The sequence below is a fragment of the Bidens hawaiensis genome, unplaced genomic scaffold (assembly GCF_021521415.1).
Source record: "Bidens hawaiensis isolate Kalapana, Puna unplaced genomic scaffold, B.hawaiensis_p1.1 tig00002414_1, whole genome shotgun sequence".
Lineage (NCBI taxonomy): Eukaryota > Viridiplantae > Streptophyta > Magnoliopsida > Asterales > Asteraceae > Bidens > Bidens hawaiensis.
The window spans coordinates 1,475,061-1,547,149 of record NW_027491131.1 but is presented as its reverse complement, the minus strand read 5'-3'; the positions used below and the strand labels follow the sequence as shown (position 1 = coordinate 1,547,149).

At 38.5% G+C, this 72,089-nt stretch overlaps 3 protein-coding genes and 1 pseudogene across 4 annotated transcripts in view; 2 read left to right on the top strand and 2 right to left on the bottom strand.

Annotated features, from left to right (window-relative positions):
- The first annotated feature begins 18,573 nt into the window (after nucleotides 1-18,573).
- On the top strand, nucleotides 18,574-22,815 carry LOC143619147 (zinc finger protein VAR3, chloroplastic-like). The gene is made up of 5 exons (XM_077091151.1): nucleotides 18,574-18,974; nucleotides 20,460-20,577; nucleotides 21,548-21,894; nucleotides 22,379-22,477; nucleotides 22,547-22,815. The coding sequence occupies exons 1-5, from the start codon at nucleotides 18,574-18,576 to the stop codon at nucleotides 22,656-22,658; spliced, it is 1,077 nt and encodes a 358-aa protein (XP_076947266.1). The 3' UTR covers nucleotides 22,659-22,815.
- A 4,989-nt stretch (nucleotides 22,816-27,804) lies between these two features.
- On the bottom strand, nucleotides 27,805-31,772 carry LOC143619076 (1-aminocyclopropane-1-carboxylate oxidase homolog 11-like). The gene is made up of 3 exons (XM_077091098.1): nucleotides 31,326-31,772; nucleotides 29,588-29,965; nucleotides 27,805-28,166 (listed from the first exon to the last, which is right to left on the bottom strand). Exons 1-3 carry the CDS (start codon nucleotides 31,770-31,772, stop codon nucleotides 27,903-27,905), a joined length of 1,089 nt encoding a protein of 362 aa, XP_076947213.1. The 3' UTR covers nucleotides 27,805-27,902.
- A 29,903-nt stretch (nucleotides 31,773-61,675) lies between these two features.
- On the bottom strand, nucleotides 61,676-64,659 carry LOC143619077 (1-aminocyclopropane-1-carboxylate oxidase homolog 3-like). The gene is made up of 3 exons (XM_077091099.1): nucleotides 64,182-64,659; nucleotides 62,506-62,883; nucleotides 61,676-61,939 (listed from the first exon to the last, which is right to left on the bottom strand). Exons 1-3 carry the CDS (start codon nucleotides 64,620-64,622, stop codon nucleotides 61,676-61,678), a joined length of 1,083 nt encoding a protein of 360 aa, XP_076947214.1. The 5' UTR covers nucleotides 64,623-64,659.
- A 5,377-nt stretch (nucleotides 64,660-70,036) lies between these two features.
- The window catches only part of LOC143619075 (1-aminocyclopropane-1-carboxylate oxidase homolog 3-like), a 2,873-nt pseudogene continuing 820 nt past the window's right edge, over nucleotides 70,037-72,089 (top strand). Inside the window, exons 1-2 of the transcript XR_013151136.1 lie at nucleotides 70,037-70,503; nucleotides 71,284-71,661. The product of XR_013151136.1 is annotated as a 1-aminocyclopropane-1-carboxylate oxidase homolog 3-like (transcript). The remainder of the gene's footprint in view (nucleotides 70,504-71,283; nucleotides 71,662-72,089) is intronic.

The window sequence follows — 72,089 nt, the reverse complement described above, 5'->3', positions numbered from 1 at the left end:
TAAAATGAATTAATGGTAACCTTATGTTTTTCTTATTTGGTAAATATTCATAACCTTTCATTTTTATTTTCTAATACAAATACAAATGATTCTTACTAATTTATGTATTTTATAAAATTATTTATATCTTATTAATTCATAAGTATGTATTATACATATTATTAAAGTTAATTTTTTTATTGTATTTTTTAACAGCCCGTGTGATCTATCTTGTTAATAATAATAATCCAAATCAATTCAAGAAAGTGTACTAATAATCCAGCAAGGCACGTGTATTGCATGCAAATCCACTTCTTGTACTATAAATGAACCTTCAAACAACCATCAATAAGCATCAATTCTTACAATTACACAATGGCAAAACTTGCACTTTTTGCACTTACCTTCACAGCCATGATCATGGCATTTGCAACCGCCGTGTCTTCCTACAAAACCACCATCCGCACCACTATCGTAGAAGGCCTGGCGGCGAACAATGTTAGGTCAATCAACCATGGAGATATGTTCCCACATGACCACTGGCGGATCCAGAAACTATTTCAAATGGGTTCACTGTTCGGGTCGGTTTGACGATTCAGGTTGGTTAAGGTTTGTCACATAATAAAAATATTAATCAAATTGTTCGGGTTGGTTAATGTTTATCACATGATAATGCCTATGAATTCAATTTAAGCATCACCAATTGTCTAACAAATTTCAACATAATCATTCATTCATTTTAATTCTAATTTCAACAAATAAACAAAAATATTTGAATCAAAACATCAAATATACATGAAATATTGACTACTCTTGGAAGGCCTAAAGCGAAATGTTTCTGAAGAGTATGAATAACTTTCACAAGCTTAATCAAAGGTCAGGTCAAACTAAATTAAAAACATTGACTACTAAACACAAAATCTTAATTTGATAAAATGCATTAAAACTGCATTAATAGAAGGATGAGTGGAATTAGGTAAATAATATATGAGGCCACATATGTTGCTTCCAGTGAAGAAACAAGATCCACACAAAGCTGACTCCTCTTCTTTTTCATTCCGTACAAAAACAATAGAGCTTTAAAGGGGACTCGAACCTAGGTTATCACAATAAAAGGGCTGGTGGTTTACCACCAAAACCTGGCTGACTATTGTGTATGTGATCATTTACAATTTATATGTGAGTTCACTTTCATATTTTATATAGGCATTCTATATAAAATTCAAAACTCAGTGGGTTCACGTGAGCCCACAAGTATACGTAAATCCGCCCATGCACATGACGGCCTGGCAGCGAACAACGTTAAGTCAATCAACAGTTTTCTTTGGCCACATGACGGCATGTACAAAGCATTGTCTATACATTATGGTGACGGCCTGGACAACGCAATGCCTATGCTGCCATATGGTGATGGCCTGGTGGCCTCGACAATGCAATGCCTATGCCGCCATGGGGTGACGGCCTGGACAAAGCATTTGTTAGGTCCCTTTTGTATGTTTTAGTCTTTTGTATTGGTTTGGTCATGTATTAGGGGACGTTTGGTCATTTTGTATGTATCGGGCCACGGTCCATTGTAAAGAAGCCCATTGGGCCTTAGTGAATATAACTCATGCTTCTCATGCATGCCACCCTATAAATAGGGAGCATGCCATGAGAGAAATAACCTTTTAGCAAAAATTCTATCTCTCTAACATTGTTTCTCTCTCAGCTCTCTCTTTCTTACTCACTTTTCTTTACAAGAAAATAATCTCTAGATCCGAGACCTCTTGGTTGCTTAGTGTGATTTATGCTAGCACTAAGTTAGGTTGATCCAAAAACGTTGTTAGATCCACCCGATTAGGGACCTACAATTGGTATCAGAGCTTCGGCTCACTAGTTGAGGGTTTTTGGATCATAACCTTGGGTTTTGATCTTGAAAAGAAGAAAACAAGTGTTCTTGACAAGAAAATCTTCACAAAAACCTCAAAAACAAGAAAAATACTAAAAGAATTGGGCAAAATCTTCATAAAAATGTCTTAGAAAGTGTTCTTGGTAAAAATATCAAGTCTAGATCTATAAGAAGTTTTAGGTTAAAAGGTGTTAAAGCTTGGGTTACGGGTTCAAAAATTTGGTCAAAATTGATAAGAAGCAATTTCGCTTCTCAAAATTGAAAGTTTGTGCAACAACCTTTGACCTTAGGTGAAAACAGATCCCGAGGAAGATTTCTTCTAGAAAGCTAGATCCATTTCGCTTTGCTTGGATCCATTTCGCTTTGCTTGAATCTGTTTCGCTTCGCTTGCATTTCACTTCGCTTAGATCTGTTTCGCTTCGCTTAAGGCTGTTTCGCTTCGCTTGAAGCAGTTTTGTGCGAAAAAGTTGACTGTCTTAAAGATTAAGCTTTGTTAAAGGTTTGTAACTGCTTAGACCATGGCCAGCACTGATTCAGAGCTGTTGAAGGGTTATTTGCTGTTGGAAAACTAAGTGGGAACACCTACAAAGCCACCAAAGTATATGACCTTGGATGATAACTTTGCGGATTTCAAATGGAGGTTTATGAATTATATCTCATTGACTGAGACTGATTTGATGAGATGCTTTGAACAAGGCCCTCATGTTCCCGTAACTCGCACTGATGCTGGGGAACAACTTAAGGCTCCAGAAAACTATGATCAAGCAGACAGGGACCTGTTAGCACAAGATAAGAAAGCCTATCTCATATTGACTGTTTGTCTTTCAAATGAAATCTCTGAAACTCTTCGTGAACACACAAGTGCCAAGGGTCTGTGGGAAGCACTTGTTGAAAAAGTTGAGGGCAATGCCGAAATTAGGGAAAACAAAAGGGCCCTTTTAAAGGAAGAGTTCAATATGTTTAATCATCGTCAAGGTGAAGCTGTTTTGGAGTTGGTAAAGAGATTTGAGAAGTTGATGGTAAGAATTAGGGCTGCAAGTGTTAACATTGCAAATGCTGAGGTCAACCACAAGTTGATGAATTCATTACCATATAGCTGGAGTACCAATACTGTCACAATCAAGAGAACTACCAATCTAAATATAATGTCAAACACTGATTTGATATCCACTATCAAGTCATTTGAAATGGATGAGCAGATGAGAATGAACAATCATCTAAGTTCTCTGAATCAAGTTGGAGTGAGTTCTACTTCTTCAATGCCAACTGCTTTCATAAGCAAAACTCAACAAAATGTGTATCCCGTGACCACTCCCAAGTACTCCCCAAGTGTACCTTCACATCCAATAGCTTTCATCTCAACAACTAATCAATCAGATTCTTCCAATACTAGTTCGTTTCAAAAGGCGGTCGACAGTGCGGTTGCCCAAGCCATAAAAGCTCAAGGGATTTCATCATCTTCAAAACCTTAACCAATCAAACCTTCAAGTTTCTGTGAAGCACTACCCATGTTAAATGATTCCAACATCGCAATAGTTCAAGCTTTTCTGTCAAGCCATGAAGAGTTGATGCAAGGAAATCTATTGCCACCACAGTTTGAAGCTGGAGACTTAAGGGATATCAATCAAAAGGATCTTGAGAAAATGGATATCAAATACCAGATGGCAATGGCAGTGCAAAGGGCTACTAACTTCATAAAGACGTACGGGAAGGATAGCTTTAATGATTCAGACAGGAAAAGGATTGGGTTTGATAAATCAAAGCTGCGTTGCTACAACTGTGGTGAGATGGGTCACTTTTCCTGAGAATGCACGAATCCATCAAAACCTGCCAATGATATTCGTGTGACTGAGGTGACAGAGGAAGAGAACAGCAAGGCTGCAGGAAAAAGGCATGAGATGCAGAAACCAAGCAGCTCATCACAAAGAATTGGAGGTCATCCACACAAGGGCAACTCAAGCTCAAACTCAAAGGCCCTTGTCTCCCAATCGGAGGTCCAAGTTGGTGTGGATTGGGATGATCAATTCCAAGAGCTGCAGAATCCTCTCAACATGGCTGGCATGGCTCTCACAAACAATGAAGCTTCTTCATCTGCTGCTGCAAGTTCTGATGCGTCACCATCTAATGAGGTAAAAAGAAATCTATGCACTCAAGCTTGCATAAATAAAGTTACATATTATAGATATCTTCAGGACGAAGTTTTGAAAGAAAACGCAAAACTTCGTCAACTAAATGCTGAATATGTAAAGGCTGACAAGATATATGTTGAAAAGATTAAAACACATCACAATGATGTTGCAAATCCTAAACTTAAAATCTTTCAAGGAGAGCACAATGTCATCTATTACAAGGACATTGTAAACAAATTAAAAGATGAAATTGAAAGGTTAAAACTTGATCTTTCTAATAAACAAGAAAAGGAAAAACAGGTTGAAAGATTTGAAGCATCATCTGAACAATTAGATGATCTTATCAGAGCTCAGAGAAGTACTAAAGTTAAATCGGGACTAGGTTGTGATTATTCAGCGGTGCCTCCACCAATGAATGATAATTACGCTTGCCTACCCCATTTTAGCTATAATACTTCTCCTGATGAAGAGATGGCCTATAGTATTGGTAAACTACTAAAACCAGTAAAATTTGTTTCAGCTGCCTCTCCATCAACAGCTCAAATCTCATCATCTGATAATTCTAACGTCAACATGTCTTGTGTGGCAGGTGATGTAAGTGGTGGGAAGGTTAACCAGGGTTGTAAACCAAAGGGAGAGTTAGGACCACGTTTTAAATCCTGTGTGGGTCTAACAAAATCAATTAACAATCCTGTTTGTAACAAAGTGTGTGAATCAATGATAGGAAGTTTAATGTCTAGATCAAAGGATGTATTTTGTGAATCATCAAGTGATGATAGTTGTATAAATGTTTGCAATGAAAGTGAATGCTCCTCTTCTGATTCAGAATGTGAAACTGTATTTGATGAAACCGTCGAAGTCAAGGTTAATGAACAGACTAGTCAAAACAGCTCATCAACTGACAATAAAATTGAGAACTTAATAAAAGAGAAAATTAGCTTTGAAAATGAAAAACCAAGCACTTCATGTAAATATGTGCCACTCAAGAAAACTTCATTTTCTCAAAATACAAATTATAACAATAGTTCTCAATTTTATGATCAATTTGATAGTGACTTTTACTACTCTCGACAGAAACCTAGGCAATCAAATTATTTTGCAACTAATCATTCAAATGCTTACAATTATCAGTCAGATAGAGGTCACCAACATGTTAACCAAACAACATCACCTCATCCCACATATCTCAGCGAGTAAGATGTCTATAAATGCAACCAAAGAAAATGTTGTTTCATTTGTGGAAATCCGTCTCATCTTGCAAGACATTGCAAGAACTGGCACAAAAAACAAAGAGACTTCAACAGTAAGTTTGGTCAGACATTTCCTAGGTACAATGCTCAAACCAAGAAAATGTCTCACCAAACTTACACTTCAGCCAGTGAGACAAACTTAGGATCCAAAGAACCGAAAAACCCAAGAAACCATTTTGGCTAACCCAAAGAGAAAGAAAGCGGTTAGCTAAGGGTTCTGAAGCTGAAAAGCCCAAGAGCCTTTCAAAGGTTTTCTAAAAGGCTAATCAAGAAGATGTTGTGGTTAAGCCTAAAACAAAACGAAGGTAATCCAGAAAACTTTTCAAAAACCAAGGAAATCATAATTCAATTTCCTCGAGGGATTGTTCTTCAGATTCCGATTCACCAAAGGACTACATTTTCAGAAATCATAAAATTAAACTTGGTGATTTTGTTTTTAACCTTCCCGAGACAAGTGTGTCTCGGGAAACCCTCCACTAACTGGTTCTTCGTGTGTGCAGGGACAGCCTGGACGGCCTGTCAACAGTATTTGGTACTTGAACAGTGGCTGCACCCGACACATGACAGGAGACGAATCGCTGTTGTTCGACATCAAACCATTCAATGGTGGTCACGTTTCTTTTGCCGGTGATATTGGAGGAGAGATAACGAAACAAGGGAAGGTCTCGAGTGGCACTCTGACATTTGATGAAGTCAATCTGGTGGAACAGCTCAACCACAATCTGCTCAGCGTCTCTCAAATCTGTGATAAGAAATTTTAAACCCTATTTACTGAAAATGAATGTCTCATTCTGAAACTAGGTTTTAAAGTCCCTGAGGAGTGGATTATGATGCGTACTCCGAGGCACAACGATGCCTACTTTCTGGACATGAGAAGCAATCTTGGAGTTATTGGTTGAATTGCCATTGGTTGAAAAGCCTCATCAGTAACAACTGAAGAGTGGATCAAGAGTAATCTTGGAGTCCTTCAACATTGATTGGCAAGAGTTAAACCCTACTGATGCACACAATGATCTGGACTGGATGTTTGATTATGAAGGATTGTTCAAGCAGTTTAGTGGAATGTATATGACACCCGCCGCACCAATGGTTTCCCCTGTTGCTTCTCCACTTTTTCAACCAGATGTTGATCAGTCTATCCTGATGCATGCTGTTTTGAAAGATCTTGGACATGTTGACATAGCTGCTGCTGCAGCCATACTGAATGTACAACCAATGGCTAACCAACAAGACCCGATTGGTGATGAGCAGCCCTCTGCCGACACCACTGAAATTCTAGTTGTTGAAGACACAACTGATTCAGATTCTGATTCATATATGTCAGCCGACAACAATCAAAATGTTCAAGTTGATCAAGCAGAGCCACCCCCTGCAGAACCAAGTGTGGTGGAATCTGTCCCCACACCTCCCTCAAAAGAAGACAATCAAGGTCCTGCTGTGGAGGATGATGCATCATGTGTGCAGGTTGAACCCAGTCCGAATGAAACTTCTGACAACACCAACACAACTTCTGTTCCATCTATTGTTGTTCCATTCTATGATAACCTATGGGAAGGTCCCATTGCTACAGAACATTTGGTTGAACCACAAGAAGACGGAGCTAATCCTCAACCGAGTGTTTCTGTCCCTGCAACCACTGTCTTCCATCCCTTAGAGAGCCTGACCATCCAACTTGAGGCCACACCAGTCGAGCATGTCGACCAAATTCCACAGCTGCCAATTCATCGTCGACATCCGACTGAGAACATCATCGGAGATCCGTCCGCTGGCATCCAAACACGCAGTACTTCCGGTAACATTAACATATGTCTTTTTGCTTGCTTTATTTCACAGGTGGAACCCAAGGACTACAGAGTCGCACTGAAAGACAACTCCTGGGTGGAGGCCATGCAAGAAGAGCTGTTACAGTTTCAGAAGCTGAATATTTGGAGGCTAGTAAAGAAACCAGAAAATAAAAGGCCGATTGGAACGAAATGGGTGTTCCGAAATAAAAAGGATGACAAGGGAGTGATCATCAGAAATAAAGCCCGGCTTGTTGTACAAGGTTTTTGGCAACATGAAGGTCTTGATTACGATGAAGTCTATGCACCGGTGGCCAGACTGGAAGCAATTCGCATATTTCTGGCATACGCCTCGTACATGAACTTCAAAGTGTATCAAATGGACGTGAAGACTGCTTTCGTATACGGGAAAGTAAAAGAAGAGATCTATGTCAGTCAACCTCCAGGCTTTGAGGATCCAACTCATCCTGATCATGTTTACCGCCATGACAAAACACTATATGGTCTTCACCAAGCACCTCGTGCATGGTAGGCCACAATGGCTGATCATTTGGTGAAAAATGGTTACAAGAGAGGAATCATCGATCAAACTCTCTTTGTCAAGAAGGTCAACAGTGATTTGATTCTGGTTCAAGTTTATGTCGATGACATTATCTTCGGGTCCACGAATGAGGATCTGTGCAAGGAGTTCTCTGAGGTTATGCAACAGCGATTTGAGATGAGTTCCTTAGGGGAGATGACTTTCTTCCTGGGCTTACAATTTGAGCAAAAGAAGGACGGGACTTTGATTCACCAAGAAAAGTACGTCCAAGACATTGTTCAGAAATTTGGTTTCAAGGACTCTTCATCATTCATGACACCAATCGCAACGCAACCTGTTCTAGCTCCTGATCCATCGGGAAAACCAGTCGATCAACATCTTTACAGGTCAATGATTGGTTCTCTGATGTATCTCACTGCAAGCAGATCGGACATCATGTTCCCTGTTTGTCAGTGTGCCAGATATCAGTCTGACTCGAGAGAATCCCACATGACGGCTGTCAAGCGTATTTTCAGATACTTGAAGGGTAGACCATGTTTGGGTCTTTAGTATCCAAAGGAATCTCCCTTGGAACTTCATGCTTACACCGACAGTGATTATGGGGGATGCAACTTGGACAGAAAGTCTACATCTGGTGGATGTCAATTCTTGGGAGATCGGTTGATCTCATGGCAGTGCAAGAAACAAGTCACCGTGTCCACTTCCACAGCAGAGGCCGAGTACATTGCTGCATCCAGCTGCTGCTCTTAAGTGATATGGATCCAGCATCAGCTGCTAGATTACGGTTTGAATTTCTATGGATCAACGATCAAATGTGATAACGAGGTGGCCGTTGCAATTGTTAAAAACCCAGTCCAGCACTCAAAGACCAAGCACATTGACATCCGAATACATTTTTATTCGTGATTGTTATGATCGTAAGATTGTTGACATAAAAAGGGTCCATACTGACCATAACTTTGCAGATCTCTTTCCAAAAGCTTTTAGTCGTGCCCGATTTTTGTTTCTCGTTGAGTCATTGGGCATGATTTCTTTTGAGTAAACCTTATCTTTTAGTTTTTAAAATTGTAAATATTTTTCAAATATGTCACAATTTTAGATGGAGAAAATTGAGTTAAGTTTAACTCACCAAAAAGATTTACAGTGTGATTTCAAGAAAAACCAAAACAAGTCACTTGACTTAACAAAAAGATTTTACTCTTATAAAAGAAAATTTTCAAAAATTTAAAAAGTATTATCCCGCTTAGAGGGAGCTCCTTCGTAGAGGGAGTCGGTTATTTTAAAATTTTCTATTAAGAATTAGATCCGACCCTTTGGAAAATGATAGTACATTGGTTTGTAATGATTCTAGCGTGTTAAAAGAATAGAACAAAAGGCTACAAGGTCATTCATAGATGTATAGGTAGGCTTGATAAACAAGTAAGTTTCGGGTGATATAAACTTAAACTAATGCCGTTGCCAGTGGCTATACGTTTAAGAAGCGGTTGCATGATTCCGTAAAGTCACATTCATGAAGGCAAAAATGTAACTATACATGTCATACCCAAGCCTCTCTTTACCTAATCACAGTATTCTTATGAAAGTCAGTGTCAATTTTTAATTTTCATTGAGTCAAGAAAAGGGTCAAGTAAAAGGTCAAGAAAAGCAAGAAAAAGAAAACAAAAGAGTCAAAAAAACAAAAGAAAAAGAGTCAGAAAAGGAGTCAGTCCTAGCAATTTTAACTTCTGCTTTATTTCTTCATTTATTTTCGACTCAAGCCTTGGACTTTCTACGTTTGTAGTCATACAAGATCTGATTGTTAAGGCCCTGAGTCTTCTGCTTTGTTTTATTTTCTTTCTTTTGTTCAAGCCTTGGACTTTCTCTGCGCGATAATATGGTATTATTCGACCTGATTGTTATGGCCTGAACTTCTGCTTTATTTTAATCTTTCTAGATCGAGTCAAGTGTGCAAAGCACAAAGTGTCATGTGTACAGTGTATAATAAGTCAAGTTTGTTAATAAGAGTACTGTGATCAACTAAGAAAGGTTTAAGTCAAGTTGAGGTGATATGTTAACACAAAGTAGGCCCGAGATATGATGGAATCAGTAACATGTCTGATTAAGTGGGGACCACATAAGCACTGTGCCTAATTATACTTTAAACGTATCACTTTGGCATCAAAACACTTGTCAAGTTAAAAAGGAGGACAATATCTACAGTCAATGATGAACTTGTGTCACAATAATTTCAAAATGGAAACGCGATCTAGGGCTTTGCAAATCAATATGATTTCATGTCGTGATCGTTCTTTGTAAATTAACTAAAGAAAAGAACTATGTAAATTAATTTAATATTATTGCTTTTAACTTTAAAATGCTTTAAATTTTTTATTTTGTTTTTTTTAAAATATTAAGTATCTGCATAGTTTAATATTTTAAATTTTATTTTTATTTATTTTATTTTATTTTTAATTTTACTTTTAATTTTATTTTTGACTTTATTTTATTGTCTTCTTTTATTATGTTTTGTTTTGACAAAAGAGATCGATCGTGCAAACGTTAACGCTTCTGGACCGATAAAAGAAAAACCTTATAAATAATCAAGTGTGTGGATTCGGTGGGTAAATGTTTTTCAGGTTTGAAAATGCAAATTATTTTAAAGACCGAGGACTGAGAGTGTATTTTCGGTGAATACTCGCGATGTTTTGATCTTATCGCGAGATAGGCTGACCCTATATATAAGGGAAACCTAAAATATCTTTCACTATTCACCAAACATTTTTATCTTTTACTCTCTTCTCTCTCACATCTTCAAACCTTCAAACCCTAACACTTCTTCTATTTTTCAAAGAATCCGGCCCTCATAATCACAAACATGTCGTTGAATCCTGAGTATCCTCCAGCGGGACATAATAATTTTTGTGCTCTCGGGTTACCAAAGGCAAAGGCAGACAAAGTATTTACCTCCATGGTCAAAGGGCTCAAGCAATCACCACTTGCTTATGCTATCACCGCCAATCCAGCCGTTTATTATAAATGGATCTTGGACTTCTGGGCATTTGCCAAGATTGCTGATGATTCTCTATCCTTCACAACAACCGTGGCAAGAAAAGAGTTGACAATTACAGAAGCAGACATTAGACGTGTGTTAAAGATTGCTGACCAGCCAGATTATACGTATGAAAGGGGAAACAAGAAGAAGCTAGTTGGGTTTGTTGAACAGATGGGATACGACACGGAATGGAGGAGCCTCGAAAAAAGTCATCTTCCACCATACTGGAGGTTTTTATTCCACATTGTCACCCATTGTCTAACTGATATTAGTGGAGGATTCGATAGTATGAGTTCAGACTGGGTTCGTTTATGTCTGCTTTGACGACTCGAGAGAAGTTCAACTACTTTCGAAGGATATTCTTGTGCATGCTGGGAAACATCAAGAGTGGTGTTACATGGCTTATGTACCCGAGATTCGTGTAGCTGCTTTTAGACGATTTAATTCCAGATGTTCCACGACCGGGGACCAAAAAGGCCAAAGACAAGAAGTCACTTCCTGAGCCGTACCTTGTGAATGAGATTAAAACTTCGGTTTTCAGTGTGTTGCTGAGCACCAAAGGGAGGGGGCATCAGTATCAAGGACCAAGGTCGGGTCCTAGGTTAGGTTTATTTGAGGAGACAGAGACTGCTAGGGAAGAGGCGTCTGCTGAGGGTGATGATGAACCCGAAGTTGAAGGTGAACAAGATTCCAGTGATGAGCCGGCCGAGGATCGAACAAAGGCCAAGCATGACTTGAAGAGGAAAGTGGCTGAAAAGGGCAAAGTGATAGAACTTGAGGAGGAAGAAGAAGAACAGCCGCCCTTGAAGCGCTTGAGGAGACTTGGAGACTCCCAGAAGTCAACCAAGTTTCTTGTCAAGTCTCCCTCACAAGGGATACCATTCGACCAACCAAAAATCACTAAAGAAGCCCCGGCCCAAGCCCTCATGTAACGCCCGTTAATTTCGGTTCCAAGAGTTAAAGCTTGTAAAGTATGTATAATTCTCGGGATTTAACCAACGTTTCTCGGAAGCCTTTACGTCCTCTCGGTACGTTAAACCATTTAACTTTTCTTCCATAATGCCTTATACTTCAATTTGGAGGGACTTGGATGTAACTTCTTATATTATATCATAAAACAAAAAATATAACCTAACCCTAACCTTTCATTGCCGATCGGAACTTAGGACCCCCCCCCTCACGAAAATCTTCTGTGCAGCCAAGATTACACCGTAAAAACTTCAATTCAAGGTCGGTTTTACGATTCCCCATGTCTTTTACACCTTAATTGGTCTTTATATTACGCGTATTGATCGATTAATGGCTTGTTGTAGGCTAACCGGGTGGCTCTCAAATTGAGAGGTTTCGGGACTGTTTTGGTTGAGGTTTTTACACCAAAATATTCCTAGGTATGTCTAGTATAACATATTTGAGAATCATGTTCATTGGTGTTCGTTAGGTCGGTCAACTAGTTGTAGTTTGGTTGTTATGTTCGGTTGACTAGAATTGTAGTTTGGTGCGTTTAACGCGAGAGTTGAAGTGATTAACGACCAATTCAGCTCGGGGACACTCGGTTTGATATACGGGCTGTTCAAAATCCATTTTTATAAGTTATGGGGCTGAATTGGTTGTCAGTTACTCCAACGGGTCGGTACAACGCGCAATTGTGTTTATTGAATAGTTGGTGCGTTGTACTTGCGGGTTACCGACCCATTTGACTCGTGTGGCGTCGTGTGGACTTGTTGGCTGTGATTTTATCATAATGGGTCCACACGGGGCTGAGTTGGATGTTAATGGCCTAAACGACTCTTAAACGCGCGTGTTAGTGTCACCTAGTGCTTCCGGGGGCAAATTGGGGATTCTTTATTCCCGGGAGTACCTAAGGGTCGTTTTGGTGAATGTGAGGTCTCAGGGGGCTGTTGTGGTTTAGTTTGATGAGGTCGAGGGTTTAGGTAACTCGAACCATGTTAGAACGTCTCGTAGGATAAACGAGTCATCTTGATGTCATTAGTATTGATTGAATGTAAACCGACAGGTGTTTGAGTTTTGGGATAACTTAGGGATTTTCTAGCTCATGGTGAACCCGGGTATTATGTCAGGTGAGTTCATGATGCCCCTTTTTAACTCTTTTAAGTTTTGGGCTAGCATGCACACCTAAGTGATTTTCTTGATGAAACGTTTAAACTGTTTTACATAGGCTTGCTAGTATATGGTAGGCCTTGGGATGTTATAGTGTGTATATATATATACATTATTGTTTGGCCTATATTTGGCGATGTTGTAGTCGTATCGACTACTGATACTACGAATGCCTACTTTGTGTTTGTATGCGTTGATGAGATGTTACGTGTTTGGGTTGTACGTTTGCTCGACCCTGATGTTATACTTGGATGTTATATATATATTTATATATATATAGGGATGTACTTGTAAGGATGTTTATATATATATTTATGTATATATATATATATATGTGTGTGTGTGTGTGTGAGAATGATTATCTATCAGTGATGATGACTTAATTGATGTACCCTTTTTATTTTTAAACTTTTGGTATGACTATCATAATTATTATTACTGATGTTATTTATTTAAAACTTGAACTCACTTAGCTCAAGCTGACTTTGTGTGCATGTTAGTGTGAGTTTCAGGTTAGGAAGAGGATGTCTTATCGCTTGGATGTGCACGAAGCTACTTGGACGGTGAAGGGCATACGTAGATGGAAGAATTTACTTTTGAACATTTTATTTCAAAAAGTTTTATAAATTATATTTAAATTGGTTTTGGGCAAAATTCCCGGGTTTTTGGGAACTCATTTTATTATTTATGTTTTCCGCTGAATTATACTCTGAGATGTTTGTTTTAATGGAAGGAACCGTTTTCAAGTTTAAATATTTTCTTAAGTATTTTGTATGAATATCAACTGTAGGGTTCCCGGGGTTCGGGGCCTTACACCTCATGACACTAGACGTTACCAAGATACAAATCCCTGCCTATAAGACACCAAAAACCAGAAAGAAAACCAAAGCCAAGAAAACCAAGACCCTACTTCATGACTCACCAGAATCCTCACCTGAACCTTCACCAGCTGACCAACAAATTTCAACATTCCTACCCCAAATACCTTCCTTACCACCCTCACCACCACAACAACAAACCCAATCCGAACCTTCTCAAGTCTCAACACCACCTACCCAACCAACCTCATCCATATTCACCTCATCAGTTTTCAGCTCACTAATACAAACAACAAGCTTATGGAGCAAAACTGTCATTACTTCCCCAACCTAAACCTTCACACCATCTACAACACAACCATCACCACCCACTACTACAACTTCACCAATCATTACCCAAGCCATCACCCTACCTTTGCCAACAACCTCACCACCCATCATGTCCACCACCCCACCATCCACCATTATCTCATCAAAACCCATTTCCCGAGGGATGTCTTTGATACCTCCGGTATACGCCGATCCTATCCTCGATAGGATCGCCGCACTGGAGGAATCCAACGCTAAGAGGGCGAAAAGAGAAATTATACTCCTCAAGTTCATTAAAGAGATGAAGCAAAAGGCGTTGGAGGATGAGGAAGAAAAGGCGGCTCTGAGGAAAAGGATAAGGGTGTTGGAGGAGCAGAAGGAGGCAAGTGACGCTCTTGCTGAAAATCAGAGATTGTTGACAAACACATTCCACACCCGAATCCAGAATCTACAAACATTAATGAACCGTGAGGCCTCTGAAAACGCTAATCTGAAAGCAGATCACACAAGACTTGGAGACAGGTTGACTACACTTGAAAGAGACTTACGAAGTGCTAGTGCTCTCAGATCTAGTGTGAACAAGAAAATCGAAGATGCAACGAGAAGGTGGGATGTTGAAAAGGAAGCGACAAACTCAAGAGTTGCACATCTGGAAAATCAGCTTGCTTCCTCCGCCTCTCTCGATACGCTGAGAGGAGAAATGGAGGCCATAAAAGAAAAGATCAAGGAACAAGATCGTCTAAATGAGCTACAGCTCAAGACGAATGAAGATATGGTGAGCAAGTACCAGGCGGCCTCAGACCTCATAGGCATTCAAAAAGACGAATTTCATGGTCTGGAGGATAGGCTTAACGCTGTTTTTGGGACTTGGAGAAGGTCTGGTGAGACTTCTCAAGTCGGTGGTTCACAGCCTACCGCAGGTCCTTTTGTGACCGTGCGAGGAGTTCAGGCTGTTGTGTCTGAAGGAGAGGCGACTGTTAGTCAGTTAGTATAACAGGGCGGCCGGTCTAGTGGTGTTGGTGGTGGTTATGATGGTGATGATGATGGTGATGAAGAAGATGATGATGAGGAAGAAGATGATGACGATGATGTTCATGATAGCTTTGATGAGGATGACGATAATGATGATGAAGGTGGAGACGGAGGGGCCAGGGCAGCAGGAAAGAACTTGGAGCAACTTATTGATCAGAATGCGGAGGTGAGGGTTAAAGATGATTACATCAATTACTCACCAAATCCAGACACTCCTCCTGCTCAAGTTCAGACTATAGAGACTCCTGCTGCTGATCCCGTCTCCATTCCAACAAACGACTTGACACAGGAACCACTAAAGAGAAAGGGAAAGAATCATATAGTGTCAAGTCGTGCATGCGCCCGCGATCTCATCTATCCTTACCACGATGATTCACTGATTGTATATGCCAAGTATAATAAGGAGAACGCATGTTAGGCGATTAGGCGATACAGTGGTGATCTAATTTATCTCAACCATCATGAGCTGAAGTCACTACCAGAGCTCGACCTCAATTATCTGCGAAAAGCTCTGGGTCATGGTGCGGTTGGGAGCACTCTGGATAGTTGGATCCCAGATTATCTTCATTGACAGTCGAAGGTCGATTACAAGGAGTTTGAGCCAAATAAAGGTCGGAAGTATAAGAACCCAAGAGAAATAGACCCAGCCACCGGAGAGCCACGAACCATGTGGAGATACAGGGCACCAAAGAATTGTCATATCATCTACCATGGAGAGCCCTTTGTTCCCAACATCCTCCGAGACTTCACAGGCTGGAAATTTGACAACACAACAGGGGAGGCCGTCATACGCTACAAAGATCTGCATGAGATTCGCGTATTTGACGAGCATGAGCTAATGGGGTTGCATATAGAAGGTATCAAGAAGCTCTACAATTCACCCCTGGGAACCGTCGAGGACATCGGTCGTCAGAACACAGACCGGATAGTGGAAGCTTCAACAAATTTGTTAGAAGAGTTGTTGAACTTCCACTACCCGAGGACGGCTGGTTGGATTATGACACTGACGGGTTCCAATACTAAAGACTAGAGGGAGATTGTTAGGTCCCTTTTGTATGTTTTAGTCTTTTGTATTGGTTCGGTTATGTATTAGGGGACGTTTGGTCATTTTGTATGTATTGGGCCACGGTCTATTGTAAAGAAGCCCATTGGGCCTTAGTGAATATAACTCATGCTTCTCATGCATGACACCCTATAAATAGGGAGCATGCCATAAGAGAAATAACCTTTTGGCAAAAATTCTATTTCTCTAACATTGTTTTCTCTCTGCTCTCTCTTTCTTACTCACTTTTCTTTACAAGAAAATAATCTCTAGATCCGAGACCTCTTGGTTGCTTAGTGTGATTTCCGCTAGTACTAAGTTAGGTTGATCCAAAGACATTGTTAGATCCACCCGATTAGGGACCTACAACATTGTCTATAAATTATATTGGTGGCGGCCTGGACAACTCAATGCCCCTGCCGCAATGGGATGACGGCCTGGACAACAGAATTGGTATGCCGCCATGGAGCGATGGCCTAGACAACAAGAACAACGTTAAGTCCACGTCTTACCGAAGAAGTTTGAAGACAATTAAGTTCTAATTAAGGTGTAGTATTGGGTTAATTAATTGCTTCAAGTTATAATGTTTAGTGGTCATGGGTCATGCATGCATGCATGTACGTTTGTTTTAGTCTTTGTTTGTTTCCTAGCTTGTTTTAAATAATAATTAGTCTTTGTTTGTTTCCTAGCTTGTTTTAAATAATAATCAGAGTGGTGGGATATATGGCATGTCACACTACTACCCATGTTATATATTTCATTTTCTGCCTCTATTTTTATAATTAGTAGGACTAATGGTAGGCTTAATTCTAATCATATTGGACTTTTAAGACCATGCGTAGTGGATAACCTTTCTATGCTGGCGTTGTACGCTTTGTGACGCCACGTCATCATAGAGGGTTATACAAAAAAGGGGTGTTGTTGATCGATAACCTCCCTCTCAATCATTACCCTATTATTATTATTATTATTATTATTATATTTTTTAAAAAATAACAAATCCACATCCAATTACTATCAAGCATTGACCAAACCCATCAATAATCATCAATTTTGACCAATTTTTTGAACCCTTAACCCAAGCTTTAACACCTTTTAACCCAAAACTTCTTAGATCTAGACTTGATATTTTTACCAAGAACACTTTCTAAGACATTTTTATGAAGATTTTGCTCAATTCTTTTTGTATTTTTTTTTGTTTTTGAGGTTTTTGTGAAAATTTTCTTGTCAAGAACACTTGAACACTTGTTTTCTTCTTCTCAAGATCAAAACCCAAGGTTGTGATCCAAAAACCCTCAACTAGTGAGCCGAAGCTTTATACCAATTGTAGGTCCCTAATCGGGTGGATCTAACAATGTCTTTGGATCAACCTAACTTATTGCTAGCGGGAATCACACTAAGCAACCAAGAGGTCTCGGATCTAGAGATTATTTTCTTGTAAAGAAAAGTGAGTAAGAAAGAGAGAGCTGAGAGAGAAACAAATATAATTTATAGACAATGCTGTGGGGGAAGCGCCCTCGAACTCCAAACCCTCCAAGGCGCCGCAAAGGGGAGGGGGGTATGGGTGGGAAAGGCACCCCACTATGGGTGGTCTAGTAAAACTTTGAAATGTAAAGTTTTTGACTTTTAAACTTTTAAGGGATAGATGGTGATATAACTTTAGATGTAACGTAATACATAAAACGTAAAAAAAATAAAGATGCACCTGAAATATAAAAAATGAGATACTATGCTCGTATCCGTATTGAAAATATATTAAAATGAGTAATACTCGTACCGAATTTGTTGGCATGTTACGGGTAAGGATATGGGTAGCAGCACGGGTACAAACTGGTACGCTACCCGCTTTTGTACCGTTTTATATTTTTTCAAATCTCCAACGATGTTGGTACCTGCATGAGTAATAAATAAGATGAATTGGTCTAGGTATCGGTATGTGCATGCGTACGTGATGGTGCCAAATTGGCTAAGTTAGTACACATATCAGCATTACTAATATCACAATCAAAACAAAAGGTAAAACCAATAAACTATAATACCAAAGTAAACCTTAATGGTCAATATAATGATAGGTTGCGATACCTCGTAAACCGTAACGCGTTCAATGATGATACATTTCGAGGATTTCTTTTAGATATTAAATATACATGATATCAGTATAATCTCCACATATTACAAACAGGTGCAAAATACCGAACGCACCGTACTGTATTCGTACTCGTACCCGTATCGAAAATCAATAAAAATGAGTACCGATACCCGTACCGAATAGGCTAAATCGTCATGGATACGATACGGGTATGAGTACATGTATTCGGGAAAAAATTCTCATCCCTACTATTAGATTTAGAGGTGCACAAAACGGTTTAAAACTCAAAAAATGGGTTTGGGTTGAAGCCTGTTCAGTTTGGTCAACAAAAGTCAAAATCGATTGGTTCGAGTTGAAACCGGTTTTTTGACCAAGTTACGATCGGTTTCCGTTCGAGTTTTAGCCCGGTTTCGGTTTGGAACCTGTTTTGACGAAGAAAATTACAAACCGATTTCTACGTAATTGATTTCAAACCGATTCGGTTTCGGTTTGATTTTCTATAATATAACCTCCAATCTTCCCAGTTCCCGCCAAAGTTTTGTGTTGAATCAATTGATGATAAACAAATGCTGAAGCGAATATCACAAACCCTGAAATCAATCACACAAATCTCTAATAATATTCACACACGAAGCAAAACCCTAATCCCCAATCCAGCAATTAACTTCATATTAGACGAAATTGACAGCCTTCAATCATCAAACCATGTTAATAATAATAATAACAATAATAATATTAATAAACCAATACAGCCTGCTGACACTGTATGCTCCAGCATTCAGGTGAAACACCAGTGGCCTGAGTGGATTGGGTTAATGGAGAAGTTGATGAAAAATGGGTACTTTGATGGTGTCAAGAATCATCCGTTTCAAAGTGGATTGTTGGATGATTCGAAGGGTTGTAATGAAATTCGGTCCGTTCAGACCGCGTGTCTTAACTTTGCGCGTGATCGGCCCGGTTTGATGAGGTATTAGAGGGGTTTTGTGGGGTTGGTTTGTGAGGGGTTTTCGTGCACGCCAAGTGTTTGATAAAAGTACTAAGTGAAAGTTTTAGGTTTCATTTGCATGTAAATTAAGAAAATTTTACAAAATTATATAATATGTTTTATATTTTAATTTTTATATATTTTTTGGATTATTTTTTTATTTTCTTTTTCTTATTTCCTTATCATTGCGAATTTTATAAAGTTATATGTGAAATTTCTAGGTTTCATGGGTGCGCATGGTTCGGCTTGGGTTCAGTTTTTGGCTAAAACGGAAGCAAAAACTAAAACTTCGGCTTTTGAATTTTTGAAAACCGTTTGGTTTCACTTTTGGTTTTTTCGGGTTTCAGTTTGAATTCGGTTCAGCTTGAGTCGGTTTTGGGCTAGAACCGAACCAAAAAGCGAAACTTCATTTTTTGAATATTTGAAAGCCGTTTGGTTTCAGTTTTTCGTTTTCATTTTTTTTCCCCGGTTTTGTCATCTGAGCTTAAAAATTTTGGGCGAAAAAAAAATATGGCTCATAATTGAATTTAAAACTGTTTGATAAAAGTTCTATATGAAATTTATAGGTTCCAGTTTACAAGAACATTTTTTTTAAATTTACTTGCATAATTATGAAAAGTTGACTTCATAAATAAATGCTCAAATAGAAGATTCACATGATTTTACATGGAAAAGTAATAAATCAAAGCTTGTGAAATGGGGGGAAATTTTGGGTGTTTCAAAAAGCTCGTGGCTCGCTTGAAATCGACCTGTTTGTAAACGAGCCGAGCCCGAGCCAAGGGCAAGTTTGACTCGCTGGCTTGCTCACCAGCTCATTTGATATAAAGCCCAAATTTTAATATATGTAAATTGTAACCCAAAAGCATAACCAAAATTATAGTATATGTTAAATTATAAATTTTGTAGTTATTAATCATGCATCTTGTGTATGTTAAAAAGAATATTTATTTTTTCTTTTTTTATACATGTGTGTAAAAATATAAACTTTTATTAAATGAACGAGTTTGCACGAGCTATTTATGAGCTGAGCTTGAGCTCAACTTTTCAGCTTGTTGATATAAACGAGCCAACTCGGCTCGGCTTCTCAAAAGCCCTAGGAAAACTGTTGAGTTTGAAATTGGTGTTCCATATAACGGAATAGGGTTTGACAGTGGAGACAAGCGACTATGGCGATTTGCTACGTCATCTGGTTTGTTGAGACGTTTTCGTTCATTACTTATGGGCCCTGGAACTCCATACATAGCCAATTTATGTCTTTTTAAGTTGGAGCGCTTTCTTGTCCGTTTGCCTATGTCCGATTGGTCTTAGTATGAGCCTACTATCATAAATGGATTTTTAACATTTTATCCTGCAATGAACTTTGTGACAACTAAACAAAATTCATTTTATTTTTATTTGCAATTGGCAGTAGAATCTTGTGATATTTTGTTTAATGTATATTTTGTTTTTATGTTTCTTTGTGTTCAGATGCTTTATGGACGGAGACATAGAGATGATTGCACGAGCCGGTTGTCCAACCATAGACAGAAAAGTTGTGAACTCTGGTAAACGGCTAAGGGCACACTTGGGCATTGATGAAGGAAATGTATGTAAGAATATTATTTTCAAGTGATTGATGATCATCGTTTTAAATGGGTCGAAACCGACACGACCCGGAAATCATGCCAGACATATGAGCTCGAATGCGCTATGAGTTTTCACTGGTTGACACGAACAAGGCCCGTTTATCCATAAAATGTTGTTTTAATTGTTTCTTTGAATAATACTAGTTTACAATTTACAGCCTAAAATACAAATGTATTTAAAATTTATTACATTTAAACTATAAAGCTTAATGCTTATTTTTCTTTTATCCTAAAATTCTGGCAATTAAATGTAAGACATAAACTATATTTTTTTCAATTTATAAACAGAACCTGCTTATGGGGTCTAACCAATAGTCCGTTTTTAACGTGTCAACCCGCGAAGACAGCAAGCCGACCAGAACACAACCTGTTTAAGTAAGCATTTTCGTGGGTTCGAATCGAAACTGACCCGATCCATTTAGACTCAACCCCTTGAATTTCATATCGTGTTGAATATTCATACCCATCTACATGTTGGTTTCTTCTAAAACGGAAATAAAATACTTTTTAAAATTTTTAAAACAATTGGGTTAAACGAGTGAACTCGCTGAGTCGGCCTGCTTAGGTACACGTATTCACGGGTCGACTCAAAACTGACCCGCTCATTTAGACTAAACCCAACCCCGTGCATTTTGCGTTTGTTAGAAATTCACACCCATCTACTTGTTGGTTTCTAAATCAGCATCTATATATATATTTTTTAAAATTTATAAAAACATACGGGTTAAATAAGTGAACAAAACACGAGCCTTTTAGGTAAATGTGCTCACAGGGTGGACTCAAACCCGTTTAGACTGAACCCAAATCCGCAAATTTCGTGTCGAGTCAAAAATTCACATCCATCTAGCCATCTAGGCATGTATCTGTAAATTGTTATCTATTACCAAACTTACAAAAAAATATTGTATTTTATATTGAATGATTTGGCAGGTTTGCAGCTCCTGCAATCTAAGGGGAAACTGTGAGAGGGCGTATATGAAGGCACACGGAAATGAAGGCGGTCACACTGTCGATGTTATGCGCATTGTACTCACATATGCCCTTGATCATAACAACCCGATTAGCAACACAAAGCTCGAAGAAGCAATAAGAAGATTGACTAACCATATGGTGAAATTCAGCAACAACAAACCTGATATCAACCCTTCAAACCGCAGCCCGTCTGTTCAAAAAAGTCCAACTCAGCAACAAGAACCCCAATCAACTCCTACATTCCAAGAAAGACATCCAAGATCAAGGGATCATGTTCAGTTGAAGGGAGATTGGCTATGTATAAGGTATATATTTATTAATGTTTGATAGATGTACAAGGTTATTTGTGTCTTTTAAAAAGTTCCAAGGGTATTTTCGTCCTTAAGTGTGCTTTTAGTAATTCAGCTAGAAACATGCTTAAGGAAGAAAATACCCTTAAATTATGAGGACGCTAATAAAAAATGTTTAATACACGAGCGAAACCAAATCAATTCACAAAATTTTGTTAAAAGATGTTTAAAATTATTACAACACGCGCATCTTGGTTGTTTATATTTTTTTTCTTTTTTTAACAAAAATCTTTTCTTTACAGTTTGTTTTCAAATAAAAACACAATTTACGTTGGAAAAGCATGTCAAATGTAAATATTCTTTCATAACCAACTTTTACGATTCAGTTCCTGTTACATACATCTAATGAACCGAACCGATAAAGTTTTGAAATTCAACCTCGAGTGTTCCATATAGTTTATGTTGTCTACTAATTTAACTCTTTTAACAATTATGACAGATGCAATTTTTTTAACTTTGCCAAGAACACTAGATGTCTGCAATGCCATACAAACCCGCCAAAAAGGCGACTCAATCCCGGAGAATGGGAATGCGACTCGTGAGTTCTTTCATCCTGTTTTGTTTAATATAAAGTTTGAACTCACATTTAAAGCCACTTGTTTTGCAGATGCAATTACATAAACTTCAAAAGAAACATGGTATGCTTGAAATGTGATCATAAGCGCGCAAAAGCATTCAATACTTCAACGTGGTTACAACGATCGAACGCAGTCGACTGATCGACCACAAGATGAACTTTGTTGGGTATTGGATTAAAATGAAAAGAAAGTTTTGTAAAAGTGTTGTCCTTATTGCTTTATTTACTAGTGCATTGATAATTTGTTGAATGGGTAACATGTTCGTTGAAACTGACTGAACCGTACTACATACAAAGCATTTGGTATACACATATACCCGTCGGTCCTTGGACAAACCCACGAAGCCCGAATGATTTCCTTATTGATCCCCCAATACTTTTCTGAGGTTTATATGTCTAAAGAGGAACGAAATTGCTATGTTTAGAATATGCGTTGAAACGAGGATGATTACGATATTAAAAGTGATAATAAGATATTATGAATCTAATTTTCGTTTGTATTACTAATGGTGGTGGTGATTAACTGATTCTAAATAACCTCTATTTATAATCATCTAATTCTTAACTTATACAAAACCTTATTAAACTCAAATTAAGAGAAAAACTATCTCAATTATATATATATATATATATATATATATAAATAGCAACTATCTTGGGCTATACTACTTGTACCATTTGTTTAAAGATTTGTACTTTTGGTTTTGATCTTTTATATTTACTTTTTATCCCTAAACTTTTCATAAATTACATGTCTGCCACAAAACATTTTTTATTTTTAACCCTAACACTTTTTCACTTTTAACTTTGGTCCCCAATAATTTTCCTACTTGATAATCTTTTACATTTAACGTTTTGGTCTAAATTCTGTGAGTTAACTACTGCAACGCGGGTGTGCGGTTCAACATTTTTACGTTTATTTTCATTTGTTTCAGTTTAATTTTTGCTCGTTAACACACTGCAGCGGATGTGTGTAGTTTAACATTTTTACTTACAAAACGTGAGCCCCCCGGGGAATGCGGGGGAGCTAAATGCTAGTTCTTAACAAAACCCCTAGGTTTGTAGGTATGACAATTAACTTCCTGTACTTACATAAAAATTACACTACCACATATGATAATAAGATCAAAAGATGCATATAAAATGAATAGATTAGTTGAATGGTAACTTAAAGAATTACAAGCAGTGTATAACAAAGACACTAAAAAAGAAGAAAACAATCAACATAGTATAAATCAGAGGTGCAAAAAAACGGGTTTTTCTAATACACGGTTTCAGGTATGACCGATAGGGGGTGCAAGCGAGCCGAGCTACTAGAGATCGGCTCATTAAAACGCTTGATCGAGCCAATCTTAATCGAGTCCGAGCTCGAGCATAAAAGTAAGCTCATTTAATAAACGAGCCCGAGCTCGAGCCGGCTCGCGAGCCTAAACGAGCCTGTCATTTTTATATATATTTTTTAAATATATATATTTAAATATATGGATCATGCGAGAAGTAATTTGTAACCCTTGATTAAGTTTAATCAAAGGCCTACATTAAACATTGCAATCTTATAATTATTTCATCCTTTGTTTTAATGTCTTTTATTGCAAAAGGGTATTGTTGTTTTTCATTATATGCACATATTTGTAACGTCTGATTGAAGATCGTATCTCAAGTTTCATGCCACCATCATCTCTCCTAACATAATCAACAGTTCCCAAAATTAAGACGGTTGAAAGAAATCATCACAAGCCCGTTCTGTGTAGGTACGTACAATTCCTTGTGTAGTTTTAGTTCATTCTGTGTAGATAATTTTTCATATTATTTTCAGATTTTTCTGTGTATGTACATATTATTCCCTGTGAATTGAATATAGGTGTGTAGATATAGATCTTTCTGTGTAGGTACATATCATTCCCTGCGTAGTTATAGTTCATTCTGTGTAGGTAATTTTTCATATTATTTTCATATTTTCTTTGTGTATATGGCATATTTTTTCACTGGTATTTTTTAAATAAATTATAAAACTACTATATATACATATATGAAATAAATCAATTAAAAAAATTATTATTTGTAACTTCTCCAAAAAGTATGACTTACCATATATAAAAAGACATATTTGTTTACTATTGTATCCCTGCAATTAAATAAATGATAAAACAAAAAGATAAATTGTGATTGGTTAAATTTATTTCTCGCACTTCTCGTTATAAAAACACTTCTGTAATGGACCAAATCATATATATATATATATATATATATATATATATATATATATATATATAGGGTATGGTTAAAATGAAAACCCATTTGAGTTGTGAAAACCCGCGAAAACCCTATGTAACATCGTTTTTTTTTTGTTACATGTAATATATGTTGTAACATTTAATACAAAACATCGAAACATAAAAAAAATGATTTGCTATTTTATTTAACATTTTTTACTAATTTTTATATATGTTTTCAGGAGAGAGAAAAAATTATATTTATATTTATATTTTTTATTCACTTTAATTATGGACCACAAAATTTAAACATTAATTAAAAACATATGGTTGAGAATGGGTTTCTAGAGTTTTCACAACTCAAGTGGGTTTTCATTTTATACTTAGCCTATATATATATATATATATATATATATATATATATATATATAATGTTATGAAAAAATAAATAAAAATAACTAAATAATATATATTATTTTATACATAAAATTATAATAGAAAAAAACATATAAAAATAATTATAATTATATAAAAAATAATTGATATATAGTAAACGAGTCGAGCCTGAGCTGAGCTCGAGCTCGAGCTCGAGCTTGAAAATCTACCCACAAGCCAAGCTCGAGCTCTGTACAAGCTAAACGAGCCGAGCTTGGGTTCGGCTCGGCTCGTTTGCACCCCTAATGACCCAGTATTGAAAAAACGGGTATTGGTAATACGCGAGTCGGGTTCTGGTTCGGGTATTGTCTCTAAAAACCATACCCTATGCACCGAGTTCTGGTCGGGTATATAACTCAGGTATTCTAAACCCAAGTATTTTAATACCCTATTTCCAGGTATTGAAAAACCCCTATTTTTGGGGTTTTCGGGTTTTTTTAAGGTATAGATTATGTTTTTTAAGGAGTTGCACATTTTGAGAGTATTTTTTTCGTTATTTTTCAAGTATTTTTCAAGTAACTTGGGAATAGATCAGGCATGGAACAAGTTTTCGGGTATTACCATATACAAATCGAGTCTGGTTCCGGGTACGGATTTTGATACTGAAATGCATACCTTATACGTACCCTACGGGAGGTCAGGTACGGGTTCGGGCAGTAAAAACCCAGATATAAAAATACCTTGTTCTTGGTTTTTTTTTTTAATTCAGGCCCGATTCCATATTCGGGTTTTGTTTACACCTCTAGTATAAATACACATGGCACAAGGGTTGATTTCTAGTAAAAATGTTAAATTAACATTTGGGGGCTAAAGCTAAAAGCCCCATACAAGCTTGGGCCTTCTAGGGCTTTCTTTCCATTGATTATATAAAGTATCCAATAATCCATCAAGCTCCTCAAATAAGTGATTTTGCATAACCATTTAAGGTAATCATTACCAGTTCGATCAATTTTAATTATTTTTTTATACGTATGCTAACGGTTTAGGTTTGTAACCCTTAAATGACTTTGTGTTCTTTTTAACTTATAAATCGTTTAACTTGTACAGAGCCCGGTGAGTAGATTTTCAAACTCGGTTCGGGCTCAGCTCGTTTACTATATATCAATTGCTTTTTATAAAATTATAATTATTTTTATATATTTTTTTCTGTTATAATTTTATGTACAAAACAATGTATATTATGTAGTTAATTTTTAATTATTTTTTCATAACATTATATATATTAACTAATAATTATTAAATATATTTTACAAATTATATAAATGACAGGCTCGTTTAAGCTCGCAAGCCGGCTCGAGTTTGATAAGTGAAGCTCGGGCTCGGGCTCATTTATTAAACGAGCTTACTTTTGGGCTTGGGCTCGGGCTTGATTAAGCTCGGCTCAATCGAGCTTTTTAACGAGCCTATCTCGAGTAGCTCGCGAGCAGCTCGGCTCGTTTGCACCCCTAATAGTACACTATGTAATTTTATACATATATCGGTGATATTGGACTGATATTTGACCGATTTTCCCAATATCTGTTTGTTAAGTCCTAGTTGTCAATTTTGATTGTTTAATGTTAGTGTTAGTGTTTTGTAAGATGCAAAAGGTTAATTTGTTAACGATAGGAGAGTATACTAGATTGTTAATTAATTTCTATAGATTTCAGATAATGGCGGACATCCCCGCGTCTAGACAAAAGTTGTGTGAAGGATTGAGGCCGTTGGGCTATCGACTTACCCGGAGATAAAAATGGTTGTTTACACCGGAGGGACATGGTGGAATCAGAAGTACAAAGGAGACAATGTGGAACATGTTATAAAGTTGCCTCCGGATTTTACACTTTGTATGTTGAGAAGCAAAGTAGGTTCGCACGCGGATGGGTATCTTACTTCGTTTAATGAGCAAAGTAGGACTCATGGAGTTTCTTGCCAAGTTTGATGTTATGTGGTGTTTTGTTTTGGTAATGAAATTTATTTTGATAATATTTATATAGGTTTCTTGCTATGAAATAATGTTTTTATAAATTAAGATTGTGTGTATGATAGTCACATGATGGGATTTAGAGAACATGGTCATGTGTTTTTAGGGTTGTTCACGAGTCAAGCCGAGTCGAGCTAGGGTAGTTTCGAGCTCGAGCTCGAAATTAAATGGGGCAGCTCAGCTAGGCTCTAACTTGATTTTGAAGTTAAACAAGCTTATGATCGAGCCAACGAGCTGAGCCATGACCCTAGCCGAGCTGGAGACGAGTTTGGCTCGGTTACAAATAAGCTAACTCAGCTCAGGTTGTTTCAAAACTTATTTTACCGAGTGAGCCCAAGCTTCGAGCCGCGAGTTTTTTGAACAGCCCTAAGTGTTTTTGCTATATACTATGCTAGCTTTAAACATGTGTGTTACATACATGAGATGAATCATGAAAAGAATTCACTTGATAAATATTATAAATCTCCTATTTACTTTTCAAAAAAAAAGACACTCAGCTGGGTTTACCATAGTGGGTCTTTCGCAGAGAATTTTCCTCATAACTAGAAATGATGGGCTTAGACTACCTAGCACTATCTGTGCTCGCGGGCATATAGGGTCACTTTTCGCCAATTAGTTACCCCTGGTAGCTCGGCTTTTATTTGTTGGTGGTTAAAAAAAATATTATAATATCCAAATGTATCAATTGTCTTTTTATTGTTCTATATGCAATTTCAAACACATCATATTTTACATCAAACAATACAAGTATTCAAATAACCATATATATACCACATTATGCCTTTGTGTTATCAATCTTGTAGAAATTGGTCAATGTTTTCCCATCAAGTTCTTTGGTGAAAAACCTTCTCATGTAGTCTTCATACACGAATTCCCGGTAAACAGCGGGCTTCGTGGTAGACACGAGCTCTGGGAACGGGCCGTAGAGCTTATCTCTGATGCTTGGATTGAAAAAAGTAGCAATGGAAACGCGCGCACCTTCAGAAGGGTTTGCTAATACACGATGTTGCGCGCTTTTGTATTCATCGTTTGACATCATCTGTGAATGTAAAATAACATGAACGTATATATGGATTAAATCGTGTAAGCGAATGTTTGGAATTGTGTTTTGGAACAAATCACAAGCGGTCTATTACCCGATGATAAAACAAAAAAAAAATCGAGTATGGATTGTGTAAACGGTTATGTTTGTTTTAGGTAATTAGGTTGGGTATAACCCAATACGGTATTATTAATACCATAACCCACAATTTTTTTTAAAACCAATCCCATACCCTCGCAAATAGGATTGTAAACGAACCGAACGTCTGCTCGGCAAGAAGTTCGTTTATGTTCGCCCATTTAATAAAAGAACCGGACATGAACAAAAAAATTACGTTCGATAAGCTTTAACGGACGAGCACGGACAGAGGTCGCGTCGTTCAATAGTGTTCGTGAACGTCCGGTAACGTCCGTCCGGTAATGTCCGATAATGATTATACTTTTTGAAATTAATATGTAATCGTTTATGTTCTCGTCTGTGTATGTTTGTCCATTAGTGTCTATTAGTGTCCGTGCGTTCGTTTGCCCACTAGGTTCCATTAGGTCAGTTAGTGTCCGTTTGTCCATTAGCGTCTGGTTACAACATTAACGAACAGACACAAACGGACATGGACGAAACTCAATTCCTTAATGGACGAACACGGACATGAACTTTCGTTACGTGAACCGTCCGTTTGTCGGCAAAAAGCTTAACGGACGAACACGGACAACGTCTCGTCCAGTTCGGTTCGGTCCGGTCCGTTTACAGCCCTAGTCGCGAACATGTATACATGCATGAAAACCAAGCACATCAAAATATTATACAATCTGAGAAGTAACAAATAGTATGTTCCTGGTTGTTAAAATCATACAAATAATTATAATTGTAAAATTATAATATTTAATATTTTAAATCAGTTTTTTAGATGAGTTTAAATCAAGTTGCAGGTAATGGCGTAACGGACATCCGAACACCTAATTTTAACCATAAACACGATTCATAACAACTACCGAACGAGTATGAAACATAAACCTGATAAGTAATTAGTAACGACCACCTGATGGGCATAAAACATTGTATTACCAAAGGTCCAAAACCTATAATAAAAACCGAACCGAATTCCTAAATTTTTTGTTTTTTTTTTATATTTTATATTAAGTAATTTATAAGAATTTAATAAATATGTAACTCAAATATTTTTGGTCAAATATATAACAGTCTATTATTTTACAATTAACTAAATTATTTATACCTAAATTCATTATTTTTTGCCAACTTTTTTTTCGGCCAAAAATTTTCAAGCTCAAATAGCAAAAAACGAAACCGAAAAACCGAAACCGAACGGTTTAAAAGACTCCAAAAACCGAAGTTTTGGTTTTCGGTTTGGTTTTAGCCGAAAACCGCACCACGCACACCCCTACTTGTAACTTATAATGTACCTGAAGCAGATCACCTATGTTGACAACGATAGCACCGGGAACCGCCTCAACGTCAGCCCACTCATCACCACACTTAACCTGCAACAACCCGCCGACTTCATTCTGCACCACCATGGTCAACATTCCGGGGTCGGTGTGTGGCGTCAGCCCCATCGTGAGCTCGGGCTGAGGACACGGCGGATAATAATGAGCCACACTCACCCTTCCTTCCAAACATGTCAACTCCTTCAATCTGTCGCTTTTTATACCCAAACCGTCACATAAGATCGACATCAGCTTGTCCGCTAACACCACTGCTGCCTTGTCCCATTCGGCCAGCGCCTCCCTACACATTTCGGGCACGGCATCCCAGTTCGGCTCCATTGGTGACATCCTCACCTGCAGTTAGGGGTGTTCATTAACGAACATATTCATACGTTAATACGTTAATTTACATTAACGAACATAAATGGACGTAAATGAATGTATCATCGAGCGTTCACGAACACTAATTGAGTGAACATGACCCTGTTTGTGTTCGTTCATTTAGTTAAACGAACACAAACGGACTTCTCACTGAACGCTTGGTTCGCTTACTGCCATAATTAGAAAATCATTAGAAGCCTGATTTCATATACATAACTTGAGCTCGAAATTCTATGTCGAATATTAATTTTTAAAATCAAATTTGAACCTTCAACTTCAAATTTGATTCTGATTTCTAGTTTTTCGAGTACTAACAAAACCCTTACCTGCAGCGAGTCTCGCTGACAGCTTTTGACCGGTACAAGTCAAAATTGCACTCTCGGTTAACCGAACCAAACCATTCATATTTTCCTATATTTCCAAGCAAAAATTTTAGCCCAAGTTTGGTTTTGCTTATTAACCGAATTAAACCAACCAAAAACATAAAACTAACCAAATAAACCAAAAACCAAATGGTTAATAAAAATATGCTTCAGTTTCAGTTTAGGCTAATAACCAAACCGAACCCTGCCCACCCCTAATTTAAAATCATTAGAAGCCTGTTTTCACACATATATATAAATTGAGTTCAAATTCCAAATCAAATTCAAAAACCAAAGTCTCGGTTTTAGTTCAGCCCATTTAAACTCAAATGACAAAAACGAAACAACCAAAAACTGGAGACCGAATGTTCTCAAAAATTCAAAAACCAAAGTTTCGGTTTTTAATGCAGTTTCCAGTGTTGCAAAAATCCCTACTAGGCGCCTATTAATCGCTGGTCCCCACTTCACTTATTAATTTTGGGCTAATCGGCCAGTGGTCAAATTCGGCCAAAATCAGGATCCAGGATTAATCGGACTTTATCGGCTTTTTCTGATGAGATTCTGGCCGAAATCGGCGGTTTCCAATGATATTCCAACCAATTTCCGGGCAAAATGTGTTTGTGTACGTATAAAACTAAAATGTGTGCATGCATATATAAAACTGAAAATTATACATTAAAGTCCGATTCGATTAATCCCTATTAAGTGAGCGAAGCTTCTTTATGCCCCGGGTGGCCTCGGCCCCACTGTTTTTTTCGCAGCAGTGTAATTTTACCCGTTTTTCGCCCGGAAATTTTTATACGTAATGCAAATTTACCCGTTTTTGCCCAAAATTTTGAGCCCGACAACTTGGCCCCCTCGTTTATGATATTTTTTACAACACTTTTAGCCCAAAACCAACCCAAACCGAACCATGCACACCCCTCATACATTTACAACCAAATTCAAATATTCGAAAACCGAATTCGAACCTGCAACGAGTCTCGCCTACTCGCAGCCTTCGACCGAAACAAATCGAAATTAGTCGAATACGCAGCACCTTTACCCACTTCTCTATGATAATATCTCATCTTATACTCACTCGACTCCTCAAAAAACCCCTTCATCGAACCAATTAAATCATCAATAACCTGTACCGGAATGCTATGATTGACAATCTGGAAAAACCCATATGTGGAAATTGACTTTTTGATTTGGTCAACGACAGTTGACTTTTGGTCGGATAGGTTGATGATAGGAATTGTAAGTTTAGGACTGTCGTTGTTGTTGTTTTTAAGGTTGTCGGGTGGGTGGTGGAAGAAGCGCGGGATGGTGGTGATGCCGGAGTCGAGTAAGCCTTTGACGCCGAGTTTTGAGTCGTCGAATAGTTTGAGTTCGGTGAGACGGTCGTAGTACGGTGGGGTGGACGGTGGGGACATGGTGGTGGTTTGATGGAGATTATGATGAGACTTGAGAGTGATGTTTAGATTTACATATCGAAGATAATGACATCAAATGCTTGTGAATAAGTTATTCGAGATCAGCTCGTTAAAAACTCTATAAACTTTCGAGATCAAGCCTAAAAAATAAGCTCGTTTAATAAACGAGTTCAGACATGAACTTTACTTATTGAGCTTAAGCCGGCTCGTGAGTCTAAATAAGCCTGTCACTTATATAATTTTTTTAAAATACATGTTTAATAATTATTAATTAATATATATAATATTATGAAAAATAACTAAATAATATATATTATTTTATACATAAAATTATAATATAAAAATAATAATAAGTATGTAAAAAATAATTGATAAATTGTAAACGAGCCGCGCTCAAGCTTGAAAATCTACTCACAAGCAAAGCTCGAGCTCAATTCAAGTTAAACGAGTCGAGACCGAGTCTAACTGAGCTCGGGCTCGGTTCGGCTCGTTTGCACCCCTAGTTACACTTATTAGTTATCCAATAGTGTGGCTTGTAGGTAGGTTGGTTTGGGTTTTTCCAATCGATATTCAAGTTTGATCTTTAGTTGTGTCCTTTTAGTGGATATGGTAAAGAAGGATTTAAATTAGGTCATAAAAGGGTTGTCAGTTCGAATTTTGAACTTGTCCGGGATTTCGTCCTACCGTTTGTTACCCTAGAGAGATTTGCTTTTATAGTGGCAGCCGACAATATGTTTCTTCGGGAGAATGCGCAAGCCTTAAAGCCAGCGTGAGCTCGGCTAAGATAACATTGTCTGGTCAGAGTGGGGTAACGAGGCAATGGTCTAAAAAACATAAGAAAATCGTCATACTAATAAAAACTTAACCACCTCATGCTACGAGGAGTGAGTAAGTCCGATTGTATCAATTGTCTATTTATTCTATATGTAATTTCAAACACATATCACGCCTATATCAGGACGAGACACAATTGCTCAAATCTTATGACACTAACTAAAAGTAACAATATATTAAATTTGTGTTATTAAAATCATCATTCACATAACAATCCACCACAATAATATTTCAAAACAAAATATCCAATAATAAATTTTAAGTCTTATTAAAATATCCTAGAAGTTCATCTTCGCGTTCTTCAATTCTTACGTATCCTTAACCTGTAGCATGTAAAAATTATTTATCAGCACGAGATTGGTGAGTAATAAGTATATGTTTTTATATAGTATAACATAATATATATGAAAACAATATAAAGAAAATGAAAACTCTCATTCGCTCTTGACTTAAAGTCAATCTACTAAGGAGCGTAGGTAAGTCTCAAGGACCATCCCACTATAGTGTTTGTGCTTGCATTTGCGCATCATCTCTAACAACCAAAATAAAACACACAGACATGTAATGCATAAAACATGTACGAGTATGAAAGAAAATCAACATATAGTGATGTGATTGTGATATGAGTCGTATAAGTTGAGATTATGAAACATTGCATAGTTGTGTAAAGGTACATGCTACACCCCAAAGTATTTTAAAACAATAAAAGGGGGCTATGAAAACTCATGTTGATGATTGATTCGAACACGAACACACGCAAGAAGTTGTTGAACCGGTCACGGGATGCTCTAGATTAACAATATTGGAGGCTCGTATGAGTTAGAAAATACAAGATTAATGATATTGAATAGTATGGATCGATGGTAAGAAAGAGGACTTGAAGTTAGAGTTTATTTTCAAGAAGGCTGATTTTTGACAGTTTGTTATCTTGCATTTTGACTCATTTAAAGATAGCAAATGATTTATTAAAATTTTGAAAATTTGAGATTCATAGGTAATGAGTATAGAACAACTTTCATTTAGAAAACATTTTGATTTGGACCCTATAAATAGTTTAGAAGGGTTTACGCACTACTTTCGCAGGGGATGTTTGAAGGTCCAAATAGACGAGTTATTTGGCGTTCTATACATCCTTGGATTCGTATTTCGACGAACCAAGTGATAAATTCAAGATTTGCATTATTTGGATTCGTTATGGAGTAGTTATGACCGTCACATGCAAAACAAAGCAAGAAAAATAAATTGATAAAATAATATAGTTTTAGAGTTTGATTAATTAGTGGTTTTAGAGAAGAACAAAGAATAATAAATGACATAATAAGGGCATGTTTGGTATGAGGTAATGGAATAGAATGAACGATGGAATGGAAGGGACAAAGAAATGGAATGAGTTATTACCAATGAGATGTTTGGTTACTACATGGGAATGTAATGAATGATTACTTTGCGTTGTTTGGTAGGTAGGAAAAAAAGAAAAAATAAAACTAAAATGGTAGTGAGTGGCGGTGGGAGGTAGGTGGTGATCGTGGTATTGGTGGGTGGTGATGGTGGTTGGTGGTGACGGGTGGTGGTGGGCTATAGGAGGAAATGTTGGTTGGAGGTGGGCGGTGGTGGTGGTGGTGGTGTTGGGGGTGGATGGTGGCGCCGTGGCAGGCGGTGGTGGCAGTGGTGACGATGGGCGACAGATGGTGGTGGTGAGGGGCGGGGGCGATGGTTGATAGTGGCGGTGGCGGTGGTGGGCGGCTGGCACTGATGGCAGCGGTTGGTGGCGGTGGTGGCGGTAACAGCGGCGGTGGAGACAGTGGTGGTGGTTGGTGGCGGCGGCGGTGGTGGTGGTGGTGGTGGTGGTGGTGGGTGGAGGTGATGTAGGGTGAAAGAGGGAATGGAATGAAAAAAAACATAGGGTACGGATGGAATGAAATTGGAGTATTTTAGAAAGAATGGAATAGATTAGGTAATGGGTCATTTCATTCCTTTGATAAACCAAACACATTTTTCTTCATTCCCTCACAATGAGTCATTCCATTCCGTCCTCCATTCATGCATACCAAACACTACCTAATATTACTTCCTCGATTATTAGAGAGGGAGGAATGAAGACTTGCAAAAACAAATGAGCAATGAGAACTAGAGATTAAGTGTGCATTTATAGGTAAGGTTAGAGGGTTAAATAATGAAACACTTAGGCTATGTGTTATGCAGGCGTTATCCGTGCCGTATAGGCACGAATGCGCCATGAACACCACCCCACTCAAAATAAACCCAGGCGGCAGGCCCCATGGAGCTATTTTTCATCTTCACGCTATTCCAATAGCGACACAATTTTAGAAGCTCTCTTTTAATTATTGTTCACACCAATAAACAAAATCCACCTCAACCATTTTGTCAATTTTTTTTTGCTTTTTGTCATTTTTTATATATATTTTATACTTTAATTATTATTTTTAATAAGTTTTAGCTAGTTATTCCACAACATTTAAATTAGCGATCTTATATGACAGTGATGTGACGTGATAATTAGCTTTTGCTAGTTATCTCACGACACATGGTATTAACGAAAAACTAAAAAGTTAGGGTAAGAAAATAAGAGGGGGTTTTATATTTCCGTGAAAATGAGGTCAACGATATTTGATTCAAAGAAAAGAAAGGAATATTTTCTCGATCCTAACAAATTCGAATGTTATAATATTACTTTTGTTATGCAACTTTTCGTAACCCCACTGTCACACCCCGACCATGACGGAAACGTCGGGGCGCAACCGATTGTTCATCGCACACGACACTATTAAGTGACAATATTTAATCAACTCATTTAAATTCATAAAAACACAAAGAGTCACATAACTTGTTCATACAATAAGCGGCATTATTACCACTTTCTTGTTTCAATTCCCAAAATTCGGCTTCAAGCTTTTGGAGCTCGTGTTTGGGACAAAACTTCTTCATCATGAGTTTCTTAAGTTCGGTCCATGGAAGCGCCATGGCAATTTCCGCCCCTTGGAGATGTATAACACTACCCCACCATATAAGAGCAGTTTCCTCAAACATGCTTGAAGCGAAATTAGTTTTCTTCGCTTCGGGGCATTCGCTGTGTCGGAACACACTCTCCATTTTCTCAAACCATTGCAACAAGGTAGTTGCACAGTTCGTGCCGACGAATTTGGTTGGGTTAGCACCGGTAAATTGTTTATAAGTATAGGATGCGGGTTTGGGTTCAACGGGTACAACAACGGAAGGTGTAACGGGAGGAGGTTGGATAGCTTGAAGTTGGGTTAGTAGTTCGGGAATCACAGCGGCCATTTGCTTGACGACGAAAGATGCCATACGCCGGTTTGAGTTCTTGCGTGGTTGACGTTGTAGTGGAGGCATTCTAAAAAAAATTTTATAAAGAAAATAGAATGAGTTTGAAGAAATTGAAAATAATTATGAAGGTGTATAAAGATAAAATAAAATTTCAAGTTTTAATTGTGAATTCCTAGAGTTAAGAGGATGAGATGTTAGTAAGAAAAATTTATTTATTTATTTATTTAGTTTGTACATAAACCAAATGATAAAATGTGTATAAGTATATGTTTCAAAGTTTTGGAGTTTAAAAATTGGGAGGTTTTGAAGTATAGAAATTTACATATAGTCGGGAAAGTCGTACATGAACCACCATGATTTGATATCCCGACTATAAAATTTGTATATAAATGTAATATATATATGGAGTCGAACATATGCACGTATCACCGCGTCTTTTATGTCGTTGACTCAAATTGCGATAGTAACATATAATAAAACGGAGATACAACGAGATGTCAAAAACGCTAGTCCACGTATCACCGTGGCTTTCATGTTTTCAACACCAAAATATGGAGGCAACCGGAACGCTTGCATTCGACTACTTAAAGTTGTCATCTCATATAACGTAAGTCGTTTGGCCTAGAAAAGAACACTTAAACTCGACCTTCCCAGGTAAGTATATCACCTTCGATTCTTGGAATCTTTTTATCAAAAGGCCGTTTCCAAGTGTTCTGTAACACCCCGACCGATGGCGGATTATACATCGGGGCGCCACGTATTGTTTCATTACTCGTGACACTATTTGGGTGTCAATATTTAATAAATACATTTACCGCGCACGCGCAACACAATTTGTAAAGTAACATAAATCATATCATAAATCAAAATATTCAAATAACATAAACTTGTCTTGTTACATTTTAAACTAGGTCCAAAAGAAAAGAAAACATCCTATGTGTCCTCAAGCTTCCAGAAACAGCTACAGCAAACCTGAACATGTGTTAAAATAAAACGTCAACACTTGCGTGTCGGTGAGAAATCAAGTTTAATACATATAAATAGATAACAAAATCTGCGCGCATCATGTGTATAACTGGTGTTCAACAAGGGTGTAATCAGATTGTGATCAAGCCTAATAGATCATAGCTCATAGTTCAACCCGTGCTCCCAATTGAGCACAAAAACAAGAAAACTGTGCAAGTGTAAACAAAAGAGAAATCATAAACGATAGTTCTCCCGTGTTCATCTAATGGATCCATGAAAACTGCGGAATAGGCCGACAAGACGGTTAATGATCCACACATACAAATAAACAGCCAAGTCTACGTCCATAACACATGGGGTTTTGCGCGACAAAAGTTTATAAACAAGCTTAAGACTCAAGTTTGTACGAACACATGAACATCCCAAAACATTAAAAATAAAAAGGGATTAGGTACGAGATTACTCACCTGTAAACGGTGCGTTGAAAGATAATGCAAAAACCAACTTTTAAACAAGCACAAGTTAACCTATAAATAAGAGTTTATTGGTTTAACGATTTGTTTTATGCCTAGAATATATGTTAGCATAGCAATATGTATCTTTAACAAATTATTATATATTATATTTTACCGGAAATCTGGGCAGGACAAGGGAAAAGACGAAGGCAGAGAGAGGAGCTGAGGATCTCGGCAGAGAGCAAAGGAGAAAGATTTGGAGAATGTTTAAGTGTAGTGTGTGTAGTGTTAACAAGAAAATAGTTTAATTTATAGGAAAACCCTAGGGAACACAATCCCTTAAAAGGAGGAAAAGATCTTATCAAATCAAGCAAAATATATTAAAAGCATAAGAAAACAAAAGCAAAAGATATTAAAAGATATGCCGGCAGCTGCAGAGGAAGGGGAAAAGGCTGACAGGTTACAGGATAGAGCATGGGAGGAGTCAGATAAAGGTACTGGTCAAGGCATGCAAAAGAAGATTTCAAAAGATTATGTCAGTCACTTTTTCTGCCAACCAATGGGGTTGGTGCGCATGCTGCGCCGAAAGTGACTATTCAGACAGAAAATAAGATATCACAATAGTAAACGGGCTGGCTAAAACAGAAAAAGATACAAGTCTAGCGCGAGAAAGCTGCGCGCGAGAGGCTAAGGCGCGCCGCGGGAAGAATTACATTTCTTAGCGCGCCGCGGGAGGAACTACAATTCCTAGCGCGTCGTGGGAAGAACTACAATTCTTAGCGCGCCGCGGGAAGAACTACAATTCTTAGCGCGCCGCGGGAAGAACTATAATTCTTCGCGCGTCGTGATTCTTAGCGCGCTGCGGGAACAGTTCGCCTCGCGTATCGCAGGAACAGCTGGTCTTCGCGCAGGCTTCCTTGTAAGGAGTCTGGCGCGTGGAGCTGCGCAGACATCCTTAGGCGGGAAGAACCAAAGGACAAGCAAAGAGTTAAGAGAAAAAGGGTTCAAGGCTTAAGGGTTAAGCAGAGGGGCGGGACGGCAACAAGAAAGAGAAAGAGGCGGGACGGCGACAAGAAAGAGAAAGAGGCGGAACGGCGACAAGAGAGAAAAAGAGGCGGGACGGCGGAGAGAAGGAAGAAAGGGACGGGTCGGCGGAAAAGAAATTATTATTATTAGTAAGTAATAAAAAAAAATATATAATTTATTCAATGCTAAATTTACAAAGATTAAGAATCAAATTTTAAATCATAAAAAGAATAGGATTCGAAAACGGGTACCTGGGTCGGGTCGGATAGGGCAGTTGTCACAGTCTCCCCTACTTTAAGAAATTTCGTCCCGAAATTTTATCTCGAAGTAGGTTGCGCAGAGAAAAGGTGCGGGTACTTGATCTTCATCTGATCTTCCCTTTCCCAAGTGAACTCGGCTCCGCGCTTGGACTGCCAACGAACTTTGACAATAGGGATGCGACTGCGCTTGGTTTGCTTTACCTCGCGATCCATAATCTCAACAGGCTTCTCAACGAAATGCATAGACTCATCAATTTGAACTTCATCAAGTGGTATGTGGAGGTTCTCGTCAGCTAAACATTTCTTGAGATTGGATACATGGAAAGTTGGATGCACATTGCTGAGCGCGGGCGGCAGGTCCAGTTTGTAGGCAACTTTTCCCACCCTCGCAAGAATCTTGAATGGTCCAACATAACGAGGTGCAAGCTTACCTTTCTTCCCAAAGTGGACAACACCCTTCCAGGGCGATACTTTGAGGAGAACAAGATCACCAACTAGAAATTCGAGAGGCTTCCGCCTGCGATCTGCGTAACTCTTCTGTCGGCTTCTGGCAGTCAACAGATGATCACGGATCTTGGCGATTTTATCGGTTGTCTCTTGAACTAGTTCGGGTCCTGTGATTTGAACTTCACCCACTTCGCTCCAACAAATCGGCGAGCGGCACTTTCGACCGTAAAGTGCTTCAAATGGGGCCATACCGATGCTGGAATGATAGCTGTTATTATAAGAGAACTCGATCAGAGGTAGGTGCGAATCCCAATTACCTCCAAAATCAAGAACACAAGATCGAAGAATATCCTCAAGGGTTTGGATGGTTCGCTCAGACTGTCCGTCAGTCTGAGGATGATATGCAGTACTCATGTCCAAACGAGTTCCTAACGCAGATTGAAGAGATTTCCAAAAGCGAGATATAAAACGGCCATCGCGATCGGATATGATGCTCAAGGGAGTACCATGACGGCAGACTATTTCCTTGACATATAGGTGCGCAAGTTGTTCAACACGGTAGGTTTCACGAATGGGCAGAAAGTGGGCAGACTTGGTCAAACGATCCACTATTATCCAAATGCTATCATGTTTGCTTGCAGTCAAGGGTAACTTGGTGATAAAGTCCATTGCTATACCTTCCCATTTCCACGTAGGAATTTCAGGTTGTTCGAGCAAACCAGATGGGCGTTGATGTTCAGCTTTTACCTTAGAACAAGTTAGGCATTTAGCTACGAACACAGCAATATCCTTTTTCATACCAGGCCACCAAAAAGAAAGGCGCAAATCTTTGTACATTTTGTCAGCACCAGGATGAACGGAATACCGAGATTTGTGCGCTTCACTCAGTATGACAGAGCGAAGATTCTCATCTTTGGGGATCCAGATGTGATTGAGATAACAGAGAATTCCATTCAGATTAGGGACAAAATGCGCTTCCGCGCCACACGCTAACTCGGCGCGAAGGTTGCCATTGCTGATGGATGCGCGCTGCGCGTCACGAATGCATGATTCAAGATTGCTTTGAATCGGCGCGAAGTGAAGCTGCGTGCGCGGCAAGATACAGTTGAGTTGACTGGGTTTGCGGCTGAGCGCATCGGCTACCACATTAGCCTTTCCAGGGTGATATCGGATCTCACAATCGTAATCGCTGATGAGTTCGTTCCATCGGCGTTGTCTCATGTTAAGTTCCTTTTAATCAAAAATGTGCTGAAGGCTTTTATGGTCTGTGTAAATGATACACTTAGTCCCATAAAGGTAGTGTCTCCAGATTTTTAAAGCAAATACAACTGCGCCAAGTTCGAGGTCGTGAGTCGTATAATTCTTTTCATGAATTTTGAGTTGCCTAGACGCGTAAGCGATAACCTTGCCTCGTTGCATAAGTACACAACCGAGACCTTGGTTGGAGGCATCACAATAAACGACAAGGTCGTCAGTACCCTCAGGTAACGCTAGAACAGGAGCTTCACACAACAATTGCTTGAGCGTTTGAAAGGCTTCTTCTTGCTTCGAGCCCCAAATATACGGTTTGCCTTTGTGCGTTAATGCTGTTAAAGGCAAGGCGATCTTTGAGAAGTTCGAAATGAATCGCCGGTAGTAACCAGCTAAGCCCAAAAAGGAACGGATTTCGGTAGGAGTGGATGGCGTAATCCAGTTCTTGATTGCTTCAATCTTGGATGGGTCGACATGAATACCCATCTTGTTTACAACATGACCAAGAAACTGTACTTCATCCGACCAAAATTCACACTTGGAGAGTTTGGCAAAGAGTTGCTCGGTTCGAAGCTTTTGCAACACCAACCGAAGATGTTGCTCATGCTCGGCCTTGGTTTTAGAATACACCAGAACATCATCGATGAACACGATCACGAATTTATCCAAGAAAGGCCTACACACCCGATTCATTAGATCCATGAAGACAGCGGGTGCGTTGGTTAAACCGAAGGGCATGACCAAGAATTCAAAATGACCGTAGCGGGTTCGAAAAGCAGTCTTGGGAACGTCCTCTTCGCGGATACGCAACTGGTGATAGCCAGAACGGAGATCGATTTTGGAGAAACAAGAGGCACCTTGGAGTTGATCAAAGAGGTCGTCAATACGCGGTAAGGGATACCGGTTCTTAATGGTGAGCTTGTTCAGCTCGCGGTAATCGATACACATGCGAAACGAACCGTCTTTCTTTTTAACGAACAACACCGGAGCACCCCAAGGCGAAGAGCTAGGGCGAATGAATCCTTTAGCGGTCAACTCTTGGAGTTGACTTGCTAATTCTTGCATTTCAGCGGGTGCAAGTCGATAAGGAGATTTGGCTACGGGGGAAGCACCAGGGACAAGATCAATACGAAACTCGACTTCCCGAGCAGGAGGTAGACCAGAGAGATCATCGGGGAAGAATTCAGGGAAGTCACGCACGATAGGGATTTCGCGAAGTTTCTTCTTTCCTTCATCGGGTTTGACCACATGAGCTAAGAATGCGACACATTTCTTCCGCAAAAGTCTTCGGGCTTCAGAGCATGACATAAGTTTAAGACCGTTAGATGGTTTCTCGCCGTAGATATGCAGATCACCATTTTCTCGAGGAATGCGAATCATCTTTTTGGCGCAAATAACTTCGGCGCGATTTTGCGAGAGCCAGTCCATACCGATAACAACATCAAAGCTTCCAAGCGGCATAGGAATGAGGTCGATTAGAAAATCGTTTTCGTTAAGGTTAAGCGTGCAATCTTTGATTACGGAGTTTATTAAAATAGTTTCACCATTAGCCAATTCAACTGAAAAGTTTTCGTTTAAGTTTACTCGCGGTCGCGAAAGTGTAGGTTCCTGAACGGATCGTACACGGGATGTTCTCTAACAACGCAGGTGCGGAATCCCTGCGTAGGTAGGTTACGAGTGTAGATATAGAATAACACAAGCAATGAATCAAACACGTAATATTATTAACCGAGCACGTGACTCGTAGTCACTATTACAGACACTGGAACTAGCAAACACGTCTGCTTAAACTCGAACACTTGACTGAAACCCTAAACTCCTTAACCTCGACGATTCGGCTGTAACAATCAATATATACACGACAACTTCGCCACAGGCGAAGTTGTCTGTAACTTCGCATATTCAACAAGTTCGCCTGAGCGAACTTGTTGACAACTTCGCTTGTTCAACAAACAAAAACATAATCAAATACACAATTACAATACAGACTCGATTACAATTACAAGACTATGAACTACTGACAAACATGTACCAACAGACTCCCCCTTGGCAGTAGCTTCATATCTTGATTCTTCAAAACTCGAGTCTTGTAATCTGCATCTCTAAGCGTGCGCCCCTTCTTTCACACATACTGTCACTACACTTTGATATCTCCTAGCTTGATCCTTCCAAGCAGGAATGTAGAAGATCTTCTTGTTGTTGAGTACTTCCAGATCAGCTTGCGACAGGTTAACAAGATGCATCGGGTCGTAAACCCGAAGCAGTTCTTGTTCATCCTCGTCCTCCATTACTGCCTCTGCAGTCTCACAGTCCACAAACCACCATTTCAAATCTTTCAGCACATCTCGAGGCATAGCTTTCATGGGTACCTCCTTGATACATCGGACTGGTTTGTACTTCATCACCATCCACGGTTTACCATCTGCTCTCATACCTCTCTCTGTATCCTTCACTAATTTTCCCTTTTGTGGCTTTAGCAACTCAAACTTCTTTTCTTTTACTCCTTCTTTCCACATTATCTTCTCAATCATTCTAGCCATATTGTCGTTGTTTCGGTTTATCAGGCCCAACCTGGCCAAATCTTTTACTTCGCATTCAGGCAATGTGTTGAACGATCTCAACATTCTCTTGAAATATTGAACGCCATCATAACGCTTCACCACAAACAACTTGAGCTGTTCATCATAGATCCAACAAATAATCCCCTTTTTCGCCTCTGCATACCCTTTAATGTTGTAGCTCTTTCTGAACATGGTTGGAACAGCAGGCTTCTTGGTCTTGACAAACCAATGAGCATATTCTTCCTTCCATCTAGGCTGCTCTTCCCACACCGTCTCATCCAACACCGTTTCATCACCAACACCCGACTTTTCCACTTCGGGAATGTCATGCTCAACATCATCATCCATTATCTCACCTTCTTCTAACACATTTTCCACATTAATCTTTTCCCCAATCCTCTCAATCTCATCCACGGGCAACACGTCGTCATCATCCATAAACTCATCGTCTTCCTCATCATCCAACTCCTTTAAAGCATCGATAACGTCCTCAACATCAGCATCATCACCCATATCAACAACAACATCACCAGCTACATCTGTAGACTCCCCCTCAGTTGTGGAAGCCCCAAGAGCCTGAGAGGTTCTTGGCAGCTCACCACCTGCACCCGAGGGTGCATTGGGATCATCGTCATGATCTTCTCGTCTTTTCGTTCTCAAGTCATCGCCCCTACAAGTCTTCTCCCCCTGAGATGCCAAGTATTCCTTGAAGGCATCAATTATTCTTCCGTGTTCGACCAGGAGGGCAGCTTGTAGTCGATTGGATTCCACTAGGCGTTCAATAGTCTTAGACTGTTCGGCAACAATACGCTCTAGTGATGTAATCCGTTCAGCATCTGAAGTAGGCAGTGGAGTTGGCGGAACATCAGTAGCAGAAGTGACCGCAGGTGGTACACTTGGTAACCCTGACAAGACAGGCGGAGCAAAACGTACATGCCTTGAAGTCTCCCCCGCTCCAGTAGCCATACCTAGTCGTTCTCGTCGCGAACGTCTCATCACAAGTTGTACCGCTTCTTCCTCATCTCCCTCCTCGTCATCAACTCTCGGCCTCTTACCCGAAATCCTTTCACGAGTCACCAATAGCCGTCTGGCCTCAGCAAACGTTTCATCTAACTCGGATTCAGCTACCGAAGTAGCTGCTGTAGAAGCATCCAAAAATTGAGGACCCGAGATACCCATATCAAACAAACCGTGTCCACTGAAAGCAGCATCCAGATCAACGTTTTCAGCCGTGGACATAGTCTGTGCAATAGTAGCTGGCATAGCAACAGAAGAGACAACAGGCGCAGCTGCTACAGCATGAGGTGCTGCCGCCTGATGTGGTTGTGGATCCCTGAACTCATCCCCTCCTGCAGGAACATACTCCGGGTTGATGAGATACCCGAAAAGTGGAGTATGCCTTGGACGGCGTTCAGGGTTGCTACGAGTGCTCGACGTCCTACATTGAGCAAAAATACGCTTTGTTACACACTCAACATATCGAATAGGGCGCCGTTGCGGTAGAGACGGAGCGACATGATTAATAATCATTTGAAGAAATCGCGGATACATGATAAATCGTTCTCGCGCCGTCGCCCGTCTCTGACGATCAATCTCATAGAAAATCATCTGACTAAAAGAGTAACGACGATTGTAAGTCAGGGCCGTCATGGCAGATTGCATCGTCGCACCCATCCCGTCTGTTCCTGCTTTCCTGCCGGACATGCACACAATTAACACGTGCATCAGAAAACGCCATTGGTCCAGCAGAAAGCCTTTCCTCCTCTGCGAGTCCCCCAGCGGACCCGAATAACCCATTCTCAAGTATGCTCCGTCACGGAAAGGAGCTACGAACTCCGTTGGGTCGTCTCGTGTCTCATCGCCGAACTGCAGAGCCAACCGAATGTCTTCCGAAGAAAACTGTATGTGTTGACCATTGACGGTTGCTCGCATCACAGGAGGTTCAGGTCGGCAATCATAATACAACGTCTGCCAGAAGTCTTCGATGTTAGGCAGAGATATGGGTAGTGTATTAGTGATTGCATGAAACACCCTTGATCTCTGGAGAAAAGTGATAATCTCCCTGCAGTCGTCAACGCCTCGTGCGTCAGGATCCAAAGTAATGTATTGGTTATGAGCTGGAAAGAATTGTCGTTGCTCATCACCATCATCACCACCAGTTCCTCCAACTGCAGCCATATCTGCACTAAACAAATCAAGTTAGAGACGTTTTACGTAACTCACAAGTTCGCAGTGTAGCAAGTGCGAAGTTGTGATGTAAGATACACAGGCGAAATTAAAGTTGAGGCGAAGTTGGGGACAACTTCGCATCATCAGTAAATTCGTCTAAAAAACAGTTAAAAGAAAAGGATATAGGCGAAGATAAGGATAACTTCGCCACGGCGAAGTTACAGTTAAGTTCGCCAGGGCGAAGTTGTGGATAACTTTGCCAAGGCGAAGTTGATGATAACTTCGCCACGGCGAAGGTGTGGTTAACTTCGCCAGGCGAAGTTGTGGATAATTTCGCCCTAGGCGAACTTAAGCGTTTGGCGAAGTTGAGATTAACTTCGCCAAAACCATAACTTCGCCTGAAACAGAATCGGCGACGGTTCGGATTCTGAGGTCGAAATCCGATGTTTTCGGACCGATTAAACGATAGAAACATGAAGAACAACATATTTCAAAGGTGTATGGATGAAAAGATCGTCCATGAACACGTAACGAGAGGTCGAAAAAACTTGGTTTCGAGGGTTAGACGACCCGAGGTCTCTAACCGGGTAAAAGTATAAAGTGAATGAAAGGATGAAATCGACAACACATACCACTCAGTATAGTAGAAACAAGGAACAAAAGATCGAAATCGAAAGTGTATATAAAAAAAAAGGTTAACCGGAATTAAGGATAAGTTCGCCGGAAAAAGTTAATAAAAAAATTTCACTGTTGAAAACCCCTTTTATAGGGCTGAGTTGGTTCAGGCGAAGTTATTCTTAACTTCGCCTAAGCGAAGTTAAGTACAACTTCGCCGATTCAACAACTTCGCCCGATATTTACAAAAACAGCCCTTTCAGTTTGAAAAATCTTGAAAATATCCTTATAAGTTACCAAAAAGAGTTAAACAAAAATGATCAAGACCCAGTAACCAACAATAAAAATATAACTACAAAAACAGAAAATACTTATAAAATTTTAACGAAATAAGGGATCAAATTTCAGTCTAGTCAGGGACCACTACGTTTTAGAAAAGATCCGAACAGGAATCATACTAACTATGTGACTGTCACTTGGATCCGTGTTTGGCTGTATTATGACATAGAGAAACAGGTTGTAAGCATGTAATAACTTAAATGGTTTTCATTGTTTCTGTGATACGGATTAAGGTTCAGTTAAGCTCAAAAATTTAAGTTGGCAACAACTCAGAGGTAATGATGCCTTCTATCTATTCTCAAAGCGTATTTGGCTATACCCAAGTCACCCCGAATTGACTTCGACCCATAGTGTCTGATTAACTTGTAGATACTCGTTGTCTGCTTCCCGTTTTCTTCTTACTCCAAACTTGAGAAATCTTGAGAAGTTTCGGTTCTCGTGTTTATTGTCACTATTTCTCATAAGTACAAAAATTATACATATATATATATATATATATATATATATATTTTTTTTTTTTTTTTTTTTTAATCAAACATAAGAATTTTCATCGGAGTACTAAACTACTGCAAGTCCCGAATCTGGATCACTGCAGTGTCTTGAAATGCTTTCTTCACGGGAATCAGAACACTCACGGGCTCGTGTATGACTGGGTAGTTGCTTTTCTGCCTATCCTTCGAAAAGATATGTATGAAGACATACAAAACTCTTAAGAGGTTTCCACATAAATTCGAGTAAATTTAAGTTAGTATCACATCTACTTTTACGCACCATTAAAATTACCATGACATACAATGACTGTTCTAAAGCCTTTTAAGCTTATTAACTTCACTAGTTAGGCACACATAGTCAGTATATATATCATTTTCCAAGGTTGGATCAATTTTCTTTTAAACACAGCAAAGAACTTCTTACGAAGTAATAGACTTGAAAAGTAATTTCATTTCCCTAAAAAAATTTTGAATTCAATCGCCCCAATCATGTCAAAGTCATCAGGTAAACGGCTATCCTGAAGATCCATTGGATCAGCTGGACCGACCACATACAAGTATGTGTCCTTTTTACTAAGAATGACCGACTAATTTTCAGCAACTGAAACATGTCAACACTGCCCCAGTTACTTTCAGTCTTCCGGTTAATGGCTATCCTCATTTCCTAAGTCGAAAACAAGGACCAAAACATATCCGAGGAGATGTCCATCAAACTGAGGTAACCGACTAATTTTAAGCAATAAAGACACATTTTTTTTTTTTTTTTTTTTTTTTTTTTTTTTTTTTTTGAATCAAAAACAAAGACATGGTTACTCGGGATTGATCATCCCATTTAGCTCAATTAGGTTTTGAAATCTGGATTTATCAAACGCTTTTGTAAACAAGTCAGCAAAATTTTCAAGTGTATCAACTTTTTCGATCTTGATCAGTTTCTTCTCAGCACAATCCCGTATGAAGTGATGACGAATGTCAATATGCTTAGTTTTACTGTGCTTCACGGGATTGTTAATTACTGAGATGGCGGCAGTGTTATCAATTAAAATAGGAGTGAGTAAGAAATTCAGACCATAGTCGCGCAATTGTTGCTGAATCCATAAAACCTGAGAGCAGCAGTTGGATGCTGCCATGTATTCAGCTTCGCAAGTTGAAATTGCAACTGATGTCTGTTTCTTGCACTGCCAGGAAACTAATCTTCCTCCAAGAAACTGACAGCCTCCTGTTGTTGACTTCCGACTCTGATTACAACCTCCATAATCAGAATCAGTATATGCCACCAGTTCAACGTCTCCTCCCTTTGGGTACCACAATCCTAGTTTCGGCTTGCCCTTGAGATACCGCAAAATCCTCTTCACACCTTTCATGTGAGATTCCTTTGGGTTTGCCTGAAAGCGAGCACAAAGACAAACAGAAAACATTATATCAGGCCTAGAAGCAGTTAAATACATTAAAGAACCTATTATCGCCCGATACAGAGTAGGGTCCACATCTGCGTCACCATCTGATTCAGCTCCCAATTTGTGATTGACGCAGATTGGAGTGTCATATGGAGAACTGTCCTCCATCTTGAATCTTTTCAGCACATCATGAACATACTTTGTTTGATGAATGAACATCCCATCTTTCTTCTGATCAACCTGCAATCCTAGAAAGAAAGTTAGTTCACCCATAGCACTCATCTCGAATCGTTTCTTCATGACAGCCTCAAAATCTTGACACATGGATACTCTTGATGCAGCAAAAATGATGTCATCCACGTAGACTTGAACCAGTAAGAAGTCACATCCTTCTCTCTTCACAAACAGCGTACTGTCGATCAAACCCCTTTCAAAACCATTTTCCAGCAAGTAGTCCGATAACGTTGAATACCAGGCACGAGGTGCCTGATGTAAACCATATAACGCCTTGCTCAACCTGTATACATGATCAGGAAAGTCTGGGTCAGGAAAACCCGGTGGTTGCTCAACATACACAACCTCGTCAACTTTCCCGTTAAGAAACGCACTCTTTACATCCAACTGAAACACCTTCATCTTTTTGAAAGCAGCAAACGCCAAAAACAATCGAATCGCTTCTAACCGGGCAACAGGAGCGAAAACCTCATTGTAGTCAATACCCTCTTGCTGATTAAAACCTTTAACAACCAGCCTCGCCTTATTTCTCACAATAATCCCCTTTTCATCTCTCTTGCACTTGAACACCCATTTCGTGCCTATAGCATGCACATTCTTTGGTTTTTCGACCAAAGTCCAAACTTCCATTTTCTCGAACTGAGCCAACTCTTCTTGCATAGCTTCGACCCACGAGCTGTCCTTCAAAGCCATTTGATAATTCTTCGGTTCAATTTGGCTTATGAAGCAAGAGTACAAACATTCATTCATAATACCTGTATCTTTAATGCTTGTATAAACACAGGTGTGCTCATTCAAGCTACTTCTGGTTTGTACACTAGAGGACACATCACCTATAACATTTTCCAGTGGGTGATCTTTGTGAATTCTAGTGGTCGGAACAGCACTGACATGCAAATTGTCTTCCAAGTTTGAAGAGATCTCATCAATGGTTGTTTCAGGCTGAGAGTGAAAAGGATTAATAAACTCATCTCCAGCTGAGGATGCAGGGGTATCGATAGAGTTTGATGTGGAAGGCTGAGATTTTTCTGTCATCTGATGTTGCACTAGCTCCTCTTCCTCATCAAATATCATCTTCGTCACAACTCTTTCGTCTTCTTCAGCAATTTCCAAATTAGGTACGTTAAACGACTTAAACAGTTTAACATAGTCAAAAAGCTCAGCAGGTCCATTGCTTGGTTTTGGCGGTTGATAACTAGTAATGTCGGTGTTACACACCACCTCCACCTTGCAAGTTGTCGTATTGAAGACCCGTCTGTTGGGAGTCCCAACAACATAACCGACTAGGATTCCCTCATCGGCTACTTCACCAAATTTCGAGTTAGTCTTCAAAATCGAACAAGGAGAACCAAATGGTTCAAGACCGCACAAGTTGGGCTTCCTACCGTGCATAAGCTCGTAACAAGTTTTTCCAAGTCTCTTAACTGTTAACACCCGATTCAGAACATAGCAGGCTGTAGCCACTGCTTCAGCCCAGAACATCACAGGAAGCTTTGAGTCTGCCAGCATAGTTCTGGCTCCTTCAATCAACGTTCGGTTCTTCCTTTCAGCTACTCCGTTCTGTTGTGGCGTATACGGAGCGCTGTATTGATGCTCAATACCCTTCTGTAGACAAAAGATTTCCATCTCAAAGTTCTTGAACTCTGTCCCATTGTCGCTTCTGATGAATTTAACTGATTTACTCATGACATTCTCGACTTTTGTAATGAGATTCTTTACCATCTGAGTCGTCTCGTCTTTCGTTTTCAGAAAATATACCCACGAGTATCGCGAGTAATCATCAGTTATCACCAAGCAGTAAGAAGTACCGCCTAGACTTTGTACATTCACCGGACCGAAGAGATCCATATGAAGTAGTTCTAGAGTACCAGCAATTGAGTTGATCGTCTTGGTGAGATGGCTTTTCTTGTGTTGTTTTCCCTTCTTGCACGCTATGCATTTATCTTCAAAGTTAAAACTCTTTAAGGGAACGCCCATCACAAGCCCATTTTTGACAATGAAGTTCATCTTACGAAGATGAATATGTCCCATTCTCCTGTGCCATAACTCTGATTCTGATTCGCTTGCCTTTGTCATTAAACAGGATTCTCTGGTGGCCATTTCAGTAGACCTCATATCCATCACTTATGTATTCGTTTCACGTGGAGCTTTCATTACTATCCATTCTTCTGGTATATGAAAACCAGGCTTCAATACAATCGCTTCATTCTTAGTGAAATGGACAGTGTATTCTTTATCACAGATCTGCGACACACTCAGCAGATTGTGCTTTAATTCCTCCACAAAGTTTACATTTTCAAGTGTCATTCTCCCATTCGACACAGTTCCTCTTCCGGTAATCCTTCCACCGCTTTCACCAGCAAAACTAACTCTAGCTCCCTGAACAGGTTTTAAGTCTTGCAACAAGTGTTTGTTGCCTGTCATGTGCCTGGAACAGCCGCTATCTACAATCCAAAGATTGTTTGCAGCCCTGTTCAACTGTTCCTGCACCATAAAACAAAGAGTTAGAATCTTGAGACCCAAGACCAATTGGTCTTGGATCGATACATCCCGTATCCTGGCTTTCTCAAGTTAGCATCAGGATAATTTCTGTACGTCCTGTTAGGGAATCTCCCTGCAGATTGAGTGTAATGCCTTCCAAACCTTTGAGAATAGAAAGTGTTATTTCTTGTGGTTTGGTTGTAAAAATGAGGTTGGTTTTTATGAAAACTTGAATTCGTTACATTTTGGCATTTTTTAAAGTTTTCATTTTTAGCAGGAACAAAATGACGCTTATTCTCATTTTTATTTGGCTTCACATCTCTAAATCTCGGTTTCAAAGGACAATCTGCAACTAGATGTCCTAACTTGTTACATCTAAAGCAACATCTACTCTCCATTTTCTTGTCAAATGTTGGTTTGGATGTAGAGGCAGTGTTACCAGCCGTTCGTCTCACATAAGGTGGGACGTACGGATTGAGTGGAGAACTCTTTTTAGAAACTTCATTTTTATCTCCATCGGTGGGTAAACCTACCTTCTCTTTTGTCTGACCAGATTCGGACAACATATCCGAATCTGATGAGACTGGACTTGATACAGAAATATTCACACTAGAAACAGGCGAACTTGTTTCGCCACAGCTAACACTTGGTTCGACACTAGTAATTTTGATAGTAGTTGTCTGAGGAACTTCGAAATCAACAGATTTCTGAACACTTGGATTATAAGTATAATTGTGGTTAAAGGTTGGTGGAACTTCGTGATATCCGATTCCTCCCCTCTTTGCAGAGGTACCTGGATCACTCACGAGGTGATCAAGGATGGCCGAGGAATTCCTGAACTGCTCAAGTTTGCGGTTCAGTTCCACCACCTTTACCTGGTGATCAGCAATCTGTTTATCCCGATCAGCAATCACTTTAGTTTTTTCTTCCAAAACTTCATAACTAAGATCAATTATTTCAATTTTCTCAGCAAGTTTAAGCTTTAAGCTTTGAATGTCTTTTTCACATGCTTTTATTTTAATTTTATAACTTGTTTCTCTTGCTTTTGTAAAATGGTGATCTTCTTTGATAGTTTTAAAGTCAGCATCTAAATGGACATACTGATCAGTTATTGTTTTAAGTTGCTCAGACAAATTCTCACAACTAGTACAAATAGTTGTAGGACTTACCTCGGAGCGATTATCTTTGTCATTTGCCATGAAAGCGGTTTCTTCTTCATTTGTTTTCTCAATTTCTTCAACCTTCTCACATTCTTCAGCTTCAGACTCAGCCATGTTTGCTTGCTCACCAGAACCACTTGGGCGTTGATTCCAGTTGTACTCTCCTGCCTCTCTGGTCAACATGGCATTTATCTCTCTGTTAACTCCTGAGTGTTGTGTAGGTCGACCTTGTCCACGTTCAACCCTCTCATTTCTGCATTCCTTGGCAAAGTGCCCGTACTGTTGACAATTGTAGCACCTTACCTTGGACTTGTCGAACCCGGGCCGACCACCAACGAACTTTCTCCCCGTTTTATTCATGAAACGCTTGACTCGCCTCACTATCATGGCCATTTGCCATTGCAAGTCCATCTCCTCCAGATCATCAGCATCGATCTGGTCATAATCCTCATCCAGAACAGCAGGGTCCACAATCTTCCCCTGGATGTAGTTTTCGTAGGAAGCAATAAATGAAGCATAGACTGCAAATTGCTCTTCAGCAGATTTTACACTCATAGGCATCTTGGTATAATTATTGCTTGATGCATTTACAGAAAAACTACTTGTGGATGCTTGAGGCTTTGAAGTACTAGATCCTCCAGCAACGAAACATACATCACCATTCGTGTTTACAGAAACGTTTCCATCATGAGGAAAGTCGGGACCTGACTCCCCTTTTGAGTAAAAAGCTGCAGATTCAGGTCTCGAACTTGAGCCTGAGTTAATCTTTGCACCATACATACCAGGGTCTTGTATCTGGTCTGTTGGTGTTTCTTTTCGAACCATATTGAGCTCATAAGTTCTGAGCTTGTTTACTGCAGTTTCCAAATCACAGTTAGGAAAGTCTCTGTCTTCCCTCATAAGGACGGTGTACATTTCCCACTTCGGTGGGAGAGCATCGAGAAGCTTTTCGACGATCTCTTCTTCTCGGTAGGCAATCGAATAATTGCTAAGCTCTGTCATTAGATGATAGTATCTGGTGATAATATCATCCAAAGATTCATTCTTCAAATATTTGAAGACGGAGAACTGGGTCTTCAAGAGTTTAATCTTTGAGGCACGGATACCTACGTTCCCCTCGAATCTGTTTTCCAGAGCATCCCAAAGCTCTCTTGCAGAAGTGTACTTTCGGAACGTATGGAGAACTTCTTGAGGAAGTGCCATTGTTATCGCTGCATGGGCCTTGCTCTCGGCCTCATACATTTTCTTTTCTTCGTCCTCCATTTTACTGTACTTCTTCACCACGTCACGTCCTTCGTATTGCATGGTTGGAGGGACGTATCCATCTTGAATGCACACCCACATTTTGGCATCCTGATATTTAATGTACTGGATGAATCTATCCTTCCATGCCACGAAGTCTGTTCCCTTCATCAACCTCGGGGCCTTAGTGGCTGACCCTGCCTCAACTTCCATCTTGACCAAATCGGAGATGTTGATCGATGACATCCTTGTAAAACCTGAAAAACCTGAAAAAAAAAAAAACAAGAAAATATTAAAACAGCTCAGTAGGCGAAGTTAAGGATAACTTCGCTTGAAGGTCAACTTCGCTGAACAGAGAACTTCGCTGAGGTCTTTAATTCGCTTGAATTGGCGAAGTTAAAGTTAACTTCGCTTAGCTCTGGCGAACTTATGAGTTGAGCGAACTTGGGTAGTAAGCGAAGTTGTGGATAACTTCGCTAAGGCGAACTTATGAAATCTGCGAACTTAAGTGTGAAGCGAAGTTGCGGATAACTTCGCTAAGGCGAACTTATGAGTTGAGCGAAGTTGTGGTTAACTTCGCCAAACTTTATATCTTCGCCAAAAACCCTAATTCCAGTGACGGCAACTTCGCCTGAATTCAACAACTTCGCCTGAAGATCAGCAAGTTCGCCCGATGAACCTGGAAGTTTTTCCAGATCTGTTTTCTTCAAACCAGAAGCTCCCGATCAATGCTAAGGCTTGAAAATGACTGTCAAGCACTAGTAGAACACAATCCCAACAAAAATACGTCTCGCGAATAGGTCAAACGAGACGAAACTACACCCGCGTGAAATCCCGAACCTCACAATCGAGCCGATGGCTCTGATACCAATTGTAGGTTCCTGAACGGATCGTACACGGGATGTTCTCTAACAACGCAGGTGCGGAATCCCTGCGTAGGTAGGTTACGAGTGTAGATATAGAATAACACAAGCAATGAATCAAACACGTAATATTATTAACCGAGCACGTGACTCGTAGTCACTATTACAGACACTGGAACTAGCAAACACGTCTGCTTAAACTCGAACACTTGACTGAAACCCTAAACTCCTTAACCTCGACGATTCGGCTGTAACAATCAATATATACACGACAACTTCGCCACAGGCGAAGTTGTCTGTAACTTCGCATATTCAACAAGTTCGCCTGAGCGAACTTGTTGACAACTTCGCTTGTTCAACAAACAAAAACATAATCAAATACACAATTACAATACAGACTCGATTACAATTACAAGACTATGAACTACTGACAAACATGTACCAACAGAAAGTTTTTGTTCAAATGCGCGAGAAATAAAACTTCTATCGGCGCCAGTATCAAAAAGTATGGATGCATATTGTCCGTTAAGTAAAAATGTACCATTAACCACGTCATTATTCGCTTGCGCTTGGTGCGCGGTTATATTAAAAACTCGTCCGCGCGTCACTTGGTTTGAAATTTGATTAACTGGGTTCGCTTGCGTAATCTGAACTTGCAGTCTCGGGCACGCGTTCCGGAAATGACTGGGATCACCGCAGTTGTAGCACGACCTGGGTCATGGATTAGGGTATGTTGGTTGTGGGTTCTGCAGGTAGGTTGGTGGTGTTTGCGCAATTGGGTTGGAGGGAAGGACTCTACAGTTTTCCGCATTGTGACCAGCGCGGCCACATCGGTGACAAAGTCGACACGGGACTTGAGTTGGATGGTGAAGTCTACAGGTTGGGCAAAAGGGTTGGTTTCCTGTGTAGGGTTTCTTAGTTGGCGGGGCAGGGAGTGCGGGATTGGTTAAGGCATAGTTATGGACTACAGGGGGTGTTGGGTAGGTTGACAGTGGGTTAAGAGCGTGTACTAGGGGTTGGTAGGCGGGTTGCTGGACAATGGGCGGGTTGGTAAGCGCATAGGCTTTGCGCCTGCGCTTGAGGTTGTTACGGTTTGAGGGTTCCGGCTTGGTTTCTGTTGGTTCTGGGACAGTCTTGGTGAGTTTGGTCTTTTCGGCTCCCCACAGGAACAGGGTTCCTGCCCTGACATGGTTGTCGCTGGCACAGCGGCCAACTCGATGGCGTCAGAGAGGGTTGCTGGGTTCCTGGCCCATACAGAATCTTGAATTTCCATGGGGAGACCCCCAAGAAATTTCTCGATGGCTCGGCGGGAAGGGGTAACTAGGTGTGGGACAAGCAAGCTTAATTCATGGAAGCGCGTCGCGTACTCGCGCGCTTCGCCACTGTACTGTTTCAGGTTCCAAAACTCTTCCTCCAGGCGCTTTACTTCGTTGGGAGGGCAGAATTCTCGCGTTAAGATTTCCTTGAATTCCTCCCAGAGCATGCTAGAAGCAGCCTCTGCGCCACGCGCGTGAGCTACTCCGTTCCACCAAGTAAGCGCCCTTGATTCTAGGACACTTGAGGCGTATAAGGTTCGTCAGTCTGGAGGGCATTGGGTATGGAGGAAAGTGTTTTCAATTTTCTCGAGCCACTGGAGCATTACGGTGGCTCCTTCAAGTCCGGTGAATTTCGGAGGGTTACCCGCATTGAAGGATTTAATATTGTATCCGGAGGGGTTGGTATTAGTTTGGTTTAAGGCTTGGACTATTGCGGCGGCCATTTCCTGGGAACGTTGCTGTCTACGTCTGCGCGCGGCTTCTCTCCTCTGATGACGGCGAGATAGCGGAGGCATTCTATAAAAGTTTTAGTTTTTGTTAACATCTTGGTATGGAAAATCGTTTTAGCGCAAAGTATATCGTCGTAAAGCTTGTTTCGCGGAGTTAAATGCTATCAAATTTTAAAGTAAAATATGAATTTAAATGCAAACTTAATACAGGTAATGAATTCGAATTGAAAATCGACAATTCATGCATCACCATGACTTTCCGAATTCTCAATTTAAAATATCGAGTAAATGAATATTGGAGATTGACAATTCATGTATCACCATGACTTTTCAAATCTTCAATTTAAAATATCGAGTAAATGAATATTGGAGATTGACAATTCATGTATCACCATGACTTTTCAAATCTTCAATTTAAAACATAAAGTTAATGATAATTGAAAATCAACTATTCATGTACCACCATGACTTCTCGGATTTTCAATCCCCACAACAAACGAATATGTAAGTAAAGAAATAAATTGAATTTTAATAAAAATCGAAAGATCACGAATAAAACATGAAATCAAGTGCTGCGTATGCGCCAGCATATTTTATAAATATCGAGTAAAGAACAATTAGCGCGAAAACATGAGATATTTCTCATGCACGAGAAGGGACTCTTAGGTACTCTAGGTCGTTACGTCTAACCACCTATCCTAAAGTCACGGAGCTCTGATACCAATCTGTAACACCCCGACCGATGGCGGATTATACATCGGGGCGCCACGTATTGTTTCATTACTCGTGACACTATTTGGGTGTCAATATTTAATAAATACATTTACCGCGCACGCGCAACACAATTTGTAAAGTAACATAAATCATATCATAAATCAAAATATTCAAATAACATAAACTTGTCTTGTTACATTTTAAACTAGGTCCAAAAGAAAAGAAAACATCCTATGTGTCCTCAAGCTTCCAGAAACAGCTACAGCAAACCTGAACATGTGTTAAAATAAAACGTCAACACTTGCGTGTCGGTGAGAAATCAAGTTTAATACATATAAATAGATAACAAAATCTGCGCGCATCATGTGTATAACTGGTGTTCAACAAGGGTGTAATCAGATTGTGATCAAGCCTAATAGATCATAGCTCATAGTTCAACCCGTGCTCCCAATTGAGCACAAAAACAAGAAAACTGTGCAAGTGTAAACAAAAGAGAAATCATAAACGATAGTTCTCCCGTGTTCATCTAATGGATCCATGAAAACTGCGGAATAGGCCGACAAGACGGTTAATGATCCACACATACAAATAAACAGCCAAGTCTACGTCCATAACACATGGGGTTTTGCGCGACAAAAGTTTATAAACAAGCTTAAGACTCAAGTTTGTACGAACACATGAACATCCCAAAACATTAAAAATAAAAAGGGATTAGGTACGAGATTACTCACCTGTAAACGGTGCGTTGAAAGATAATGCAAAAACCAACTTTTAAACAAGCACAAGTTAACCTATAAATAAGAGTTTATTGGTTTAACGATTTGTTTTATGCCTAGAATATATGTTAGCATAGCAATATGTATCTTTAACAAATTATTATATATTATATTTTACCGGAAATCTGGGCAGGACAAGGGAAAAGACGAAGGCAGAGAGAGGAGCTGAGGATCTCGGCAGAGAGCAAAGGAGAAAGATTTGGAGAATGTTTAAGTGTAGTGTGTGTAGTGTTAACAAGAAAATAGTTTAATTTATAGGAAAACCCTAGGGAACACAATCCCTTAAAAGGAGGAAAAGATCTTATCAAATCAAGCAAAATATATTAAAAGCATAAGAAAACAAAAGCAAAAGATATTAAAAGATATGCCGGCAGCTGCAGAGGAAGGGGAAAAGGCTGACAGGTTACAGGATAGAGCATGGGAGGAGTCAGATAAAGGTACTGGTCAAGGCATGCAAAAGAAGATTTCAAAAGATTATGTCAGTCACTTTTTCTGCCAACCAATGGGGTTGGTGCGCATGCTGCGCCGAAAGTGACTATTCAGACAGAAGATAAGATATCACAAAAGTAAACGGGCTGGCTAAAACAGAAAAAGATACAAGTCTAGCGCGAGAAAGCTGCGCGCGAGAGGCTAAGGCGCGCCGCGGGAAGAATTACATTTCTTAGCGCGCCGAGGGAGGAACTACAATTCCTAGCGCGTCGTGGGAAGAACTACAATTCTTAGCGCGCCGCGGGAAGAACTACAATTCTTAGCGCGCCGCGGGAAGAACTATAATTCTTCGCGCGTCGTGATTCTTAGCGCGCTGCGGGAACAGTTCGCCTCGCGTATCGCAGGAACAGCTGGTCTTCGCGCAGGCTTCCTTGTAAGGAGTCTGGCGCGTGGAGCTGCGCAGACATCCTTAGGCGGGAAGAACCAAAGGACAAGCAAAGAGTTAAGAGAAAAAGGGTTCAAGGCTTAAGGGTTAAGCAGAGGGGCGGGACGGCAACAAGAAAGAGAAAGAGGCGGGACGGCGACAAGAAAGAGAAAGAGGCGGAACGGCGACAAGAGAGAAAAAGAGGCGGGACGGCGGAGAGAAGGAAGAAAGGGACGGGTCGGCGGAAAAGAAATTATTATTATTAGTAAGTAATAAAAAAAAATATATAATTTATTCAATGCTAAATTTACAAAGATTAAGAATCAAATTTTAAATCATAAAAAGAATCGGATTCGAAAACGGGTACCTGGGTCGGGTCGGATAGGGCAGTTGTCACATGTTCAGTCCCTACGGTCATCGCAACGAATATTATAGAGCCGATCTTTAAGGAGATTTTAAACAACGGAATCCAAGTTAAGCTTGTGATCCATAAAACATAATAAAAAAAAACTAATGTTTTGCGTTTTAAGGTAAGGATACCTTAGAATACTATGAAAGTGTGTGTATGTGTACATTTATGATTTAAAAATGAATTTTAATCAAGTTTATAAATAAATAAGTGCAATAAACAATCAAGTAGGGTAAACACGTATAAGCATCACGTATAAGGACCCTAAAGCCTAAACTATACTAGGTCGTTACGTCTAACCACCAATCTTATAGTCGATGGGCTTTGATACCAATCTGTCACACCCCGACCATGACGGAAACGTCGGGGCGCAACCGATTGTTCATCGCACACGACACTATTAAGTGACAATATTTAATCAACTCATTTAAATTCATAAAAACACAAAGAGTCACATAACTTGTTCATACAATAACTGAATTCAAATCATAGTAAATAATATATTGTTCGTTTTGCTAATATCCTAATAGTCTCGATAACGGTTTTTTTTCTTCAAGTCCTCGAGTCAACCTAAAGTCAAACCTGTAACATTGCATAAATAGATTTTGTCAACACCAGGTTGGTGAGCAATTTCATAGTTTTTGAACAATAGATATATAATATGAAATTCCACAACTTGTATACCAAACAATAAATAATAGCAACAATTTAGATAAATGAAATCGTTAATAAGAATACATTAACGACACCTTTCTATAAGGGGATGCCAAATATACTCGGATTTTGTATGAAATCGTTAATAAGAAACATTAACGACACCTTTCTATAAGGGGATGCCAGATATACTCGGATTTATGAATCAACCATCCAAAAGCGGTAAACACATTAGCACATAAGCATATAAGCATATAATCACCAAATCGAGCATTTATTTAAGTGAAGTATACAATAAAGTTTGTGGTTTAAGACTCAAGTATAAATCATTTGGATTTGAATAAGTTTGCAATGTCACCCCCAAAATATAAAAGAGTGAAAACGGGGGATGAAAGTACTCACATTCAAGTAATAAACTTGAAAGATTTGATGATTTGGAGATTAACCGGAACGATGAGTTTAACGAACGAAGCCTAAAGGAGAAGAAGTCTTGTATTAGAAAAGTTGTATTGGAAGTCTTTAAATGAAAATAAATGATAAGAAATATAAACAATTTAAAGTTTAAGGTTTAAAATGTAAATATTTAAGAAATTATAATAATAGTCCTTTAAAAATGTAAGTTTGCTCGAAACCGGGTTAAAGTATCTAGCCCTTAATTTTACTCAACCTATGTTAAGTAATAAGGTGGGTAAAAATGCAAGAAAACAAGTCCCCTTATAATATAGATACTAAAACGGGTTTTAACGAGTGTTCGGGTGGTCGGTTCGGGTCTTGGTGACTTGACCAAACCCAAAGTCAACTTTCCCAAAATAATAAATGTATGAGATAACTCAATAAATCTTAAAGAGACTTAACCAAGTATGTAGTTCTATTGTTTTAGAACTAACAACGTCCGTTAATCGAGTGTTCGGTTTAGTCAAACTTTGTTATAGGATCAAGTTGGATTCAACATTCCGAGTACTTTGTGAAAATAATTAAAATCAGTTTATAAAGTATTTTTAAAGAAATATATAAGCTTTAATGGTTAAAAAACACACTTGTGTGTCTTAAGCGAGTAAACTTGGTTTAGTTCGGTTTGGTTCGGTTTTTTTTATCTTGGAATAAGGCCAAGAATGGTTACCACATGTTCAAACATCATAGAACTTGTAAAATAATTTATAAATAATAATACCAAAGTTTTACATACAAAAAGTCAACAACAAAGTCTTTAAACGAAAGTTCGGTTTCCGGTTCGGATCTTGTTTCGGGATAATACCGAGGTTAGATTCTACAAACCCATAACCATGGAACTAATTAAAATGATTTTAGAAACTCAAATCTTACATAAAACATGTTTATACAACTATTTAAACAAACTAGTAAACAAGAGTTCGGCTTTCGGTTTAAAGCTATTTACGGAATAACCGAGGCTAGTCTCTACAAACCCATAACCATGGAACTCAAAATGTAAAATAAAACTAAGATGAGCAGAAGTTAAACAAGTATAACTAATTTGATAGTTAGATGCGGAAAATATATATAATCAAGGACTACTACGAGTCCTCCATGTAGCTTTGTCTTATGGGCCGGACACTTAACCGACCGAGACCGGAGAAATGCCCACCGAAGGTACAAAGGGTGCTATTATATATATGTTGTATAACAATCTTCAAGTATAAATAAGTGTTAACAAGTTGATTATAATGTAAGACTATGGTTAGTTTGACTTTGGAAAGTCAAACTGCCAAAAAAAATATGAAGAACACCTTTGAATGCTTGAGAATTGGAAGAGAAAGAGATGAATGAGCAAGGATTAATGAAGGGGATAGAGGTGTATATATAGAGTGGGTTGAAAGGGTCAAGCATGGGGTGTGATATCAAGGTTTGCATGCAAGAGGGGTCAAGACAAGTCACAAAACAACAAAAAAAATAAAAAATGGGCTGCTGGTCTGCTGCTGATCTGCTGCTGGTCAGCACGTCGGTTCGCGTCCGGAAGTTCGTTTTTGATGTATCTTGAGCGTTTTAAGTTCGTTTTCGAATCCGTAAAAGGGGTTTTTCAAATTAGACAAGCGGAAATGTTTTAGTAACATAAAATCCAAGATTTTATATATTTGAAATGTTCGGGATATAAATCGGGTCGGTTTACAACATAAAAAAAAATACAAAATAAATACAATTTGACCCGAAATCGAGGATTGTCACACCCACAACAGTTTAATTTAAGTGCAAGGGATGTTACAATTTATTTGATTATTATAGTGATAACACACATTTTTCTACACTGGTTAGGCTTCGGGTAGCGCGACCCAAATGAATTTGGACGGGAAATCCTAACATCATCGCGTATTGTGACGGACTAGGCTTGAGCTCTTCACGTAGTGTGAAAGGAAGACTTTTCACATAAAGTTTAGTTTATGACTTATTTGACCCATGAACTTTGATTAAATGCAAATAACGTAATGAATTACATGAAATAGTGTTTGTGACAGAGTTGCAACATGCAATTACATAATTAAATAAATAAATACACACCATAAATGAATAATTCAAACTATTACAAATACTGAAATGAAATATCCGAATTATAATTCGGGTTAGGTACATGAAAATGAAAAATGCCACACATCATATTTCAAAAGTATTCAAATAACCATATACCACATTATTTCTCTGTGTTATCAATCTTGTAGAAATTGGTCAATGTTTTCCCATCAAGTTCTTTGGTGAAAAACCTTCTTGTGTAATCTTCATACATGAATTCCCTGTACACAGCAGGTTTGGTGGTAGATACGAGCTCCGGGAACGGGCCGTAGACATTATCTGTGTTGCTTGGACCGAAAAAAGTTGCCATGGAAACACGCGCACCTTCAGCAGGGTTTGCTAATACACGATGTTCCGAGCTTTTGTATTCATCATTTGACATCATCTGTGAATGTGAAAAACACGAACACGTATATGGATTAATTCGTGTAAGCAATTGTTTGGATTTGTGTTTTGAAACTAATTACAAATCAAGATAACCGGTGGTCTAATGCATGCTTTAAGTACAATCGTGTCCAATACCCAAGAAAATTAGTGAATTATTAGTTTACCTGATTAACCAATGATAAAGTAACAAAAATTATGTAAATGGTTATGTATGTTTTAGGTAATCAATTCGGGTATCAACTAATACCATAACCGCAATTTTTTTTTTTTTGAAACAAATCCCGTACCCACCCGATCATGTATTATATAAACTAAGAACTAAAATAAATGGTATGTTCCTAGTTGTTAAAATCATACGAACACCTATAATTGTAAATCATTTTTTCATATGAATTTAAATTAAACTTTAAGGAAATGGGCATCCTAACACCTAACATTTTAACCATAAACATGATTCATAACAACTAACGAGTATAAAACATAAACCCTATAAGTAATTAGGAACGACTACCTAACGGGTATAAAACAATATTGTATTACCAAAACTTATAACTTATAACGTACCTGAAGCAGATCACCTACATTGATCACAATAGCACCGGGAACCGCCTCAACATCAGCCCACTCATCACCACACTTGACTTGCAACAACCCGCCAACTTCATTCTGCACCACCATGGTCAACACCCCAATATCGGTGTGTGGCGTCATACCCACCGTGAGTTCTGGCTGAGGACACGGTGGATAATACTGAGCCACACTCACCCTCCCTTCGAAACATGTCAATTCCTTCAATCTCTCATTTTTTATCCCCAATCCTTCACATAAAATCGACATAAGCTCTTCCACCAACACCACCGCTGCCTTGTCCCATTCCGCCAGTGCCTCCCTACACATTTCAGGCATTGCCTCCCAGTTCGGCTCCATTGGTGACATATTTACCTGCAGTTAGGGGCATTCAACGAATCGAATTTTGAATGTTAGAACTAACCGAATTAGTCGAATTTTGGTTGTTTTTACCAATTTAAATTAGATTTAGTTTATTCAAATTTGAAATTCGATTTGAATTCACCAAAAAAAAAAAAAGACTTTTGGCTTAGGTTGGATATTGAATTAGTAGCGCAAGTATAGGGGTGAGCAATACTTGAAACATTGATAGAAACCGAATCGAAAACCGACAAAACTTAACCAAAAACTGATTAATCAAATTAACCGAAAATCGGTATTTGTTACTTTTTTTTATTTACTCTCAACTAACCGAATCGAACCGAACCATTGATATTTTCATATATTTCTAACCTTTGTACCTCCGCGTTAAGTATTTATACATTATTTCATGTATTTCTAAGCAAAAATTTTAGCCCAAATTTCATATGGTTATTAACCGAAATGAACCGAAAACTGAGAGCTAAACTAAACTATGTAGCCGATTTTAACCAAAAACTGAGAGCTAACCGAATAAGCCCAACCAAACAACTGAGCTGATTAACCGAAAACCTATTTGTTAATAAAATTGATTAACTAATAACTTCGGTTTTGGTGTAATAGCCTAACTGAAAACACACACACACACACATTTAATATGTATGAGTTATAAGGTTATTAAATAATTTAAGAGTTCTGTAATAATACTCATCATATATATATAGGTTAAGTATAAAATGAAAACCCACTTAAGTTGTGAAAACTTTAGAAACCCATTCCCAACCACATGTTTTTAATTAATGTTTAAATCTTGTGGTCCACAATTAAAGTGAATAAAAAATATAAATATAACTTTTTCTCTCTTCTGAAAACATATATAAAAATTAGTAAAAAAATGTTAAAAAATAGCAAAACATTTTTTTTTATGTTTCGATGTTTTATATTAAATGTTACAACATATATTATATGTAACAAAAAAAAATGATGTTACATTGAGTTTTCGCGGGTTTTCACAACTTAAGTGGGTTTTCATTTTAATCTTACCATATATATATAGGTTGGATTATAGTAAAGAGAGAGTTTTCAAGAAAGAGTAAGAATAAATCTAGGCTTTCAGATTTAGGATCTAATGGTTGAAATTAGTAGTTTCAAAATACCAAATACTTTCGTAAGATCTAGGATTTAGTCTACATAGTTTCGTAAATTCAAATTTTATGTTCTTCTTACCATTCTTAAGAAACTTTTTATTTTTATAGGAAACTATGAATTTTCTAAACCGATTTCGAATCTTCAAATTCCGAATCCGATTAAAATACCTGCAGTGTGTCTCTCCAACTCGCAGCCTTCGACATAAACAAGTCAAAATTAGTCCAATACGCGGCTCCTTTACCAGCCTCTCTATGATAAAACTGCATCTTATACTCATTCGGTTGCTCGAAAAACTCCTTCATCGAACCAATAACCGAATCAATTACCGTCACCGGAATGCTATGATTCACAATCTGGAAAAACCCCAACGTGGAACTTGACTTTTTAATCTGGTCAACGACCGTTGACTTTTCATCAGATAGGTTGATTATTGGTATTGTAAGTTTTGGTCGGTTAAGGTTTGGAGTTGGAAGAGTCTCTGGAGGGTGGTGGAAGATGCGTGGGATGGCGGTGATGCCGGAGTCTAGCAAGCCTTTTATGCCGAGTTTTGAGTCGTCGAATTTTTTGAGTTCGGTTAGGCGATCGTAGTCCGGTGAGGTGGTTGCCATTGGTGGTTAAGTACGGTGGTTGTGTGGTGGTTTGATAGAGATCAAGATGGATTAATGGTGGGTTATGTTAATTGAAAATAATTGTGAGATTAGCTATGTGTTTAAATAATTTTGTACGCAATGCCTACATACAGAGATGTACATGCTCATGCATGCATGCAAGTTGACTATTTAACTGGGTCACATGGACAAAACTGGGCCAGCCCATCTGCATTTTATTTTAGCCCAATTATGGTTTGATTTCATTATTATTTTAAGTTAGGATTTGGTATGCAGTAATGACAGAGGGAATGGAATGATTTATTGTTTGGGAATGAAAAAAGTGATGTTTGGTTGCTCAATGGAATGGAATCATCCATTACACATGGAATCACATTCCATCAAAACCATTCATTCCCAACCCCCTTTCTTTTTTTTTCATTCAATTCCTCCTTCACCCTACTTTCTCAACAACACCACCACCACCACCTAACCGCCATCACCAACACCGCCGCCGCCACCTTACCACCAGCGCTACCACCGCCGCCGCCGCCGCCACCTTACAACCAACGTTACCACCGCCACCGTGGCCACCATCACCGTTGCGGTAACCACCGAAACCTCCGCTTGGCCATCATCGTCGCCGTCACCACTGTCGCTGCCTGACCACATTACCTGACCACTACGACCGTTGTCGCCACCCTACCATCTCCATCACTACCAATGCTACCAACGCTTGGCCACCCCCACACCACCACCACCACAACCATCGCCCCCGCCACCTGACCGCTACCACCACCGTCCGTCGTCAATGTAGTTTTTTTTTTTTGTTTTTTGGTAAAAAAAATATTTTGATAAAAGTGTTTTTATTATTTCCATTTCATTAATTTTTTTTGGATAACAAACAACATAAAGTAATAATTCATTTCATTTTTCTAGGTTAACCAAACAAGACAAAGGAATGATAATGATCCATTTCATTCCCTTGTCCATTCCATTCCTTCTTCTATTCCATTCCCCCTTCATTCCATTACCTCCAACCAAACATACCCTAAGTGTTTTGGATCAGGTTATTCTACAAAGTAGAACAAAAATAGAAGAATAAAAAAAATTTATGGGAAAAAACAAACCCTTAGAAAAAAATAAAAAAAAATCATAACTGAAAGTTAACAAAAAAAGGTAAACAATAATGTTTTTCCCGTCTTTCTCATTCTCAAAAAAAAAAGGACAAAATTTTGAAAAAAAAAGATTATTGTGTCTTTTTGTTTATCAATGTGTTTAAAATTTTTTCGTTGTTTTTATATTTTGAGTTATGATTTTTTTTTAAAAAAAAAATTTCGAGGGGTTTTTTGTATGGTTACAAATCATTTTCACACTTCTCATTTTTGTCTCTCTTTGTATTTCGACTTTAGTGTTTTATTATGTTTCTTTCCTATGTTTTAAAACCGCATTGATCCTTCATTACATAAAGGAAAAGAACATTAACCCTAAGAGTTTTTTTAGAATGGCTTTCCTTTGTTTGGGCCACTGTACTTTTTAAATTGGAGAGATTTGTCGCTCCACTCTGGTTAAACTATGTTGTTTTAATGGGGCCCACGCTGGCTTTCATAGTTTGGCTTGGCGTTCCTCCAGTAAGCCATACAAGTGGTTAGAATGGCAGCTATGGAATTATTAAAATTGGTTTCAGTTTGTAAACTTTATCTTCCATTGCTTGTTCTAACTTTAGCATATTGGTTTTACTCTATGGGTTTCAATGTGGGGGGGGGGGGGAGGTTGTCAGGATTAAATACAAAAGCAGAACACGGAAAGCAATAAAGGAACACATGGTTTTAATGTCGTTCGATCTAAACTGAACGTCCATGGGTGGCTACTAGGTATTCAATTATTCGAGTGATAAACAATTACAAGTACGATGAGATTATTATATAGAGTCAGAGTAACATAATTAAAATAAACACACTGATACAGTGTTAGTGCCGACTGCCCCTCACCGCTCGTCGCACTTCTATCATAATCTCAATCGAAACTGGCCCGTAAGGCCTATAACATCAATAGGAACTATGTGACATGGAAAGAAAACTATAATAAATGCAGTGTGTGTATATATAGGATTTAGTTCATTTAAGAAATGTTTCTTATTGCAAGAAGTGCGAGAAATGAATCCAACCAATCATATTTTTTCTTTTATTATTTATTTAATGACAAGAATGCTATAGTAAAAGACGTATTTTTTTTTCATATCTGGTAGGTTATGGCTATGGAGAAGTTACAGTTAATTTGTTTTCATATTTTTTAATATATAATCAAATCAACTATATTGAATTCTTATTTTTTTATTTCATTAAATTCAATTTTGTCATTTATCCATATTATATTTTTAATTCTTGTAATTTGAATTTCACACTTTATCCAAATAATAGTTTTAAATTCAATCATGCCGATAAATTTATGCAATACATAAATAAACCTACATATGAATAAAATTGTACATGCACAATTCAAAAAACCACTTACACAACACATATACGAACTTAAACGGTACATAAACGAACCTATACACGATAAAAATTACACATACATCATTCGAAATACCACATACAAAATACATATATGAACCTACACAGTACATAAATAAATATACACACGATAAAAATTATACATTCACAATTCAAAATACCATATACACATTACATATACGAACCTACACAATTACTAAATAAACCTACAAACAATAGAAATTAGACATACATAATTAAAAATGCCACCTAAAAAGTACATATATAAGACTACACAGTACTGAATAAACATTTTTTATTACGTTAAACTACATATAATAAATAACGGATAATGATAATAACCTACATTTGTAAAATTTTCACATTCACATTCGTGATACAACTTACACAGTACATATATAAACCGTACACAATACAAAATAATTTTTTTTTATTTTTCACATTAGACTACATATAATAAATAACAAATCATGCTAATAGCCTACATTATACAATTTTCACATACGCATTCATGATTCTACCTACACAATACATGAATCTGTGTATGTAATGCATAAATCTGTGTAAGCAATATATAATATTTAATGGATTTGAATAAATATGATTTATGATATTATAGTATTTAACAATATTTGTTTAACATTAGTTTGATTAATAACTTTAATTATAAAATAACAACTAAAAAAATTTATAGATAATTTTCAATTAGTTAGTAATAATAACAAATAAATGTTTTTAATGACTTAAGTTTTACAAAGCAAATACAAAACTACCCTTCTTCATTTAAATTTTGGTAGATTAATTTCTTTATAAGTACAAGTTTGCCATAATTTTTCTAATCTATTTGTTACACATAATCAATGGCCCAGATTGATTTCTCGCACTTCTTATTGTAACTTGACTTCTCGTATGAACCACCCCTTATATATACACACAAAAAATTAATAAAGAAAAAAAATCATGTTGGATATATAAGTTGGTAAATGGTATATCATGTAATCCCAAACCTACGTAACTTTTAAAAATAATCTCATATGTAATACTCAATTCCCGCCTATATATGTCCCAGATGTTTTGAATTTCAAATATCTCAATCGTGTTCGAGTTTCATTGTCATATGCAGATGAAATCGTTATCTTACTTATATTTCCGTTAAAATTATTTAATTATAATACCAACCAAATATAATTTTAAGAAAACTTAAAAACGTTTTTATTTTGTGCATTACTACATTTCCCAAGTCCCAACAATCTTGGTGACAGTTTATTTGGTCCCTACAAAAACACAAAACATTGGTTAACCTTACACGACATTTAAATAGTCAAACACGTGCATATACATACAAACCTATTACGTTGCCTTAATCTCAGCATAGAACCCATATTTAACACGTTACTTCACTATCAATTAAATCTTATAGTTTCAATATAGAGTCAACGGTGATTTTCGTTTTTGTGGTTTGTCTAAATCTGTGATTTTAGTGTAATAATTTTAAATTTGCGATTTTCGTTCTTGTGGTGGTATTTCATTTGCAATTAAACTTGAATTCACTAATCCTGTTAAGTCTAACCGATAAGCCCATCAGCGTGAAGGGGCTTGCGAATTAGGACTGAGGTTTATTTGGGGAGAAAAATGACAAAGTCACAAAACTACCCTTCACGTGAAGGATATGTTGATGGGTTTAACGACCAGGCTTAACGGGATTAGAAAATTCGGGTTTAGTTGCAAGTGAAATGAAACCACAGGGACAAAAATCGTAAATTTGAAACTATTGGACTAAAACCGCAGATTTGAACAAACCATAGGGATGAAAACCGCAATTTACTCTTCAACATAAACACTCCTAAACTCATGTGACTATTTCAGGCGGCTACCAGATTAATCCTAGTTTTTAAAATTGGTTTATTGGATTTTAATAATCCCTATTGATTGGCATTGGCCGATAATAATTCCTATTCATCTTATCATCATTGGCGGTCTCAAATTTAAAAAAGTTGGCCCCCAATGGTCCCAAGTTAAAAATGACTTAACGGCATTATACTTTTTTCCGAATTTCAAACTATTTTTTAGGGTTTTTGTTCCAAAATAGGATACGAGTCGATTGATGTAAAACTTAACTCGAAACGGTGATCCAAACGACTTGATTTTTGTTAATTGTAAGTTCAAACAACCGAATTGAAGCATTGTTTCGTCGTTTTGGAGCACCGTTTTGAACAAAGCTTTACATCAATCGACCCGTATCCACATTTCGATCAAAAACCCTAAAACATTAGTTTGAAATTTGGGACCACTAGGGGCCAACCTTTTTAAATTTGGGAAGACCAGCAGTGATAAAATGAATTGGGATTATTATCGGCCAATACCAGTCAATATGGATTATTAAAAATCCAACAAACCTTTAAAATTTTGTATTTTTACATTTATATTTTGAATTTTGATCTTTAAATGTCAAATATATAGAGTTGTCCAGATGTGCTATGCATAATAGGACACTTATCAAAGTATAACTAGGTAGTCGCCTTAAACCCGTAAAACAATCCGGTTTCTCGAAGGATCTTATTAAAAAGTTACCTCAATATAAAAATTCATTTAAAAAAAGCAAAAGTAGGTAACGCCTAGAAAAATCCATCCGGCACCCAGATTAGAAAAATCCAGTCTACACCTGGAAAATTTTCGTCGGGCGGGTCATAAATTAGATGCCAACAGGAAACATTCTTGACAAGTGTCACTCGATCATTGAGTTAGAAAAAAGACTGGTTAATTTTGTAGATTGTCATGATCAAAGTGGGTATTTTTGTCATTTTCCAAACATGAACCTCCATATTTAATACGTTACTTCACTATCAATTAAATCTTGTACCTTCAATACAAACTCCAAAACTCATATTAGTGTTTATATTCATAATAACATTAATCATCATGGCACCCGTTACTATTAAACACGAACACGAGCACGACTACAACCGTCTCATAGAAGTGAAACAATTCGACGAATCAAAAATCGGCGTTAAAGGACTCGTAGATTCTGGGGTCACTGCCATCCCTCGCTTCTTCCACCACCCGCCCGAGAATCTCCCTAGCCCGAAACCCAAAAACCGTCCTAGGTTAACGGTTCCAGTTATTGACTTATCCGGAAAAAAGTCAACGGTCGTTGACCAAATTCGACGATAGGCTTCCACGCTTGGGTTTTTCCAGATTGTGAATCATAGTATTCCATTAAATATAATCGATTCGGCTGTTAGTTCGATGAAGAATTTTTTTGAGCAATCGACGGAGTATAAGATGAGATTCTATCATATCATAGAGAGGCAGGTAAAGGAGCAGCCTATTCCACCAACTTTGACTTGTTTCAGTCAAAAGCTGCCAGCTGGCGAGACACTTTGCAGGTAAATGTGTGCATGGGTCGGTTTGGGTTAAGCCGAACTAAAAAAAGAAACTTCGGTTTTTGGAAATCCTTTGGTTTTGGTTTTTCGGTTGGAGTTTGGTCCATTTTGGTTGGTTTTGGGTTAAAACTGGACCAAAAAAACAAAACTTCGGTTTTTGAATTCTTTTGAAAACTCTCCGTTTTCGGTTTTTCAGTTTGGTTGGGTTCGGTTTCGGCTTCATGATTTGAGTTTGAAAATTTTGTGACGGGAAAAAATATTGGCCCAAGTTAAATATATATGAGCCTAAATCATTTTGATAATTAATAAGTAAATTACTATTATACATTTATGCTAGATTATTTAAGTTACATGTATATCAGGTTTTTATGAATTTCTTAAAATAAAAGAAAAAAAATAAAAATCTAGAAATTCGGTTCAATTTGATTGGTTTTTGGCTAAAAACATACCAAAAAAATGAAACTTCAATTTTTAAAATTGTTCGGCTTTGGTTTCTTGATTTGGCTTCAGTTCTGTTCGGTCGGGTTTGGGTTAAATCCGAACCAAAAAACAAAACTTCAGTTTTTGAATTTTTGAAAAACATTTGGTTTCAGTTTTCAGTTTGGGTTCGGTTTTGGTTTTTTTCGGTTTTATTATTTGAGCTTGAAAATTTTGAGTCGAATAAAATCAAACCCGTCGTTTTTGTTTCAGTGTATATATATATATATATATATATATAATATTTCCGGTTTTTTTCATTTTTGAATATGTTTTTTTTTGTTTCATGCACACCCCTGCATGCAGGTGCGGATGTCACCTGTGGAGCCCGAATGGGAGGCGGTACCCGAGATGTGTAGGACCGCACTCGCGGAATGGGACAAGGCGGCGGTCGGGTTAGGAGAAGAGCTAATGTCTATATTGTGTGAAGGTTTGGGTGTAAAGAGTGATAGATTGAAGGAGTTGACATGTTTGGAAGGGAGGGTATTTGCATCACATTATTATCCACCGTGTCCGCAACCGGAGCTCACGGTCGGGCTGACGTCGCACACCGATCCCGGGGTGTTGACCATGGTGGTGCAGAATGAAGTTGGGGGGTTGCTGCAGGTTAAGTGTGGTGATGAGTGGGCTGATGTTGAGGCTGTTCATGGTGCTATTGTTGTTAATATTGGTGATCTATTTCAGGTAAACATGCGGCTCGCTTGACTTACGAGAGCTCAAGCGGTTTGGCTCGTTTCGAGCTTTATTTTTAACACTCGAGCTAGGCTCATAAATAGTTTTTATAGCTCGGGCTTGGCTTGGCGCTTTTTTATTTATAAATAAATTTATATACATTTATAAATATTTTTTTATAGTATAGAAATTTTTTTATTTTAACCAAACTAGAACTGCTGGTTTTATCAACTTTAAAGGCGTGTAACAGATCGAGTTGGGCTCGTGCACAGCTCTCTCAAGTTGTTTCGAGCTATATTTTTTAAAGCTTGAGTTTGGTTCATGAGAAGTTTTTAAAGATCGGGTTCAACTCGTTTCGAGCTTTATTTCTAAAGCTCGAGCTTGACTCATGAATAGAATTCAAGCTCGAGCATGGCTTAGCTCAGCTCGTTAACTATTTA

Bases quoted from the DNA above. Each gene is read 5' to 3' on its own strand.
- LOC143619147 (XM_077091151.1), top strand. From the start codon at position 18,574: ATGCTGAAGCGAATATCACAAACCCTGAAATCAATCACACAAATCTCT. The intron at 18,975-20,459 runs GTATTAGAGGGG...CTTTGTGTTCAG, and splicing joins GATCGGCCCGGTTTGATGAG to ATGCTTTATGGACGGAGACA. The intron at 20,578-21,547 runs GTATGTAAGAAT...ATGATTTGGCAG, and splicing joins TGGGCATTGATGAAGGAAAT to GTTTGCAGCTCCTGCAATCT.
- LOC143619076 (XM_077091098.1), bottom strand. From the start codon at position 31,772: ATGTCCCCACCGTCCACCCCACCGTACTACGACCGTCTCACCGAACTC. The intron at 29,966-31,325 runs GTTCGAATTCGG...CCCTAACTGCAG, and splicing joins GTAGGCGAGACTCGTTGCAG to GTGAGGATGTCACCAATGGA. The intron at 28,167-29,587 runs GTACATTATAAG...TTACATTCACAG, and splicing joins ACATAGGTGATCTGCTTCAG to ATGATGTCAAACGATGAATA.
- LOC143619077 (XM_077091099.1), bottom strand. From the start codon at position 64,622: ATGGCAACCACCTCACCGGACTACGATCGCCTAACCGAACTCAAAAAA. The intron at 62,884-64,181 runs GTATTTTAATCG...CCCTAACTGCAG, and splicing joins GTTGGAGAGACACACTGCAG to GTAAATATGTCACCAATGGA. The intron at 61,940-62,505 runs GTACGTTATAAG...TCACATTCACAG, and splicing joins ATGTAGGTGATCTGCTTCAG to ATGATGTCAAATGATGAATA.